Here is a 72,089-nt window from a genome sequence, read left to right as displayed (position 1 = left end):
GGTCGGTGTAAATCTCGCAACGTTTACCGAGAAGGTAATGTCGCCATGTCTTAAGTGCATAGACTACGGCTGCAAGCTCTAAATCATGTGTAGGATAATTCTCCTCATGTGGATGCAACTGTCGAGATGCATAGGCAATCACATGGAGATTTTGCATAAGAATGCAACCTAGTCCCTGTCGTGAGGCATCACAATAGATCACAATAGATAACAAGAACTCATGGAGGCCAAAGCTTCTCCACTCCAAGCTCACTTCGCGACGACCAAGCTCCATGATAACAAGCATGAGGCTAGTACCACCACGATGTCCAAGCCCGACGAGCTCCAAGACGACGCTCCAAAGTTCGACTTCACCGCCATCCCTCTTTGTGGCATTGATGATGCCGAGTCCTCCATGACTCTTTTTCAAGATGGTGCGGCGACGACTACGACTACGGAGACCATCAAGGACCAAGCTTTGGAGGCGAGCGACATGGTGACGAGCAAGGATGATGCTTCCATATTAGGAGGCGAGAGTGATGATGTGCCATCTTCGGCCTTCATCCACGGCGATGGCGATGAGATGGTTGAGCATGGGATTTTTCCCTTCGACCACAGCGACTTATGATGACTTGAGTGACTTTAGCCACCATATTGAGAGTGAGAGTGACTTCACCACTAGCCCCATATATGATGTGTTGCCCCAATTCCCATGTGGGGAGAACCGAAACCCCCACCTCTTGAGTGAGATGAGTGACTCCACCATATGTGAGTTTGAGTGCACCTATTTTGAGGGAGTGAGTGAACCACCACATAGAGAGAGTGAGATAGTTGATAGGTCATGTGAGGCCACTTTCAACACTAACGACTTGACCTCTACCTCTATTGTGTCTTCTCATTTGGTGCTAGGTCCCATCTATGATGACGTGCCGATTTGCGATGACTACGTCCTACCTTTGGACAAGACGATGGCCATGGTGGAATATGATGCACCCCCACATGGTTCCATCACGATGATGATCTTGACCACCATTCAGTCTTACCCACCTCACCTACACCACATGAGTGGAATGACAAAGGTAACATAGGTGAAGGTGATGCTCTTGTCCCACTAGTGGACTATCATGACATTGATTGCTTGCATGATGTTGATCCCCCTATTGACATGCTTCATGTTAGTATGATTTCCCCATGCGATGATTTACCCATTTATGATGAGTATGATGATTGCATGTGGAGTCTATTAGTTGTGATACCATGTTACATAGGATTTCTTGTGACAATTCTCTAGGTCACATCATGTTTGACAATCCGATTGACTTGTCATATGCTATGCATGAGATCAACAATATGTCATATTTGCAATCTCTTCATGGTGACTATGCATATGCTATTAAAATAAACCCAATTTGCACATATGGCATAGATGACAAGCCCATGGTTATTGGCATTTGTTTTTCTTGTGATGATATTGATATGCTCCCATTGCATCATTTATCTCATATGCCATGCCATGAACACCTAGCTTCGGATATGCATTGTTTTGGGTGTTGTCCATATTCTCCATATGATGTTTCCAATATTTCTCATGAGGAGACCCCCATAGTTTCCTCATACATTTTAGGAGATTTTGATTCATCCCATTCATTGCATGATCCCAATACTTGTGTGCACCATATGCTTCCCATGAATAAACATGCTATTGATGTGCCATATACTTGCATTCTCAATTTGTGTCCCCATCGTGTTATAAAGAATAACACTAGTAGAAAAAGGGTCTAATGTGAAACTCATTAGTCCCGGTTTGTAATTGAACCGGCACTAATGTGATCATTAGTACCGGTTCCAACGGCTAGGCGGGCGGCGCTCATTAGTACCGGTTCGTGGCGAACCTTTAGTACCGTTCGTGCCACGAACCAGTACTAAAGAGGTGGTGGCCTTTAGTACGGGTTGGTGGCTCCAACCGGTACTAAAGGGGGGGTCTTTAGTACCGGTTGGAGCCACCAACCCGTACTAAAGGCGTACTAAAGACCGCCCCTTTAGTACCGGTTGGAGCCACCAACCGGTACTAAAGGTGGTGTGCTGCCATCCGCAGTGCACAATGTTTAGTCCCACCTCGCTAGTTGAGAGGAGCTCGCACCGGTTTATAAGCCCCGCCGCGGCTACCGTGTCGAGCTCCTCTCTAAGCAGGCCTTTGTGGGCCTATTGCAAGTCTTCTGCCCTGTGGGGCCTACTGGGCCGTACGGGCCTGCATCCTGGCCCAACTAGAGATTGGGTTTCTAGTCGTATGCAGGCCGTGCCGGCCTAGTAGGCGGGCTGTTTTTGCTTTATTTCAAAAATAAAAAAATTTAAAAATCCTTACCAATCAGGACTAAAGGTTCCCCAGACCACGCCGCGCCTCGTGCCACGTGGTGGGCATTTGGTCCCGGTTCGTGTTGAACCGAGACTAAAGAGGGGGACCTTTAGTCCCCACTCTTTAGTGCCGGTTCCAGAACCGGTACTAAAGGTCCTTACGAACCGGTACTAAAAGTCATTTTTCCACTAGCGTAACTATTCTTTCATGATGGATGACATGTTCTTATACCATGCATCAAATTTATTTGAGCGATGTTTATCTTGTGCTAACTCTCACGTGCACATACACATAATGATGGATGATGTGTACATTTACCACACACACAATCTCTTTCGTTTGTGTCTCTCTTGTGTAGGCACCCATGAATTCTTGTCAACCTCACAATCGCACAAGTTGACAAAACGAGCTCTAGAGAGCAATGATGACTTAGGATTCCATGGATTATCCTTCCCACCGCTCTCTTCGCGCAAAGACTTCGCGCATTTCTTCTACTTGGCTCTCACTTGGCTATGGGTTATTGTCCATTACATATTATATGCCCATCTTGCCATGTTCACTTTGCATGATATGCTCATTCCCATGCCTTTGCCATGCATTCGTGACCCATGCTTTGCATTACACATGATGATTGATTCGCATACTTGTATGTGTATATGCAAGCTTGGTGGAGATATCACTTGTTATTGCCATGTTTGCTTTGTGCCCCATGCCTATGATTATACTATGATCTTACTTTGTGTTCGTGCTTACGATATGTCATGTGCATTGCCTATGCCTATTATTTACTCACATGACATCATTGCCATGATTTTCTCTAGTGTGTTGCATCTTCGCTCCACTAGTTTGCACGACATGATTCATAAGCTTGCTTATGTTGCATCACCAATGATTCATACTTGCTCATTTCATGCGGTTGATGACAACCATCTACATGCTTTGCACATGATTGTTATTCCTTCTTGTCATATATCTCCATATGTTGCCTCTCTCATGCTAGATGATTTGCCATGTATTGAGTGCAACGATGCATTTCGCCTTGCTCATGAGATTGCCCCCATAGCATTCTCACATCTATTTGGAGATTTTGACATATTCCTTGTGAAGCATGCTTGTCTTACCTCTTTGCACCATATACCTAGTGCCATGAATATTGCCATTGTTGCATCATATTATTCATGCACATGTGTTTCTAATGGTTATGTGCAAGAGAAGAGAACCATCATGATGGATGATGTGTTTATCTACCATGCGCATACGTTCTTTTTGTTGTGTGCATGTGTAGGATACTTGGACTTCGTGTCGACTTCCACGTCACGTGAGTTGACAATCCGAGCTCTTGAGAGTGAACCACCTCCTACCATGACGATTCTACATCGCACTTGCTTGTACTTCGGCATTGTGAAGGACACACAAGGACATGTTTTCAAGGTGATATCCTTCTCTTTTGAGAACCACCAAACCATGAGCATGGATATTGCGGATCATACTACTTGTGTTGCTTGCGCCATGAGACTTGATTGCACACATGTTAGATATCTTGCTTCAACTTGTCATTTTCACGGTTCCATGCATCATGATATGTATACCTTGTGTGTTGCATCCAATTCTTGGATTATTTGCTCCTATCACATGCTTGGTTGCAACAATATCATTTCTTCACATATGCCATGTCTCATTGATTGCTACATGCTTGCCTTGATTGCCTCACACATGATGAACAATTGCTCTTTCTTTTGTGTTGAGTGCCACACTATCTTCACTACACCCTATGCATGTATTGCTTGGATTGTCGTGCACTTGATCCATGTGTTTAGACATCTCACCTTATTTGGTGTTGTGAATGATTCATATGCCTACCATAGACCTTTCATTGATCAATTTCTGAATGCTTGCTATGATCTTGAGGTAGATGCTTATTCTCTTGACACACATATTTGCATCACTGCCTCACAATTGCATACTTGTCCCCATGATTTCTTTGCTTGTGCTCGATTGATATGCTTACATGCCATGTCACAATCCTTTGTCACACCTTATGCTTTGAATGATGACGACACTTGTTTGGTGACTCACCTCTTGAATGCTTGGTTTTGCACTAACGCTAACCACATTTGTTTTTCCAAGTGTTTATTGTCCTTACTCCTTTTGAAGGAATCACAAGACGGTGTGACATTGGAGAGTGCCCATTTCAAGATTCAAGATGACAACTACTTGGTGAACGTCCACTTCTACACGGCGAAGCCATCTCTTTCCCATGGTGATTTGGTTTTCGATCCGAGGTCGGATCTTTCCCAAGGGAGGGGAGATGATGCGGAGCATCCTATGGACATCACCATGTCAAGAGTCCGTTCGGCGGGTGACACATGCGACATCTACTTCACATACATAAAGGTGAATCATCTCCTTTACACGTGCTCACTTGACCCCTTCGAGGATGGTATACTACTTGACACTTCTCCCGTGTGCATGCATAGGTATTGTCGGAGCTTCACGAATGTTGAGGAGGAGTGCAAGCGCCAAGGAACAACTACACCATCCGCGAGGGAAGCCTGGAAGCGACGACGGAAGAAGACGGCGCTGCTGAAGCTACAGCGGCCGGACATCCGGCGCCTGTGCAGCCGCCCAACTGCTGCACCAACAGTCGGCCGAACAAGCCTCAGCGGCCGGACATCCGGCGCCAACCCCGGACATCCGGAGCCTCCCGACAGCCCGGACATCCGGCATCTCCCCCGGAAATCCGGCACCGACGTATCCAGAGAGCAGTTGAACCTCCACTTCAGCCTGGACATCCGGCCGTGACCCCGGCCATCCGGCTCGTCCCAAAGCCCAGGACATCCGGCCCCCAGCCCAGACGTCCGGCACCTGCGCGTGCCTAACCGGGCCAAAGGCCCATGTATCCCCTCCTCACTTACCCCTTCGTGTTTCTAGACTATATATACTCCTCCACTGCTACCTCTAGAGCACTTCATTGGATTTCCCCGAAGAGGAAGGGATGATGCAGCAAAGTAGCGTAAGTATTTCCCTCAGTTTTTGAGAACCAAGGTATCAATCCAGTAGGAGGCTACGCTCGAGTCCCTCGTACCTACACAAAACCAATAGCTCAACGCAACCAACGTGCTTAGGGGTTGTCAATCCCTTCACGTTCAATTACGAAAATGAGATCTGATAGAGATGATAAATAATATTTTTTTGGTATTTTTGGTATAGAGATGCAAAGTAAATAAAGTAAAAGTAAAGTAAAGCAAAGCAAAAATAAAGTGATGGAGATTAATATGATGAGAAAGAGACCCGGGGGCCATAGGTTTCACTAGTGGCTTCTCTCAAGAGCATAAGTATTCTATGGTGGGTGAACAAATTATTGTTGAGCAATTGACAGAATTTAGCATAGTTATGACAATATCTAGGTATGATCATGTATATAGGCATCACGTCCGAGACAAGTAGACCGAAACGATTCTGCATCTACTACTATTACTCCACTCATCGACCGCTATCCAGCATGCATCTAGAGTATTAAGTTAAAAACAGAGTAACGCCTTAAGCAATATGACATGATGTAGAGGGATAGTTTCATGCAATATGATAAAAAAACCATCTTGTTATCCTCGATGGCAACGATACAATACGTGCCTTGCTGCCCCTTCTGTCACTGGGAAAGGACACCGCAAGATCGACCCAAAGCTAAGCACTTCTCCCATGGCAAGAACAACCAATCTAGTAGGCCAAACCAAACTGATAATTCGAAGAGACTTGCAAAGATAACCAATCATACATAAAAGAATTCAGAGAAGATTCAAATATTATTCATAGATAGACTTGATCATAAACCCACAATTCATCGGTCTCAACAAACACACCGCAAAAAGAAGATTACATCGAATAGATCTCCACGGGAGAGGGGGAGAACATTGTATTGAGATCCAAAAAGAGAGAAGAAGCCATCTAGCTACTAGCTATGGACCCGTAGGTCTGAAGTAAACTACTCACACTTCATCGGAGGGGCTTGGATGATGATGTAGAAGCCCTCCGTGATCGATGCCTCCTCCGGCGGAGCTCCAGAACAGGCCCCAAGATGGGATCTTGTGGATACAGAAAGTTGTGGCGGTGGAATTAGGTTTTTGGCTCCGTCCCCGATCGTTCGGGGGTACGTGGATATATATAGGAGGAAGAAGTACGTCGGTGGAGCTTCGAGGGGCCCACGAGGCAGGGGGCGCGCCCTAGGGGGGGGCCCTACCCTCGTGACCACCTCGTGGCTTTCTTGACGGAGGGTCCAACTCTCCTGGATCTTATTTGATGAGAAAATCACGTTTCCGAAGGTTTCATTCCGTTTGGACTCCGTTTGATATTCCTTTTCTTCAAAACCCTAAAACAGGCAAAAAACAGCAATTCTGGGCTGGGCCTCCGCTTAATAGGTTAGTCCCAAAAATAATATAAAAGTGCATAATAAAGCCCAATAATGTCTAAAACAGTAGATAATATAGCATGGAGCAATCAAAAATTATAGATACGTTGGAGACGTATCAAGCATCCCCAAGCTTAATTCCTGCTTGTCCTCGAGTAGGTAAATGATAAAAATAGAATTTTTGATGCGGAATGCTACTTGGCATAATTTCAATGTGAATCTTCTTAATTGTGGTATGAATATTTAGATTCGAAAGATTCAAGACAAAAGTTCATATTGATATAAAAATAATAATACTTCAAGCATACTAACAAAGCAATTATGTCTTCTCAAAATATCATGGCCAAAGAAAGCTATCCCTACAAAATCATATAGTCTGGCTATGCTCTATCTTCACCACACAAAGTATTTAAATCATTCACAACCCCAATGACAAGCCAAGCAATTGTTTCATACTTTCGACATTTTCAAAACTTTTTCGATCTTCACTCAATACATGAGCGTGAGCCATGGATATAGCACTATAGGTGGAATAGAATGGTGGTTGTGGAGAAGACAAAAAGGGAGAAGATAGTCTCACATCAATTAGGCGTATTAACGAGCTATGGAGATTCCCATCAATAGATATCAATGTGAGTGAGTAGGTATTGCCATGCAACGGATGCACTAGAGCTATAAGTATATGAAAGCTCAAAAGAAACTAAGTGGGTGTGCATCCAACTCGCTTGCTCACGAAGACCTAGGGCATTTTGAGAAAGCCCATCATTGGAATATACAAGCCAAGTTCTATAATGAAAAATTCCCACTAGTATATGAAAGTGACATAATGAGAGAAGATCATGGTGCTACTTTGAAGCACAAGTGTGGTAAAAGGATAGTAACATTGTCCCTTCTCTCTTTTTCTCTCATTTTCTTATTTGGTCCTTTCTCTCTTTTTTTATGGCCTCTTTTTTTTATTTTTTTTTCATCCGGAGTCTCATCCCGACTTGTGGGGGAATCATAGTCTCCATCATCCTTTCCTTACTGGGACAATGCTCTAATAATGATGATCATCACACTTTTATTTACTTACAACTCATGAATTACAACTCGATTCTTAGAACAAAATATGACTCTATATGAATGCCTCCGGCGGTGTACCGGGATGTGCAATGACTCATGAGTGACATGTATGAAAGAATTATGAACGGTGGCTTTGCCATAACTACAATGTCAACTACATGATCATGCATAGCAATATGACAATGATGGAGCGTGTCATAATGAAAGGAACGGTGGAAAGTTGCATGGCAATATATCTCAGAATGGCTATGGAAATGCCATGATAGGTAGGTATGGTGGCTGTTTTGGGGAAGGTATTTGGTGGGTGTATGATACCAGCGAAAAGTGCGCGGTATTAGAGAGGCTAGCAATGGTGGAAGGAAGGAAAGTGCGTATAATCCATGGACTCAACATTAGTTGTAAAGAACTCATATACTTATTGCAAAAATCTAGAAGTTATCAAAGCAAAGTATTACACGCATGCTCCTAGGGGGATAGATTGGTAGGAAAAGACCATCGCTCGTCCCCGACCGCCACTCATAAGGAAGACAATCAATAAATAAATCATGCTCTGACTTCATCACATAACGGTTCACCATACGTGCATGCTACGGGAATCACAAACTTTAACACAAGCATTTCTCAAATTCACAACTACTCAACTAGCATAACTCTAATATCACCATACTCATATCTCAAAACAATTATCAAGCATCAATTTCTTCTTAGTATTCAACACACATATACGAAAGTTTTATTATTGATCTTGCATACCAAGCATATTAGGATTTTAAGCAAATTACCATGCTATTAAGACTCTCAAAATAATCTAAGTAAAGCATGAGAGATCAATAGTTTCTATAAAACAAATCCACCACCGTGCTCTAAAAGATATAAGTGAAGCACTAGAGCAAAACTATAAAGCTCAAAAGATATAAGTGAAGTACATAGAGTATTCTATCAAATTCCAAATCATGTATGGCTCTCTCAAAAGGTGTGTACAGCAAGGATGATTGTGGTAAACTAATAAACAAAGACTGAAATCATAAAAGACTCTCCAAGCAAAACACATATCATGTGGTGAATAAAAATATAGCTCCAAGTAAAGTTACCGATAGAAGTAGACGAAAGAGGGGATGCCTTCCGGGGCATCCCCAAGCTTTGTCTTTTAGGTGTACTTAGATTATCTTGGGGGTGCCATGGGCATCCCCAATCTTAGGCTCTTGCCACTCCTTGTTCCATAATCCATCAAATCTTTACACAAAACTTGAAAACTTCACAACACAAAACTTAAAGTAGAAAACTCGTGAGCTCCGTTAGCGAAAGAAAACAAAAGACCACTTCAAGGTACTGTAATGAACTCATTCTTTATTTATATGGGTGTTAAACCTACTGTATTCCAACTTCTCTATGGATTATAAACCATTTTACTAGCCATAGATTCATCAAAATAAGCAAACAACACACGAAAAAACAGAATCTGTCAAAAACAGAATAGTCTGTAGTAATCTGTAGCTAGCTCAAGATCTGGAACCCCAAAAATTCTAAAATAAATTTCTGGACGCGAGTAATTTATATATTAATCATCTGCAAAAATAATTAACTAAATATCACTTTCCAAATAAAAATGACAGCAGTTCTCGTGAGCGCTAAAGTTTCTGTTTTTTACAGCAAGTTCAACAAGACTTTCCCCAAGTCTTCCCAACGGTTCTACTTGGCACAAACACTAATTAAACACAAAAAACACAAGCAAAACATAGGCTAGATAATTTATTTATTACTAAACATGAGCAAAAAGCAAGGAATAAAAATAAAATTGGGTTGCCTCCCAACAAGCGCTATCGTTTAACGCCCCTAGCTAGGCATAACAAGCAAGAATAGATCTAGGTATTGCCATCTTTGGTAGGCAATTCTTCAATGAGGCATCTATTTCCCTTAGGAATTTATCTCTTTGTAGTTATTATCAAACTCTTAGGCACAAGATCGAAAAAATCATTTGTAGCAATTGGTTCCTTAATGATCGCAAAAAGATTGGGATGAATACATATAGATTTAAGATCCGCAGTTTCCTTACTAGATGATTCACCCTTATTTTTAGGAACATACATAAGCTTGGAAATTTTAGTAGGAGGACATGGAGTATTCTTTACGGAAGAAAAAGCGGTTCCCTAGTTTGTAATGATACCCTCAAGTTTATCAATTCTAGTAGAATCTAAGTTTATCTTCTCATTAACTATGGGTTCCTTTTCCTTAATATTTTTCAAAGTCATTCCTACCTTAGATCCATATTGAGTAATTTGATTGTGGATCTTTTTGACTAGATTTTCAATAGTAGCAACTTTATTTTCAATAATTTCAAGGCTTTGCATAACATGCTCCAAAGTTAACATAGTTCCATTAACCAAAAGAGGTGGTGAGCCAAATAAATCTAACATAGCATTATAAGAATCAAAAGTATGGCTACCCAAGAAATTCCCTCCGGTAATGGTATCAAGGATATATCTATACCAAGGATTAACACCTACATAAAAATTGCGGAGAAGAACTGAAATAGATTGCTTCCTGGTAGATCTATTTTGAGCATTGCAAATTCTATACCAAGCATCTTTTAGATTTTCTCCCTCCCTTTGTTTAAAATTTAGAACTTCATTCTCGGGAGACAACGGAGAAGATATGAGACTAGCCATGACGACAAGCAAACAAACTAACACACGAGCAAACAAAGAGCAAACAGGCAAAAGAGGCAAATATAGAGGGAGGATAGAGAAAGAGAGAGGGCGAATAAAACGGCAAGGGTGAAGTGGGGAAGAGAAAAATGAGAAGCAAATGGCAAATAATGTAATGCGAGAGATAGGGATTGTGATGGGTACTTGGTATGTTGACTTTTGCGCAGACTCCCCGGCAATGGCGCCAGAAATTCTTCTTGCTACCTCTTGAGCACTGCGTTGGATTTCCCCGAAGAGGAAGGGATGATGCAGCAAAGTAGCGTAAGTATTTCCCTCAGTTTTTGAGAACCAAGGTATCAATCCAGTAGGAGGCTACGCTCGAGTCCCTCGTACCTACACCAAAACAATAGCTCAACGCAACCAACGCGCTTAGGGGTTGTCAATCCCTTCACGGTCACTTACGAAAGTGAGATCTGATAGAGATGATAAATAATATATTTTTTGGTATTTTTGGTATAGAGATGCAAAGTAAATAAAGTAAAAGCAAAGTAAAGCAAAGCAATAATAAAGTGATGGAGATTGATATGATGAGAAAGAGATCCGGGGGCCATAGGTTTCACTAGTGGCTTCTCTCAAGATCATAAGTATTCTACGGTGGGTGAACAAATTACTGTTGAGCAATTGACAGAATTTGGCATAGTTATGAGAATATCTAGGTATGATCATGTATATAGGCATCACGTCCGAGACAAGTAGACCGAAACGATTTTGCATATACTACTATTACTCCACTCATCGACCGCTATCTAGCATGCATATAGAGTATTAAGTTAAAAATAGAGTAACGCCTTAAGCAAGATGACATGATGTAGAGGGATAGTTTCATGCAATATGATAAAAAACCCATCTTGTTATCCTCGATGGCACCGATACAATTGAAGGAAATATGCCCTAGAGGCAATAATAAAGTTATTATTTATTTCCTTATATCATGATAAATGTTCATTATTCATGCTAGAATTGTATTAACTGGAAACATAATACATGTGTGAATACATAAACAAACAGAGTGTCACTAGTATGCCTCTACTTGACTAGCTTGTTGATCAAAGATGGTTATGTTTCCTAACCATAGACATGAGTTGTCATTTGATTAACGGGATCACATCATTAGGAGAATGATGTGATTGACTTGACCCATTCCGTTAGCTTAGCACTCGATCGTTTAGTATGTTGATATTGCTTTCTTCATGACTTATACATGTTCCTATGACTATGAGATTATGCAACTCCCGTTTACCGGAGGAACACTTTGTGTGCTACTAAACGTCACAATGTAACTGGGTGATTATAAAGGTGCTCTACAGGTGTCTCCAAAGGTACTTGTTGGGTTGGCGTATTTCGAGATTAGGAATTGTCACTCCGATTGTCGGAGAGGTGTCTCTAGGCCCACTCGGTAATACACATCACTTAAGCCTTGCAAGCATTGCAACTAATGAGTTAGTTGCGGGATGAGGTATTACGGAACGAGTAAAGAGACTTGCCGGTAACGAGATTGAACTAGGTATTGAGATACCGACGATCGAATCTCGGGCAAGTAACATACCGATGACAAAGGGAACAACGTATGTTGTTATGCGGTTTGACCGATAAAGATCTTCGTAGAATATGTGGGAGCCAATATGAGCATCCAGGTTCCGCTATTGGTTATTGACCGGAGACGTGTCTCGGTCATGTCTACATAGTTCTCGAACCTGTAGGGTCCGCACGCTTAAAGTTTGATGACAGTTATATTATGAGTTTATGTGTTTTGATGTACCAAAGGAGTTCGGAGTCCCGGATGATATCGGGGACATGACGAGGAGTCTCGAAATGGTCGAGACGTAAAGATCGATATATTGTACGACTATATTCGGACTTCGGAAAGGTTCCGAGTGATTCGGGTATTTTTCGGAGTACCGGAGAGTTACGGGAATTCGGCGGGGAGTATATGGACCTTATTGGCCATACGAGAATAGAGGAGAGAGGCCAAAAGGAAGGAGGCCTGCGCCCCCGCCCCCCTCTGGTCCGAATTGGACAAGGGGTGCAACCCCCTTTTCCTTCTCGCTCTCCTCCTCTTTCCTTCTCTCCTACTCCAACAAGGAAAGGAGGAGTCCTACTCCCGGTAGGAGTAGGACTCCCCCCTTGGCGTGCCCTTCTCCTAGGACGGCCGCCTCCCCCCTTGCTCCTTTATATACAGGGGCAGGGGGGCACCTCTAGACACACAAGTTGATCAAGTTGATCGTCTCTTAGCCGTGTGCGGTGCCCCCCTCCACCATAGTCCACCTCGATAATACTGTATCGGTGCTTAGGCGAAGCCCTGCGTCGGTAGAACATCAACATCATCACCACGCCGTCGTGCTGACGAAACTCTCCCTCAACACTCGGCTGGATCGGAGTTCAAGGGACATCATCGGGCTGAACGTGTGCTAAACTCGGAGGTGTCGTACGTTCGGTACTTGATCAGTCGGATCGTGAAGACGTACGACTACATCAATCGCGTTGTGCTAACGCTTCCGCTTACGGTCTACGAGGGTACGTGGACAACACGCTCCCCTCTCGTTGCTATGCATCACCATGATCTTGCACGTGCGTAGGAAATTTTTTGAAATTACTACGTTCCCCAACAGTGGCATCCGAGCCAGGTTATATGCGTTGATGTAATATGCACGAGTAGAACACAAGTGAGTTGTGGGCGATATAAGTCATACTGCTTACCAGCATGTCACACTTTGGTTCGGCGGTATTGTTGGATGAAGCGGCCCGGACCAACATTACGCGTACGCTTACGCGAGACTGGTTCTACCGACGTGCTTTGCACACAGGTGGCTGGCGGGTGTCAGTTTCTCCAACTTTAGTTGAACCGAGTGTGGCTACGCCCGGTCCTTGCGAAGGTTAAAACAGCACCAACTTGACAAACTATCATTGTGGTTTTGATGCATAGGTAAGAACAGTTCTTGCTAAGCCCGTAGCAACCACGTAAAACTTGCAACAACAAAGTAGAGGACGTCTAACTTGTTTTTGCAGGGCATGCTGTGATGTGATATGGTCAAGACATGATGCTAAATTTTATTGTATGAGATGATCATGTTTTGTAACCGAGTTATCGGCAACTGGCAGGAGCCATATGGTTGTCGCTTTATTGTATGCAATGCAATCGCCCTGTAAATGCTTTACTTTATCACTAAGCGGTAGCGATAATCGTAGAAGCATAAGATTGGCGAAACGACAACGATGCTACGATGGAGATCAAGGTGTCGCGCCGGTGACGATGGTGATCATGGAGGTGCTTCGGAGATGGAGATCACAAGCACGAGATGATGATGGTCATATCATATCACTTATATTGATTGCATGTGATGTTTATCTTTTATGAATCTTATCTTGCTTTGACTGACGGTAGAATTATAAGATGATCCCTCACTAAATTATCAAAGTATAAGTGTTCTCCCTGAGTATGCGCCGTTGCGAAAGTTCTTCATGCTGAGACACCACGTGATGATCGGGTGTGATAGGCTCTACATTCAAATACAACGGGTGCAAAACAGTTGCACATGCGGAATACTTAGGTTAAACTTGATGAGCCTAGCATATAACAGATATGGCCTCGGAACACGGAGACCGAAAGGTCGAGCGTGAATCATATAGTAGATATGATCAACATAGTGATGTTCACCATTGAAACTACTCCATCTCACGTGATGATCGGACATGGTTTAGTTGATTTGGATCACGTGCTCACTTAGAGGATTAGAGGGATGTCTATCTAAGTGGGAATTCTTAAGTAATATGATTAATTGAACTTTAATTTATCATGAACTTAGTCCTGGTAGTATTAGCATATCTATGTTGTAGATCAATTGCTCGCGATATTGTTCCCCGTTTAATTTTTTATATATTCCTAGAGAAAACTATGTTGAAAAATGTTAGTAGCAATGATGCGGATTGGATCCGTGATCTGAGTATTAACCTCATTGCTGCACAGAAGAATTATGTCCTTGATGCACCGCTAGGTGACAGACCTATTGCAGGAGCAGATGCAGACGTTATGAACGTTTGGCTAGCTCAATATGATGACTACTTGATAGTTTAGTGCACCATGCTTAACAGCTTAGAATCGGGACTTCAAAGACGTTTTGAACGTCACAGGCCATATGAGATGTTCTAGGAGTTGAAGTTAAATATTTCAAGCAAATACCCGAGTTGAGAGATATGAAGTCTCCAACAAGTTCTATAGTTAAAAGATGGAGGAGAATAGCTCAAGCAATGAGCATATGCTCAGATTGTCTGGGTACTACAATCGCTTGAATCAAGTGGGAGTTAATCTTACAAATAAGATAGTGATTGACAGAGTTCTCTAGTCACCATCACCAAGTTACTAGAACTTCGTGATGAACTATAGTATGCAAGGGATGACGAAAACGATTCCCGAGCTCTTCGTGATGTTGAAATCGACGAAGGTAGAAATCAAGAAAGAGCATCAAGTGTTGATGATTGACAAGAACACTAGTTTCATGAAAAGGGCAAAGGGAAAGAAAGGGAACTTCAAGTAGAATGACAAGCAAGTTGTCACTCCCGTGAAGAAGCCCAAAGCTGGACCAAAGCCTGAAACTGAGTGCTTCTACTGCAAAGGAAATGATCACTGGAAGCAGAAATTCCCTGAATATTTGGTGGATAAGAAAGATGGCAAAGTGAACAAATGGTATATTTGATATACAGGTTATTGATGTGTGCCTTACTAGTGTTTATAGTATCCCCTGAGTATTTGATACTTGTTCGGTTGCTAAAATTAGCAACTCGAAACAGGAGTTACAGAATGAACGGAGACTAGTTAAGGGTGAAGTGACGATGTGTGTTGGAATTGGTTCCAAGATTGATATGATCATCATCGCACACTCCCTATACTTTCGGGATTAGTGTTGAACCTAAATAAGTGTTATTTGGTGTTTACGTTGAGCATAAATATGATTTGATCATGTTTATTGCAATACGATTATTCATTTAAGTTAGAGAACAATTGTTGTTCTGTTTACATGAATAGAACCTTCGATGTTCATACACACCAACAAAAATGGTTTGTTGGATCTCGATCATAGTGATACACATATTCATAATATTCAAGCCAAAAAGATGCAAAGTTAATGATGATAGTGCAACTTATTTGTGGCACTGCCGTTTAGGTCATATTGGTGTAAAGCCCATGAAGAAAATCCATGCTGATGGGCTTTTGGGATCACTTGATTATGAATCAGTTGATGCTTGCGAACCATGCCTCATGGGCAAGATGACTAAGACTCCGTTCTCTGGAACAATGGAACGAGCAACAGATTTGTTGGAAATCATACATACTGATGTATGTGGTCCGATGAATATTGAAGCTCACGATAGGTATCATTATTTTCTAATCTTCACAGATGATTTGAGCAGATATGAGTATATCTACTTGATGAAACAAAAGTCTGAAATATTTGAAAAGTTCATATAATTTCAGAGTGAAGTGGAAAATCATCGTAACAAGAAAATAAAGTTTCTACGATCTGATCGTGGAGGAGAATATTTGAGTTACGAGTTTGGCCTTCAGTTAAAACAATGTGAAATAGTTTCACTACTCACGCCACCTGGAACACCACAGTGTAATGGTGTATCCGAATGTCGTAACCGTACTTTATTAGATATGATGCGATATATGATGTCTCTTACTGATTTACCACTATCGTTTTCGGGTTATGCATTAGAGATAGTTGCATTCACGTTAAATAGGGCACCATCTAAATCCGTTGAGACGACACGGTATGAACTATGGTTTGGCAAGAAACCAAAGTTGTCGTTTCTTAAAGTTTGGAGTTGCAATGCTTATGTGAAAAAGTTTCATCTTGATAAGCTCAAACCCAAGTCGGAGAAGTGTGTCTTCGTAGGATACCCAAAAGTAACAGTTGGGTACACCTTCTATCATAGATCCGAAGGCAAGACATTTGTTGCTGAGAATGGATCCTTTCTGGAGAAGGAGTTTCTCTCGAAAGAAGTGAGTGGGAGGAAAGTAGAACTTGATGAGGTAACTGTACCTGCTCCCTTATTGGAAAGTAGTTCATCACAGAAATTTGTTCCTGTGACTCCTACACCAATTAGTGAGGAAGCTAATGATGATGATCATGTAACTTCAGATCAAGTTACTACCGAACCTCGTAGGTAAACCAGAGTGAGATCCACACCAGTGTGGTACGGTAATCCTGTTCTAGAGGTCATGTTACTTGACCATGACGAACCTACGAACTATGAGGAAGCGATGATGAGCCCAGATTCCGCGAAATGGCTTGAGGCCATGAAATCTGAGATGAGATCCATGTATGAGAACAAAGTATGGACTTTGATTGACTTGCCCATTGATCGGCGAGCCATTGAGATTAAATGGATCTTCAAGAGGAAGACGGACGCTGATAGTAGTGCTACTATCTGCAAAGCTAGAATTGTTGCAAAAAGGTTTTTGATAAGTTCAAGGTGTTGACTACGATGAGAGTTTCTCACTCGTATCTATGCTTAAGTTTGTCCGAATCATGTTAGCAATTGCCGCATTTTATGAAATCTGGCAAATGGATAAACAAAACTGCATTCCTTAATGGATTTATTAAAGAAGAGTTGTATATGATGCAACCAGAAGGTTTTGTCAATCCTAAAGGTGCTAACAAAATATGCAAGCTCCAGCGATCCATTTATGGACTGGTGCAAGCATCTCGGAGTTGGAATATACGCTTTGATAAGTTGATCAGAGCATATAGTTTTATACAGACTTGCGGTGAAGCCTGTATTTACAAGAAAGTGAGTGGGAGCACTACAGCATTTCTGATAAGTATATGTGAATGACATATTGTTGATCGAAAATAATGTCGAACTATTCTGCAAAGCATAAAGGAGTGTTTGAAAGGAGTTTTTCAAAGAAAGACCTCGGTGAAGCTGCTTACATATTGAGCATCAAGATCTATAGAGATAGATCAAGACGCTTGATAAGTTTTTTTTCAATGAGTACATACCTTGACAAGATTTTGAAGTAGTTCAAAATGGAACAGTCAAAGAAGGAGTTCTTGCCTGTGTTACAAGGTGTGAAGTTGAGTAAGACTCAAAACCCGACCACGGCAGAAGATAGAGAGAGAATGAAAGTCATTCCCTATGCCTCAGCCATAGGTTCTATAAAGTATGTCATGCGGTGTACCAGACCTATTGTATACTCTACCCTGAGTTTGACAAGAGAGTACAATAGGGATCTAGGAGTAGATCACTGGACATTGGTCAAAATTATCCTTAGTGGAATAAGGATATGTTTCTCGATTATGGAGGTGACAAAAGATTCGTCGTAAAGGGTTACGTCAATGCAAGTTTTGACACTGATCCAGATGACTCAAAGTCTCAATCTGGATAAATATTAAAAGTGGGAGCAATTAGTTAGAGTAGCTCCATGCAGAGCATTGTTGACATAGAAATTTGCAAAATACTTACGGATCTGAATGTGGCAGACCCGTTGACTAAACTTCTCTCATAAGCAAAACATGATCACACCTTAGTACTCTTTGGGTATTAATCACATAGCGATGTGAACTAGATTATTGACTCTAGTAAACCCTTTGGGTATTGGTCACATGTCGATGTGAACTATGGGTGTTAATCACATGATGATGTGAACTATTGGTATTAAATCACATGGCGATGTGAACTAGATTATTAACTCTAGTGCAAGTGGGAGACTGAAGGAAATATGCCCTAGAGGCAATAATAAAGTTATTATTTATTTCCTTATATCATGATAAATGTTTATTATTCATGCTAGAATTGTATTAACCGGAAACATAATACATGTGTGAATACATAGACAAACAGAGTGTCACTAGTATGCCTCTACTTGACTAGCTCGTTGATCAAAGATGGTTATGTTTCCTAACCATAGACATGAGTTGTCATTTGATTAACGGGATCACATCATTAGGAGAATGATGTGATTGACTTGACCCATTCCGTTAGCTTAGCACTCGATCGTTTAGTATGTTGATATTGCTTTCTTCATGACTTATACATGTTCCTATGACTATGAGATTATGCAACTCCCGTTTACCGGAGGAACACTTTGTGTGCTACTAAACGTCACAATGTAACTGGGTGATTATAAAGGTGCTCTACAGGTGTCTCCGAAGGTACTTGTTGGGTTGGCGTATTTCAAGATTAGGATTTGTCACTCCGATTGTCGGAGAGGTATCTCTGGGCCCACTCGGTAATACACATCACTTAAGCATTGCAAGCATTGCAACTAATGAGTTAGTTGCGGGATGAGGTATTACGGAACGAGTAAAGAGACTTGCCGGTAACGAGATTGAACTAGGTATTGAGATACCAATGATCGAATCTCGGGCAAGTAACATACCGATGACAAAGGGAACAACGTATGTTGTTATGCGGTTTGACCGATAAAGATCTTCGTACAATATGTGGGAGCCAATATGAGCATCCAGGTTCTGCTATTGGTTATTGACCGGAGACGTGTCTCGGTCATGTCTACATAGTTCTCGAACCTGTAGGGTCCGCACGCTTAAAGTTCGATGACCGTTATATTATGAGTTTATGTGTTTTGATGTACCGAAGGAGTTCGGAGTCCCGGATGAGATCGGGGACATGACGAGGAGTCTCGAAATGGTCGAGACGTAAAGATCGATATATTGGACGACTATATTCGGACTTCGGAAAGGTTCCGAGTGATTCGGGTATTTTTCGGAGTACCGGAGAGTTACGGGAATTCGCCGGGGAGCATATGGGCCTTATTGGGCCATACGGGAATAGAGGAGAGAGGCCAAAAGGAAGGAGGCCTGCGCCCCCCCCCCCCTCTGGTCCGAATTGGACAAGGGGTGCAGCCCCCTTTTCCTTCTCCCTCTCCTCCTCTTTCCTTCCGGTAGGAGTAGGACTCCCCCCTTGGCGCGCCCTTCTCCTAGGCCGGCCGCCTCCCCCCTTGCTCCTTTATATACAGGGGCAGGGGGGCACCTCTAGATACACAAGTTGATCGTCTCTTAGCCGTGTGCGGTGCCCCCCTCCACCATAGTCCACCTCGATAATACTGTAGCGGTGCTTAGGTGAAGCCCTGCGTCGGTAGAACATCAACATCATCACCACGTCGTTGTGCTGACGAAACTCTCCTCAACACTCGGTTGGATCGGAGTTCGAGGGACATCATCGGGCTGAACGTGTGCTGAACTCGGAGGTGTCGTACGTTCGGTACTTGATCGGTCGGATCGTGAAGACGTACGACTACATCAACCGCGTTGTGCTAACGCTTCCGCTTACGGTCTACGAGGGTACGTGGACAACACTCTTCCCTCTCGTTGCTATGCATCACCATGATCTTGCGTGTGCGTAGGAAATTTTTTGAAATTACTACATTCCCCAACAACAATACGTGCCTTGTTGCCCCTTCTGTCACTGGGAAAGGACACCGCAAGATCGAACCCAAAGCTAAGCACTTCTCCCATGGTAAGAACAACCAATCTAGTAGGCCAAACCAAACTGATAATTCGAAGAGACTTGCAAAGATAACCAGTCATACATAAAAGAATTCAGAGAAGATTCAAATATTATTCATAGATAGACTTGATCATAAACCCACAATTCATCGGTCTCAACAAACACACCGCAAAAAGAAGATTACATCGAATAGATCTCCACGAGAGAGGGGGAGAACGTTGTATTGAGATCCAAAAAGAGAGAAGAAGCCATCTAGCTACTAGCTATGGACCCGTAGGTCTGAAGTAAACTACTCACACTTCATCTGAGGGGCTTGGATGATGATGTAGAAGCCCTCCGTGATCGATGCCTCCTCCGGCGGAGCTCCGGAACAGGCCCCAAGATGGGATCTCGTGGATACAGAAATTTGCAGCGGTGGAATTAGGTTTTTGGCTCCGTCCCCGATCGTTTGGGGGTACGTGGATATATATAGGAGGAAGAAGTACGTCGGTAGAGCTGTGAGGGGCCCACGAGGCAGGGGGCGCGCCCTGGGGGGCGCCCCCTACCCTCGTGACCACTTCGTAGCTTTCTTGATGGAGGGTCCAAGTCTCCTGGATCTTATCTGATGAGAAAATCACGTTTCCGAAGGTTTCATTCCGTTTGGACTCCGTTTGATAATCCTTTTCTTCGAAACCCTAAAACAGACAAAAAACAGCAATTCTGGGCTGGGCCTCCGGTTAATAGGTTAGTCCCAAAAATAATATAAAAGTGGATAATAAAGCCCAATAATGTCTAAAACAGTAGATAATATAGCATGGAGCAATCAAAAATTATAGATACGTTGGAGACGTATCATCCACCTCCTTCTAGTTAGGGTTAGCGTTGTGTTTGCTCATTTGTGAGATAGAGCTTTGATCATCCATATCGGATCTACTCCACGAGAGAGACCATGGCCCCTCTACGGAGAAGATCCACCTTGTATTCAAGACCCCTCATGGGAAGATCCCCTTGTGGATTCAAGACCTCCTCACGGAGAAGAACCGGTTACCTCTTGTATCGTCCATTGTTGACTTTGGATCTTGTATCTCTCTTTGTGTTTCGAGGATCTAGCACATGTGTGATCATACTTGTTGGTTTGAGTGTTCTCTTGTGTTCCCCTCGTGATTTTCCCCTCGTTTCCCTCCTCGTGTTCTTCGCGTTCTTCGCGGGATCCGCTCCTTTCGTGAAAGATCGGGCCACTAGGGTTCTACCCTACATCAAATCCTTTTGACATCCACCTATTATATCTCATAACTGAAATATATAGTAACTGCTAGTTTAACCCGAACTTACTTTAAGTATTGCCATGACGAGACAATTTCATTATACCCCCTCCGTTCGAAAATACTTGTGATCAAAATGGATAAAAAAAGATATATCTAGAACTAAAATACGTCGATACATCTTCTTTTATCCATTTTGATGACAAGTATTTCTAGACGGAGGGAGTAGCTAACTCCTTTGATCTTGTCATAAACTATTAGTAACAAGTCAAGCTTTATAAAACATTTTTATCTTTGTCATTTAATAGATCCATTACTATGCGTTAGACTCTAAATTCAGAGGGCTTATTGATACGTCTCCAATGTATCTATAATTTTTGATTGTTTCATGCTATTATATTATTAATCTTGTGTGCTTTATATGTTATATTTATATCATTTTTGGGAACTAACCTATTAACTCAGTGCCTAGTGCCGGTTGCTGTTTTCTGCATGTTCCGGAGGGTTTGAGCAAGCAAAACCCTGCGGGTTCCATCCCCGTTGCCATCTTGACCCAAAATGTGATTTTGTTTCCACAGTTGGTTAAATTCGAAATGGTTTCACCAAAGCCTTAGAAAGACAACAACTAGAAGATTTTAAAACCAATCTCAACATGGTAAATATGTGAGTGGGCATGTTAAATTGGACGTGTTAACCATTGTATCAAGGAACACCGCCTTTTCTCATCAGAAAAGACACCCAAAGGGCATCTATTACTGAATATGATCAATATAAACAATATGCAATACAATGGAAATACAACAAGATGAAATGTGACCAACAAATAATAGTATCACAATGAAAACCATCCTAGCCGTCATCTTCCTTCAATTGTACACTGTCTGTCGGAGCTTGAAAAATGCAAAGAAGAATCAGTAAGGGAAAAGGACACCTACCAATGCCCTAGCCATACAAGACTTTGAAGCCGAAATAGCCACTCGACACTAGAAATGAGATCTAGTAACTGCTGAAGTAATATCGGTTGGGGCATCACCCCCCCCCCCCCTACACACACATTCCAGGTTATATAGTCCTTCACCACTAGTCTAGATGGTTGGAAAACCGGGCCAAGCTACGTAATAACTCAAAAAGGAGGTTAAAGTCGTCGCACCAAGATCCAGCCAACTGCCTCCCATACTTTGCACACCAACTACCATGGTCCAAAGAAAGACAACAAATATGACAACACCTGCCCTTCATCGGCATCGAACCAAACGTCGATAAGGTAAGGAGAGGCCCGAGAGACCTTATTTCAATGTATCATTGCTGCCACCACCTCATCCGATGAAATTAGGGAAATAAACATCTATGGAAAAGAAGAAGAACAAAAGGGACAAGTCTCCACCCCTCTAACCGGGGACAAACCGCCGGAGGGAGAGAGGAAGGGGACCGAGGCGGCGAAGGAATGGCGGATTATAAACCAAACCTTCTAGAGCTTTTGGGTAGCACGCGTTCATTCAATTTGTTGTAATCTGATTTGTTAGGGTAAGGTATGTTCTCCTCTTTGTGTAGGTTGATGATGAGACCGAAGCCTAATCTAAACCAACCGACTCCTTGTACTCGTTGCTTATGCTAAACACGGATGCGTCACACATACACTTCCATGATCTACTTCACTTACAAGAAGGCTCTCCTTGGACTCAGGACTTGTGCACCTTGTTCATGTTGCTAGCGTAAGTATCTCGTAGTATTCGGCATATGATGAATTAGAGATATTTTTTGATTGTGTAGGGATCGCAATATCCTAGTAATTTATTCGTTTCGATTGTATCTTGATTCTCAAGTTGAGACTATAAATGGAGGCAAACTCCCAAGGAGCATCTGAGAGCAAAACCATCTTTGTCAATTTAACATTAGAGCCACGGCCTCATCTCATGTCTCCCGTGCCACATCGTCCATCATCCATGAGTGGCATGACCTCCCACGTTACTGGTGCTCCATCTATATGGCCCTGCCGCCACCATCCCTTCATCGGCTTCATCACCGTTCATCTCACCTGTGCCAATTCTCTCCTTGGAAAATGCAGGTTATGCTCGATAGAACCTCCTTGGGTACCCTGATGGTACCGCTGCTGCGCCACCTTGACCATCATTGAGGGTTCTGCGCAGACAGAACGAGCATGACCTGTGCCTTCCACAGGAGAAAATTGGCGCAGAAGAGATGTACAGTGATGACACTCGCTCGTTTGTGCGTGCTCAGTTCTCTCGCTTACATATTCCCCTGACAGTTCGTGAATTCTAACAAAATCCGTAAAAAGTCTAAAAAGAACCTGCAAAACGTATAGCTACAGAGATACAAAAACCTTTTGTACGATTCCTTCTGTCATGCTCTGTGATATCTACAGGAATAAAACGCACTGATGGAGGAATAATATATTCTCGATCTTAACCGTGAGCTCAGTCGAATGGTACAAGAGGGTCAGTGGCTCTCACTGCTTGGGATGCCGTAGGAGCTGCATCTGTCTCAAGCATGCACCCTGCGAGTGGCAGACATGAGGAGCATCGTGCACAATCCGGATTCCCGTTTGACGCTCATAATAGGAGCCATGACGACTACTAAGCAGTAAGCACATATGCCTTTTGTTTCTTAATTTCGATCAACAATTCTAGAGTTGCGTGTACTATTCTAAGTCGTAACTTTATTGGCTGTAATTCAGTGCAAGGCGTAGTGCGGCGGCAGTGCAGATTGCTTTGCCGATTTAAGCATTCTCCAAGAGAAATAAAAAGAGCGGCTCATGAGATTGTATAGACATTTGATTATGCGCAGGATAAACATAGTAATCTTCATACAAGGTCGAGGTGGATGGAAATTTTTCTATGAAATCTATTATGAAGCAATCCCAAGGAAAAAATAGTATGAATTATAATCCTGCGAAACAAACAACCCATGTAGGAAAAAGGTCCTAAGAATTAGTATCCTTTAAGATTTCTTTCAAAATCCTTTGAATCAAAGAGACCTAAAAGTTCACCCGCAAATAAAAAGAGACCTAAAAAGTTCTTCCAATAGATTAATTTTATAAACCTAGCCATGCATGAATCATGATGGTCTTCCCAAAGAAGCCTTAATACTTCCCATGCTTGAGACATAATCATTGTTTCCATATTGACGTGAATGGAAAAATAAGCAGAGAATGCCCTGATCACCGGGAGTGGAGGGGGCAGTGGGCGGCGAGGAAGAAAAGACAAGAGGAGGGAGAAGAATGAGCGATAGCGGTAGAGTGCGGAGGTTGCGCTGCGCACTACGGCTATCCTTGGTGAAATGATGCTGATGCTGACTGTGAATCCCTTTCTTACTTTCTGTTCGATGCCAAAGTTCTGCAAATCAGAATATGTTCCGTATACATGCATGCAACTGCAACCTCGAGCCCCACATATAGGCACCTACCTAGAAACGGCACCGAAACACATCGCCCGCTTGTGAGTTGTGAGTTGTGACACACGAACAGAGCGTGGCGGAGGAGATGATCGGATGGGGCGACGTGTACAAGGTGGTGGCCGCCATGGCGCCGCTCTACTTCGCCCTGGGCCTCGGCTACGGCTCGGTGCGGTGGTGGAAGCTCTTCACGCCGGACCAGTGCGACGCCGTGAACCGCCTCGTGGCCTACTTCGCGGTGCCCTTCTTCGCCTTCGACTTCGCCGCGCGCATGGACCCCTACGCGCTCAACTACCGCGTCCTCGCCGCCGACGCGCTCTCCAAGCTCGCCGTCGCGCTGGCGCTCGCCGCCTGGGCCGCCGCGTCCACGCGCTGCTGCCGCGCCGGCGCCAAGCGCGGCGGGGAGCTGGCCTCCTCGTGGTGCATCACCGGCTTCTCGCTGGCGACGCTGAACAACACGCTCGTGGTGGGCGTGCCGCTGCTGGACGCCATGTACGGCGGGTGGGCGCGAGACCTCGTCGTGCAGATATCGGTGGTGCAGATCATCGTCTACTTTCCGCTGCTGCTGCTGGCGTTCGAGGCGAGGCGTGCGTGCGGTGGTGGCGCAGGGAAGCCTGACGCGGCGGCGGCGGTTTCAGCGAGCGACGACGACGTGGAGGACGGCGGCGCGGAGGGGAGGAGGCGGCGCGAGCCGGTATGGCCGTTGGTGAGAGCGGTCTGGCTCAAGGTGGCACGGAATCCCAACGTTTACGCGGGCGTCCTCGGGGTCGCCTGGTCTTGCGTCACAAACAGGTACGATCCGTATTTCTCTGCATGCACGGACCACACTTAGCTACGTGCAACTTTTTCTCTGGGAGGATGTGATGTTGTTACGCACGAGTCGGACGTCAAGACGGTCTCGATAGTGTGGCAGGATCACATCCTCGTTTTGGTGCCTTTTGTTTTTGAGAACAAAGAACAGACACAGGCGATCATGTGTGCACACTCATCCCTGTGAATTGTGAAGGCATACGCATACCCTATTTTTATGAGCACCTCCGAAAGACTGAACCGGCAAATCATTTTGAAATTGACAAAATCACCATAGACACCTCGTAGTCAAGGGGAACGTCTCCTTCCACTGAGCATGTATCGCCGGAAATCCTGAAATGAATCCATGATAATACGAGCATCAGAACTTGAACCCTAGTGGCCTGGGGATACCGCCGTCCACGATTCACCTAACCATCTAACCACATATTGGTCCGCATCCTTGTTTTGGTGCTGACATATATTCAAAGACTGGTATGACATGATGGGAAAATGTGACTGGGATGTGTCATGGAAAAAACACTTATTGGTTGGGTTAAGGATAGCAAACCACTCTTGCAGTTATATCGAATTTTGGTAGATTTCTTTTGCTATGTCTATTTTTTCTGAAAAAAGATATATGGGTCAAATAAACCACTACAAATACCACTGAATAATTGTACATCAAAGTCCATGAGGGTTGACTGCCTTTATCACCCGAACAGGCAGACGACGCCTGCCTCATGCCGCTCCATCATCGGAGCCAGCTTGTTGTTTTCGATCGCGAACGGGGAGTCATCAAGGCCAACATCGCGGAGAAGAAACCGTTACCGTTGAAAGAGCCACGGGTACAAGAGTCAAACCTCCATTATTTCTCACAAGCCTCACAAGCACTGGAGGCCGTAGCAATGTGGTGGAGGCGAAGCCGGAGAACCAAACAATAAAGGGAAGTCGTTGTCGCCGCGCCAACAAGCCCTTCAAACTATAATCTCATCGACCAGAATGGCCAACCTGAAAATACGCCATCGAGTCACTGGCACAGTCGTAGACGACATCGTTGTGATGGGGAGACTCGGGGGAACCTTATATGCATGTTTGGCGTCAACGTGCCGCCGAAGAAGGGAGGGAAAACATAACACGCAAGAAAGTCAAGAAGGAATGGTAAAAAAATAGAGACATGCAAAAAGGTCTTGTAAATAAAGGACTTTAAATCATAGCTAGGATGACAGTAGAAATTCCAAAGGAATGCATCTGTTTGACATCAGTTCCATGGAAAATCAAACATGAATCCAAACCTTATTTATTCCAAAATCGATCCTTTTTTGATGTCTCGAGGCCACTTTTAGTTTTTGTCTAGAATCCAATGCAATATAGCTTTCACCCTTTACTTTCAATGCTGGCCGTATTTGGTTTTGTGACGATCACAGTCATATGAGGCAATCATACACATTGTAGCCCCGTCAAGACACAAAATAAGACAAGTTAGAAAACGGAGAGAAATTTTCAGGAGGATTTGAAGGGGAAAATGAAAAATAAATAAAACTGATGACAAAATCAAATTAAAGGTAGAAAGGTAAAAACAGGAAACAAAATATGTAAAATTTTAAAAGTATTTACGTACAATTTGGGAATTGTTAATGTTAAAAACCAAAAGGTTCACAAATTTATGTTGGAAATCAATTAATTCAAGAAATATCTCAAATAATTTAACACGCATGAAATCACAAATGCATCACTTAAAAAATAATATGTTCTAATACTGTCGGATGTGATTTTTTCTATGAAGAGACCGGTAAATGTTGTAGCAAGAGCGGTACAAACTGAAAAGTTGTAGGCCTGCAATTAAACTGTGAACGATCGACTCACAGCACAACAATATAATCCCAACATATAATAATCACGCAGAGTTGCACCAAGTTAATGGAACATGTACCCTCTGTCGTTCCCTCCCAAAGTGTTAAGCAAGCTTAGGTGGTTCACACTAAGAAATAATTGAGGTAGAACAAATACTCCTTGTTAGTGGAACAGACGAATAAACACCCATGTGCTCAACAATCTATAATTAAATCAACTTTCAGGTAAATCAGATTGATTCTTGTTGCATCCGGTGCACTTTGCATTCATACCACTGCTGCACACAAAGTAGCACATAGACCTGTCCGAACGCCGGCACACTGGCACCTGGCATCCTTCTGAACGTACTACTCTTGATCGGCCGCTCCTCAATTAGTTCCGTGCATATACAGGTGGCACATCGTGACGCCGAGCATCATCGAAGGCTCGGTGCTGATCATGTCCAGGACCGGCGTCGGGCTCGCCATGTTCAGCATGGGTAAGCTAGCTACCAAATTTTTGGAACAGAACTCACGGAATTACCGACAGCGCGTGTTTTCTGTCTGTCGAAGTGTCGATGCTATGAGTTGGTTGGTTGCATGCAGGCCTGTTCATGGCGCTGCAGGAGAAGATCATCGTCTGCGGGGCCGGCCTGACCGCGCTGGGCATGGCGCTGCGGTTCGTCGCCGGCCCGGCAGCCACCGCCGCCGGAGCCGTCGCCCTGGGGCTCCGCGGTGACGTCCTGCGCCTCGCCATCATACAGGTCACAGCACAATCTACTTCAAAAGTTTTTCATTTCTGAATGATGTACACTACATCGACTGACACGCATGTTGCTTCACCTGGCGATTCGATCGATGTACCGGCAGGCTGCGCTCCCCCAGTCCATCACCACGTTTGTGTTCGCCAAGGAGTACGGCCTGCACGCCGATGTGCTCAGCACCGCGTAAGTAATGGAGTAGTATTATAACTACGTCCGCTTGGTTAATTACTCCTGATTTCTGAATGCGTAGTACGTGTTGTCTGAAACTGTGCGTGCCTTGCTGAATCTTGCAGGGTTATATTCGGGACGCTGGCGTCGTTGCCCGTGTTGATCGTGTACTACATCGTTCTAGGCTTCGTTGGATAGTTAATTAGGGCTTATATACAAGTTCTATATATATCTCCCTAACCCTAGGGACTGACTAACTGATGAGTAAACTGCGTGTACTAGGTTGTAAGTTGTAACTTGCTCTTCTGCAAATAATGATCACAACTAACACCCTCTGAACTGCGCACATAGGTCCCTCGTTAATAAATGGAGCTCCATATGTACCTGTTTATTCTCATTGATAAACTTATCGTAGGGGCGAAGAACTTGTGGGGTGCGTGAGTGTCAGGCTCATTACTGAATCTACACTTGTTATTATCTTTATTTAGCTGTATCAGTTCCAGCACGCTCTGAAGACCCTCCGATCGAGATCAAACGGCCCGGATGAAGCTAGTGAACCGGTACACGGGCCACTACAGAGATGATGTGAGCGATATCCGATCTTCATCCAACGGCCTACATTTAATTACCTAGCTGGCGCCTTTTATTGTTTCTGATCATGTCACATTGAGCTTTCTCTTTTTCACCTTTTACTTCTTCGGTGTAATGGCTCCATATAAAACCTAAGAGTCCTGCCGGAGAGGGCATCAAATTGTAATCGAGTTGTAAAGCCTAGCCGAGGGGAGACTTGTGTGAGATCTCACATTTACGTGAGATCATGAGATCAACCTCAAAATTTCATATTTAGATATCTCAAAAAAAATCCGAAATTATTTGACAACATCTATGTAGGGTATGTCTACAACTCCGAGAAAATTCAGCTCAAAACTCAATGTACATTTGGAGATTCCAAAAAGATAAATTCGAATGTGAATAGTGACAACTTTTGGTGAATAGTACTTTTATACTAATCACATCCTATTTTGTCTTTTTTTTCTTTCTATTAATGTGAGTTGAATTGGGAGTTGAAACTTTTTGGGGGCATACATCAAACATTGATGTGTGTCTATAAAAATTTTTAAGAATGTTTGAACATGTATTTTTTTTCAAAAAAATCGATCGCATAGATCTCACCTAATGTGGGATCTTACACAAGGCTCCCTCAGCCTAGCCGCCATTTTAGTGGTTGCCCTACGCCAGGTAGTACCGCCAAGAAGCAAACTAAACAGGGCTCCGCCTCGCATCTCGGCTCTTCAATCACAGCAATAGTGTGGTAGCATCTGACCACGACCCGCATCCAGCAAGTGTCGTCCATTGATTCGATTATAGGTTTACGGTAGAAACAAATTAGAGCTCCCCAATTTCTATTGAGCAATGGCATTTATCCTTCCGTGGATCCCGTTGCCAAAAGAGTGTGGACGACATTGGGTGGTGACGTTGATTTCCTTTTCCCCCCAGTTTTTGTGCATCTTCTAGTTTCTCTTTCGCGATCCGTTCTTTTTATTATTATTTTTTTATAATTTTGCTTTTCAAGCCATCTAAAAAATGGACTTTCTAGTAATGCACAATGAACATTATTTCATGGACCGTAGACATTTTTAATAGCGATTACTATTTTTAAAATACGTGGAAAAAATAACACCCAATTAATTTTTTATAATATATGCTAAAAAAAATTAAATACGTGGTGAACATTAAGAAATGCATGAGATATTTTTAATACTTAATGGATATTTTTTTAATATGTGATGATATCTTTTTTAAAAAACTGTGATAATTTTTTGAAACAATATGCAGAAAATATTTTTAAATATGTGATAAATAATTTTCAAACACGTGGTGAATATTTTTGTAAAGTGTGACAAATATTTTAAAAAATACATGCTGGACATGTTATGTGCACATTCGTATTTTTTTCTCTGTAGTACTCCCTGTGTAAAAAATGTAAGAGTGTTTAGATCACTCAAATTAGTTTTTTGACTATTTTATATTTTTATTATATAAATAATGTCTTTTTAATGTCTATAAATAAAGCTAAATAATGCGAATAAAACACAAAATGTGTAAATGGGCCGGCCTACCGTGACGGGGTGCACGTTTTAATCTCTATCCCGCATGTAGGACGCGGAATAGGAGGTCTCCGCTAGCATTGGGTCGCTGCGTCCGCGCACGAGAAGCATCTTTTTTTTTTCGTTGGTCACTTTGTTCTTCATGGTCTAATCCGTATTTTCTTTAAATACACATGCATACACTCACCGCTATGAAAACACACACACCTTATCTCTATGAGCACCTTTGAAAAACTGAGCCGGCATATCATATTAAGATTTACGAAGTCATCATAGGCGCATCGTCGTTGACAGGAACGTCCCCTCTCACTGAATGCGCATTGCCGAAAATCCAGAAATAAATGCGTGCACCAGGATTTGTACACTGATAGATTGGGATACCACAATTCCTCTGACTATCCAACCACAGATTGGTTCGCTGTCCAATCCGTATTTGATGGGCCGCAATCTTCTTGTCCCTCTAGCCGCGTCGCTGTTGCCGTCGCCCCTGCCATCTGAACCACCAACCCCTGCCATGGCGGTGGGCCGGCGCGCCGTTTTGCCTCGGTGTCGGCGTGTCGCCTCGCCTTCTCACGCTCAGGAGCCCTTTATGTTCTTTTGTGCACTGCACGATGCATGGGCTTTTTTTTAGATGAACAGAGAGGCAACCTCCCCGGCTCCATTTCTCATAGAAACACGAGGCATGAGCTCGATCGATCGTGCTACGTGCGCGCGCTATATTATATATATATCGATATGATCGAGGACGATCGATCTAGCAGATTGAACACATGTTCGGTCACATTTGCTTACGTAGGGTCCGTCCAAACATGATGATTTGTGTCAGCACATTTGCGCGCGTCTCAAAGACTAAGCCACTAGCCAGTGGCGTTTTTCGTCTCTACCACGCCGACTGCCCGGCCGGGTCGATCGCCGTCCCTCGCCCCATTGCCGTGCTCGCAATATCGCATCGCAGGCAATGCGGTCTCTCTTGGATGCATGCTTCTCCTTGCGTACGTGCCTCTCAGATGATCGTGCGCGTACGCACCTGCCTCTGCCTGCCTTGATGATGTACCGCACAAATTGGTTGCAACTGCATCGACGCTGACGGGCCTAAATGGGGGCAGTAGCCGTTCCATGCTAGCCACCCTGATGACGTTTTAAGATGGGCTGCGCTGGCGGTCATCACTATGTTCCTTCTCTGAGACGCGTCTCACTCACGAGGACCGGTGGATGGGCACCGTCCATCTGTCCCGTACGGTGGGCATGCTCATATTATCGACCCAACTCTCGGATCGCATCAGTCGCAGTCTAACCCACCAGAGAACATCCACTTATCTCTCAAGAAAACCTGCAAAAGCTAGGGAACAGCTATTCAGCTAGTACTACTCCTATCTAGTTATATTAAATATTAATTAGAAACTTAGAACAAAGCTACTGCCTCTATCTAGAAGTTTATATGTCTTACCGCCGCGCTAGCTAGATTGTTTGTTGTTATGCAAGTGATGAAGACCTAATTAATCCTAACATAATCAAGGATGAATCTCTCTCAGACAGTCTACCGTCTAGCAGGTGATCGACCAAATTGACTTTGTTTACCAGCCTTAACTACCGACTCTCTTCGGCAACCCTACCAACTAATTAATTTTAAAGTACGAATGCAGTTGTGTATATCTCTTTTTTAACTGTCATTTCTTTTTTTTCGGAAAAAACTTTCAATCTATTCATCTTCAATCAAGATAGTACAACGAACACTAGAAATAATAAAGATTACATGCAGATCCATAGACCACCTAGCGACGACTACAAGCACTGAAGCAAGCCGAAGGCGCGCCGCTGTCATCGCCCCTCCCTCGCCGAAGCCGGGCAAACCTTGTTGTAGTAGACAGTCGGGAAGTCGTCGTGCTAAGGCCCCATAGAACCAACGCACCAGAACAGCAACCGCCGCGGATGAAGAGTGTAGATCAGAAGGAACCAACCTGAAGACACATGAACGAAAACAAACGACGAACAGATCCGAGCATATCCACCAAAGACAGATCCGCCGGAGACACACCTCCACACGCCCACCGATGATGCTCGACGCATCACCGGAACGGGGGCTAGGCGGGGAGACCTTTATTCCATCTTCAGGGAGCCGCCGTCGTCTCGTCTTCCTGAGCAGGATACAAACCCTAACAAAGCTTGAAAAAAATCTAAAAACGGAGCCCTCCCACCGGTAAGGGCTGAGATCCACTCCGCCTCCATGGCCCTAAGGCCACCGGAGACGGGACAGATCGGCGCCGGCGCCGGCGGGAGGCGGAGAACCCTAGCTTTTTGGGCGGTGGCGGCCGGCTAGGTCGCGTACGTAGCCTGCTGCGTTGAATAGTTTTTAACGGTCATTTCATCTATGCTACTATGTCTATCAATGTTTTTAAGAGTACCTTTGGCGTATGCATCATATGATGTACGCAACAAATCTATGCCGACTGATTGGTTGAATATGCATTGGTTTCCAATCATAGATCTTTCTTCGACAATAGTGGCAGTAGTTCAACCATCCAGTAAGCAATCAATGAATATGACCATGTTAAGAAATCGAGGAAATTGACTTTATATATCAGTTTAACCATCAATCTCTCTTTGCTAATTACATTAGGTTTACTAAAAATAGATAAATAAAGAGAGAAGTGCATATTACACCCCCCAACTCTAGCCTTAGTCTAATATACACCCCCAACTCCAATACCGTCTAATATACACCCCCCAACTCTCAAAACTGGCCATAATTCAACCCTCCCTTCCCTGTTGACCGGTTTTGATCCAGTTTGACCGGTTTTGACTGAGTGAACAGTAAAAATAAAATTTTAAAAACCATAAATACTTTTTTTTGAAAAAATTCAAAAATGTTCCAAGTTTTTTGCACCGCGTGAACAGTAAATTAAAAGAAATCACCTTTTCAGCATGTTTGGACACCTGAGTAAATTCGAGATGTCCGTAAATTCGACTTTTTTTTCAAAATTTCAGCTTGGTGAACAGTAAAATCGATATTTTTAACAAACCCTTTTTTTGCATGGATGATGTTTGAGCGCGTGGTGATTTTTTTTGGATTTTTTCCCGAATTACTATTCACAATGCTGAAAATTTTGATTTTTTTTCAAATTTACGGACATCTCAAATTTACTCAGGTGTCCAAACATGCTAAAAAGGTGATTTTTTTTGAATTTACTGTTCATGCGGTGAAAAAACTTGGAACTTTTTGAATTTTGTCAAAAAAATAATTTTTTGTTTTTAAAATTTTTATTTTTACTGTTCACTCAGTCAAAACCGATCAAACTGGGTCAAAACCGGTCAACGGGGAGGGGAGGGTTGAATTCTAGCCGGTTTTAAGAGTTGGGGGTGTATTTTAGACGGTATTGGAGTTAAGGGGTGTATATTAGACTAGGGCTAGAGTTGGGGGTGTAATATGCACTTCTCTCATAAATAAATAAAAACACAAATAAAACAAATGAAATTGACATAACATAGCCTCAACAAACACGAAACTTTAGTATTTCCACTTCCGCTTTTTTATCACCAACCTTCTACTGACCAGCGACAGATGGCTGACATTTTGACATGCCTTGACTAGATGGTTGATGCCACAAATTTACTCATGTAACCTCATCGAAAACCTTACAGCTTGTGGAAACGACTATAATTCAATCAACTCCTAGGTGCAAAAATAGAAAAAAAATGTATGTGGGCCATTGGATCTCCGATGGATGGCCTGAAGTGATCATGCAGGAGGGGTTCTATACATTTAAAAAAATGACTAACTGCTATATACAAAAAGGAGTTCCACACTAGGTTCTGCATGACCAATCTTGACCATCATCCACTAGAAATCCAACAGCCCAACGGGGAGGGCGTTTTGGCTTCCAGGTGCATTTGCTCCCGCATGAACAGTAAAAACATAGTATTTTTTTTTTGTAGATGTTCTTGTTAGTGTCACAAGCATGCTTGACAATTTTCATGTGAAACGGAGTAGCAGTGTTTCGTCGGTGAAAAAACAAATTTGGTTGTAACATTTGGGGTTCAATTTTTTTTGTGCAGGCCAAAATGCTTAACTTTTTTACCTAAAAATTTGCATATAGCATTTGGATGTGACTATGAACACATCCAATTTTTTGTTGGGATTTCTTTGACACTTTAAAAATCATTTTCCGCGCATAGGAGCACGTGCACCTGGAGCCGAATTGGATTTCCGCGGCCTATTTTTTTTCTATTTTTTTGCAACCTAAGCTTGTCTACAAGTCCTGACTGTGAAAGCGTATGCGTGTAACACATTCATAACTACTCCATCCGTTCCCTTTTACTCTTGTTATAAGATTTTTCTAAAGTCAAACTTTATGAAGCTTGACCAACCTTGTAAAAAATACCAACACTCACAATATGAAATCAGTATCATTAGATGCATTATGAAACCAATTTCATATTGTATATATTTAGTATTATAGATGTTGATAATTTTTAATATAAATTCGATCAAACTTTAAAATTTGACTTATAAGACAAATCTTATACGCGGAGTAAAAGTAAAAGAGAAAACTAAGGAGTATATGCATGGGCATGGCGTCCACACACGCCACAAAACAGTGGCATGGTATAACATGCAGGCCTGCAGCCGGCTGCAGATCGATTGGTTGGTTGACATAGACATAGCTAAATACCGGCGTCAGCCAGGAATATCTCTTTCAGAGTGAATATGCACTCGGTTTAGCCGCCAGCCCGCATGCGACCATATCGGATTGACCGTATCCATCGGGACTGAATTCAGCATATCTGAGCCGTCGATCCATTTTGCAGTCAATTCATGTGCCGGCTAGCTTTGCTTGTCTGCATACGTTAATTGGCAGCTTGTCAGAGACTCAGAGTAAGTACGCTAGCGAGAGATACGTCCAAATTAACTGCATTTTAACTCTGTATATGTACTTGGTCCAGAGGCAGCGTCAGATCGAGATTTATTTATTGCCCTTGACCTGAAATAATGGAGCTATGCATTAATCCAACTTGGAGTACGGGCGATCGACAATTTCGATCTGTAGCTAGTGTGACCAGTCCACGAAAACATGGGCATCTACAGTAGCTAGTGATGCATGGAACCGTTCAATATTTCGCTGCTTTTCTCTTTCCTTTATGTTCTCTGTCGCCGCTGACTTATGCTAAGAACCTAATTAAACTCGGGATGGACATGTACATTGATGTGTGCTGTTGTATGTTGCAACGAAGGAAGTATAGCGCATATGACGAAGTAGTCCTAGCACATATGCAAACAAGCCCACTAGTAAGGAAAAAAGGGTGTGGTGGAAAATCATCGTGACTAACCATCCATGTCGAATGATTCTTCTGTCTCGGTCTGAAAGCATGATGTGCTAACATTATCGTGTAAAAATCATCCTGAAAGGTCAATCTTTGACTTCCCTGCGATGCTGGCAAAGTTCTCAATGCCTTGATCACTTGTGGTGAGAGCGGTTTTTTGTATAGGTCTTGAGAGCCATGGGGTTTGGACATGGTCATAATTTTTTGCCCATAGATTTTTTCATGGATGGGCAGGGACTACCTTCATGGATATGGATATGGATTTGATATTGCTCAACCCGATTCAAACACGATCAATTGCCATGCTTCGCTTTGATAACCTCTGACAGCTCACCAAAAGTCTCCGACAACCTATGCTCCACATGCTTGGACGTATGGATGTTGCACGCCTTGTTCTTCTTTTCCAGACGCCGGCTTCGTCAACCCGTCATCCTTCTCCCCATGCAAACGCGTTGGGGTCCCCAACAGAGGGTGTGTGACTGCACAAGTAACCTTGATGAGAACATCCTCCGGAGATAATGATAGTGCCTTAGCATGCGCCACCTCCGCAATAACACTGCTCACCTCAACCAGAACGCTAGACTCGTCGAAGTCCCCCATCATGCACCCCGTGTTGAAACCAAGCGACTCCTCTAAACTAACAATTAGACGTGCAAGGGACTGCACATCGAAAGACGAGGAGCATTCACTGAGGTGGGATGACCAGAACTTAGCCTCCGAGCACATTGGACCAACGAATTCCTTGTTATGTTATGCTCCAAATTCAAGTATAAAGTGAAAGACTAATTTCTGATGAGTGAGCGGAGCGAGGCCCGTCGCCAGTAGGCTTGGGCGAAGCGGGTAAGTATTGACCTAGGTCACTTGTGTTATATATACTTCTTGTAAGCCACCACATGGAATAAGTTTATCGGTTGTAAATCCCCAGTGTTTGTAACCTCCCATGATATAGTGATGATTTGCTGGCTGGTGCCCGTGTTTTCCCCCTCCATGTTGGAGGGTTTTCCACGTTAAATCTTGTGTCCATTGCTTGTTTTCGTTCTTCGTTGTGTTGATCTGCCTGCCGTATCTCTAACATTCCTCACCCCACCAACGAGACAACATTGGTTAACCACACCTCATCTCCCCAAGCACAGCAAACCACAAGACAGTTGACAGTAGGCAATACCCACAAGACAGTAGGCTCCATTGCTTGTTTTCGTTCATCAAGGATAGGATCACTGTGCCACGGGATCGATGCCCACTGGCCTAGCCGAGAGCATAGCAACAAGGATATCCTGGTCGAGAACGTGAGGGTAGATGCAGGAGTCCGTAGGATGAGCTAAGCGATCTCCAAGGGGCGGCACCAAGAGAGCCTCGGCGCACGAATGTGTCCTAGAAGTAAGGCCGGCTAGCACGTCACCGCCAACCCCAACACTGAGCCAACGGCCGGGGGGAGGCACCGACGAGGATTGCTTCAACAAAGGGGCCAGGGCATTGTATGGCAAGATGGAAATCCTTGTAGGAGTGCCATAACTTAGCGGTTCCTAGTAGTCCATGGTGAAATGCTTGCGCCTGAGACAACAAAAACACCGTCCGCCCATCCATTTGAGGTAGGCGACACGCTCAGCCAGTCTAACCACCGGATGCAACTTCGATGACGTAACCCACTGCCCCTAGCAACATGCACGCATCCCCTGCTCCCTTGCACGTCAACCCATCCTCCATGGTTTGCGTCAGCTGACGAATCCCCTCCTCCAGTCACCATAGCGTCGTCTCAGACTACCATCGAATTAAGTTGGGGATGCGGAGGGGAGGGCGAAGTAGCAGCAACATCTTCGTTCGTACTAGCCCGCACGCTACAAGCACTTAGTGGCATGCCAACAGCGAGCCAAGCAACAGGGCGACAGCTAGTAGCGCACATCGTGGCAGTGGGCTCCCGGACCACCAGGGACTTGAGGCAAGGCGCCTATGCAAAAGGGCAAAGGCAGGCGAGGGAGCCAAGTCGGTGGACGGGGAGGGTGGGAGCGAGTCGGCCACCATCTCGAAAGACGAGGATAGCCTCGGGTGCGACAACAAAGGCACATTTGGATTTGATTGACCTGACCCTGATGTTCGCACGCGGGAGGGGCGCGACGGCGTGAGAGAACTGGATGCGGGAGGTGGCAAGGAGGGCTTGAACGGGGGCAGAGTAAGGGCAAGGGGCCGCCGACGACGGCGTACGTGCGCGGGCGTTACCAGAGCGGTGTAGTACTGGAGTAGTAAAACTTTCACCAGGAAGAAGCAATGGCAATCTTTAGTTTGATACTCAATGGGTAAATCCCACATTGAAAAATGAAAAACTAAATCCCACATTGAAAAATGAAAAACTAAATCCCACATTGAAAATGACACTGGCAACCAAAATGGCACAACGGGAGGAGCCCACCCTCTGCGTCCATTACTATTACTAAGACTAGTCACAATGGGAGTAACTTCAACAGTAACATCGAGTCCAACTCAGTAAATTTGCTTATGTGACAATGAGTTAATGAAGAGAGAGGTAGTTATAGTAACTTAGCTAGTTACTGTAACATCACATGTCCCAATGCAATATGAGTCTATAATCTAATAAATTAATCTTTACATGTTACCACACTTAAGTTACTATCCACTATGAAGATAGTGACATAATCTAGGGATATATGTTTAACGCTGGGAACGGTTTGGACTGAAACCAGAGTTTCAGTCAGTTTTCGTATTGGACTGCTTTTGGATTGGATGAAATGGGCTAAATCCCTAAATTAGTTTAATTTGGTCTGGGCTTTAACTATTGTTGGACTGGGTTGGCCCGGTCTGGACAGGAACCGAACTGGCCTCAAACCGTTTCGATCCATAGTCTGAAACCGGATCGAGGACCAAATCGACAACGCAGCCTGACCTAGCTAGGAACGCCTCCACTGCCTGCCGCCCTCCGCCGCCAACCGGGATCTTCCGCCGCCGCCCGCCGGCCGACTGGAGCTTGGTCGCGGCCTTCCCATCCCTCTGACACCATCCGTCCAGGTCCAGTGGATCGCCGTCTTCCCCTCCCTGGCTGGAGCTTGGCTGCCGGTCACCGCTACGATGCACCGGTTGCCGACTTGCCGCTGCCATTGCCACTGGCTGGAGCTCGGCAGGTCAATGCATCACCAGCCTTCTCTCCCCCTCTCTCCCTCTCTCTCTCTCTCTCCTCTCTTTCTCTGTCTCGGAACCCCACCCGTCTCTGCAGGTGAGGGTGAGACGCCGCCGATCAAGAGGCCGTCGCCGGTGACCGCTCGTCCTGAAAGTATGGAGCCGTGGTAGGATGTGAGTTAAATCCATGTAAAACCGATGAACAGTACTCCTGCATGTGTGCTTAATGTAGCCATGTTTGATTGGTGCTGATAATTAAGTCACATTCAAGTATATGTTCCCAGTAAGTACATTCTGGCTGATGTTAATCGATTCATGTCCGTACTAGTTGTTCTCTTGTTGTTAGCAAGAAAGCTCCATAATTTGTCATATCACTATCTTGTTGAATCTCTTATCTTTAATCGTGTGTTGGGTCTGAAGCTCCAACTACATGATCGATGATTCTGCATTTGAAGGAACAGTGAGAAATAGCAGCACCAACGATCGATAAAATCATAAAATCAAGACGAGAGGCTTAAGTAAGATGGCAGTAAGGAAATTGCAGTGGTCAATTTTTGTTCTTGTTCAGAGGCCAAATCAAATACTGCCTCCATTATTGTTCTCCATCGTATTTTTGCAATCGGCAACTGGTCTTCTTGTGAGAGATTAAACAAAATAGAGATTCAGATAAAATGTAAGTTTTACATGTGCTTTTAGCTCGTCCTGAAAGGGCAAGCTATCCTTTTCCTAGTAAAACTGGGTTACTACTCATATTCCTTGTCCATGGATTGAAACTATGGGTTAAATCCATAAATGACATATGGTTTGGATTGGTCTGGGTGGAAAACGCATGTGGTTTGGTTTGGTTTGGATGCTAGCTTAATTATTTTGGTTTGGTTTGGTTTGGTTTGGTTGCTGTAGGTGTAGTCATATGGTTTGGGCTGGGTTTAGTTTGAACGTCAAACTATTCCTAGGTTTATATATGTTACTATCTATTGTGGCTAGTCTAAGTACTACTACTACTTAACACCGATCGACGACTGGCCTTCGCCTCGAGCGTGTGTAGCCATTACTCAGGTGCGGAGGCACGTGCCTGCGCTAGGCAAGAGCTCGTCGAGATCTCGCTCACGTGCTCGCCGCGATCCGTCCGTCCGTCCATCCATCACAAGGGCCATAATATTGACGCAAACCATTGTCCGCACCGCACCGCGCCGCGCGTCACGGTGCAGGCAGGAAAAACAGGGAAGGGACGCCGCAGGAGAAAGAAGACACCGCAATTGATCTCATCTCCCTCGGGCTCGGGCTCGCTCTCTCTTTCCCCATCGTCACCGCGCCTCCCTTTCCTTCCTCGTTCCTATCGCCCGTCCCATCTCCACCGCCCCCCGCCCCCCCCGCGCCATCCCGAGTTCCCGACCCTCACCCCTCGCCCCTCCATTTAAACCCCACCCGTCGGCGGCCGAATCTCGGACCGCCCCCGCGACCGACCCCCCCATGCTGCGCTGCCACATCCCGCCGCAATGCGGCCCGGCCCCGCTCGGCCGCCGCGGCCTGCCCCGGGCGGTGCGCTGCGCCGCGCGGGCCCCGTCGCGTGGGGCCGTCGCCGCGGCGGCGGCGGCGGCGGCGCAGGTCGCCGCGGCGGCGGTGGCCACGGCCGAGGGGCGCGAGGGGGCGGAGCGGCCCGGCCTGGCGGAGCGGCTGCGGATGGGGAGCCTCCTCGAGGACGGCCTCTCCTACAAGGAGAGCTTCATCGTCCGCTGCTACGAGGTCGGCATCAACAAGACCGCCACCGTCGAGACCATCGCCAACCTCCTCCAGGTACGCGCGCGGCTCCTCAACTCTCTCTCCCTCTCTCTCTCCGCCCCCCGAGGAGATCCGGGAAGGAGGAAGCTCGATTCCTGCCGGCCTGTCTGCTATAGATTGCGAAATGAGATGCCATCGCCCACCCCCTTGGGGCTCTCAAGAGCTAGCTAGGGGTTCGGATCTGAATTTTCGTACCTTCAGAGTTATGGCAGATTCAGAGCTCCTGCTGCTGGGCCGCCATTAGAATTTAGCAAGGGGAGTTCCTAGTTAGTGCCATTATGCTCAAAAATGTGCTGGGTGCCCTTTGCCTAAGTTGAGAGCTCGAGCTTGAACAATTTAGCTATCCTAGCGCCCGTGATATCACCCACAGAATTGCGCGTCACGCTCAAAACTAGTGTGACTTTTCCTTTGTCCATGGTTAACTAAAGCCTGGGCTCTTGAAATCCTGTGCTCAAATATCTGATAGGGAACACCAGTGCTATTGTGGATCGAGTCAGTCTAAGTAATTCTGCGTGCTGCAAGAATTTCAGTGGGGCTGTTACCGAATCTCGTGGATTTGCTTGCTTTGCCATATAGTCAACTAATCTCCGTTCTCACAATAAATAAATCAAGTAACATTTCATTATAAGTACGCTACGAAATGTAACGTCCTGGATGATCCATCTGTCATGGCATAATGGTGGGCTTGTCGATAACTGTCTCATTATTTTTTCTTTTATGGCCTATTTGTGATAAGCTTTCTTGTAACTGCAGGAGGTAGGGTGTAATCATGCACAAAGCGTTGGGTTCTCCACCGACGGTTTTGCCACGACTACAACAATGAGAGAACTTGGACTCATTTGGGTGACAAATAGGATGCACATTGAGATCTACAAATACCCTGCTTGGTAAATTTGCAAGAGAAAGATAATATTTGTTCCCGCCGTTCTCCTTGAAGCATGATTTAGTCCTGACTTGGGTAATTCTTCTACGTATAGGGGTGATGTTGTTGAGATCGAAACATGGTGCCAAGCTGATGGAAAGATCGGTACTCGGCGTGATTGGATCCTTAAGGATTTAGCTAATGGTGAAGTTATTGGTAGAGCTACCAGGTACATACTGCTCAAGTGTGAAGCTTAAGCTTTTTTGTTCCGTTAGAGATACTCATCATGCTTGTTCACAGTTAGAACCACTGTTATGTGTAATGGAAGAAGAAAAAAAAAGACAAGTAATTGTTTTGTACCTGTTTTATAACTAACTATATGTCTTGCCTTTTTTAACTTCATCTCCACCTTGTTATCTGCACCTTTTCTTCTCCATGCATATTTAGCAAAGTTAGTTTCTAAGACAGTCATCAGAGTTTCAGCAACTAAAATTAAAGTATGTCAATAATGAAAATATGTACTTCTCCATGCAAATCTGGCAAAGTAAGTTTCTATGACAGTAATCAGACTTTCCAGTTGTTCTTGCAGTATACTTTATTTGATGTGGTCTGCTGTACTTATTTGCTGCTTGTTGACTTAATAGCAGCCCTAATGATCCATGCTTAAGAAGGAGGATCGGTTAGGGACTTTGTTTGGCTGTTCAACATATGTTTACATAACTGAAGTTTAATAGTTTAGTACAGAGCTAGATCTCTCACTGTGCTCAGCACAAGTAATGAAGTCGTATCACTTGTTTTTCCAGCAAGTGGGTCATGATGAACCAAAATACACGCAGACTTCAAAGAGTCAGTGACGAAGTCAGGGATGAGGTGTTTATCCACTGTCCAAAGAGTCCAAGGTAAGTCGGTACTCATATTTTCCTCTTCTTTAGGCTTGAACTGAGATATATCGCCTCTTTTATAATTCAAATGTGCTCCACTGCACACTCTTATGGTCTTATGTGATTCAATGTATAAATGTTCTTGAATAACTTGAAAATTGCTGTAATATTTTTTCCCCATTTTAGTCAGTCACAGATAACAAATTACCATTCTGCAGATTAGCATTCCCTGAGGAAAATAATGGTAGTCTGAAGAAGATTCCTGTTCTAACAGATCCTGCACAGCACTCGAGGCTCGGTCTAGTGGTTAGTTTTTCTCCCCTTTATGGATGGTTGTTATGACCTGCACTTGAGCAACTGTAATGCTGACATGCCTTAACTTCTGAATTGCAGCCTAGAAGAGCTGATCTGGACATGAACCAACATGTCAATAATGTCACTTACATTGGTTGGGTCCTCGAAGTGAGTTTTCCAGCAGCCCTTTTTGTAATCATCAGTTCACCGTTCCTCCTTTTGCCTGAGTTATCCTGTTTCCAAACTTCCTTTATTGAGATAGATATCTCGAGTAGTTCACTATCACTTATTTGGTTATTTCTTAACACTCCCTTCTGTAAACAATCACTTGCTGGAATCATGTATAAATGTATCCTTGTTGATTTGTGATAGTTTCTGATATCTCTTTTCTTTTTCCTCTCAAACCACAGAGCATACCTCAAGATATTATTGATACCCACGAGTTGCAAACAATCACTCTTGACTACAGAAGAGAATGCCAGCATGATGACATAGTCGATTCTCTCACCTATATAGAGGAGGAGGAGATAAATTCTAATGGATCTCTGTTTTCAGCGCCGCACCCAGAAGAGCAGCGTCAGTTCTTGCACTGCTTGAGATTTGCTGGGGCTGGGGACGAGATCAACCGTGGTCGCACCGTGTGGAGGAAACTGGCTAGATAGAAAGTGATATGTATTTGCTCATATGTATTGTGCTGTTCCATTTGTTTTACCGTTTTGCTCTTTGCGACCGGCGCCGCATCAGGAGAGGATCAATTGTACCCGGAATTTTGTGATTACCTTTGTGACATGTGTAACAATCAATGCCAACCTGTGGCAAATGTTGGACCTCAGCTGGTGTTCATCCGTTTTGGACTATGCAATATATGTATGTATACAAGACTACAAGAGGTCCATTGACATGCTGGTCCAATTCTTGATTGCAAGTTCGCCACAAGTATATCATTGCATCAAGGGTTGATCTTATGGTCATTGCCAAATGCTGGTGTGTTCTGTTCGTTTCTCTCTGGGATAACACCGAGGTTGGTGTCAAAATGTGCCACTTGGTCGGTCCATATGTTTTTGCCATGTTATTATTCATCGTCTCAGATCCTCCATGGAACTAGCAAAGTCGTAAGGTAGGTTCAAAACATAGAGACTGGCAAAAAAGTTTGAAGCAAAAAAACAGTAGCAGAGTGTGCTACTGCCAACAAATTCGTGAGAAATGGGCAAGACATTTTCAGCAATCACATGCCTTCAGGGTAACTTCAGTTCCATCAAGGAACCCCATAATCACAGCTACTGGGTCACTCAGTGGTGTTTTGCAGCACCAAAACACATCGAAGATAAGTTGCTATGCTGAAGCGTCTCCAATTGACCACACACCAGAAGCAGGACACATCCGTTTAAAGAAAGAAAGAAAGAAAGAAAGAAAAAAGCAGGACACTTCCAGCCCGTGGTTCGTTTTAGGGTCGGTGGAGCAGCTTACAGCCGTTTGCTGGAGCAATCAGCCTTTCTTTGGGCCTCTGTCTCTGGCGCCGTGTAGCCGGAAACTACTAGGTGAGCTTGGGCGCCTGGCTGTATTTTTCTTCTTCTGTTTTTTCAAGTCCCAGGAGATCATACATACACATGACTAAAGTATCATGTGCAGATTTTAAGCTTGATGCAAACAAATGTATTCGTGAGGCCTGTGGAAAATGGACAAATTAACTGCACAAAAGAAGTTGCGACTCTAGGCACTAAGTAACTCTTGTTCTTTTTTCTTTTCTTTGCGAAGAACACAAACTAGCATGTTTTAAAATGTGCATGCCACAATTTATTCAGCATTTCTAAAAATTTACAGTATGCTTTTATCATTGGTTTTCTCTTCTTATTCATGGGAGACCGTTGAATCTGTAACTTTGGCCTCTTGGCATTGTTAATAGTGTTGGCCTTGGTCCCGTACGTACTAACTCCGACGAGTACTTTCCGCGGAGACGCGCACGTACGCAGCAGCCGTAGCTAACCAGGCACACCAGAAACAATCCGACGAGACGTCTGGCTATGCAAGACACGCACACGAGAACTTGAGATTGATGGCTAATAGGACCGTGTCGGTCCTATGTGTTTATTGCTTTTCGATCTGATATTACAACGTAGGGCTACCCAGGTATTTATATTAGCTAACCTAGCCTATTACAATACCTAGTCGGTATCGGTGACTGCTCCTAGTCCGTACCGGACATGACATCTGTTGGATAAACAACAACTAGTATTTACGGAGGGCCAAAGGCCATTACATATACATGCGTGGTAAAATGCAGAAAACCCCTTATACAATGGGGATAAACCGAAAATGGGCTATACACATCTAACACACCCCCCCTCAAACTCACGGTGGATCAACAACACTGAGTTTGGAAAGAAGAAAACCATGCTGCGCTCGAGTCTGTGCCTTCGTGAAGAAGTCCGCCAACTGCGACTCAGTGGGCACATAGTGGAGAGCGAGAGTCTGATCCTGCACAGCAGCACGCACAAAGTGGACATCCACACCGATATGCTTAGTGAGCCCATGCTTCACCGGGTCACGCGCAATACTGATAGCACCGGTATTGTCTGACAGTAAGGGAGTCGAGGTAGTAGCAGACACACGAAAATCCTCAAGTAACCACCGCAACCAGATCACTTCAGCCGTCAACATAGCCATGACCCGCAACTCAGCCTCTATACTCGAGCGAGAAACAACAGTCTATTTCTTTGTCTTCCAGACAATAAGAGAGCCACCAAGAAAGACACAGTAAGCAGACAGCGAGCGTCGATCAGAGGGATCACTAGTCCAGGTAGCATCAGAGTAGGCCTGGAGCTCAAGAGAGCTGTAGCGGGGAAAGAAAAGGCGCTAAGAGATCGTGCCACGAAGATATCGTAGAACACGGATAAGGTGACTATAGTGGACAGAGGTGGGGGCTGAAACGAACTGACTCAGAATGTGGACAGGATAGGAGATGTCAGGACGCGTAACAGCAAGATAGATAAGGCTGCCAACAAGGTAATGATAGCGAGTGGGATTATGAAGAGGGTCACCATCAGAGGCACGAAGCTGAACGTTGAGCTCCATAGGAGTCACAAAAGATCCTGAATATATTTTTCTTGGGGGATGCAGAAGCCATAAGAGGTCGAGGAGATCTCAATCCTAAGAAAATAGCAAAGTGGACCAAGATCAGTCATGAGGAACTGGCCGCGAAAGCGAGCCTTAACAAAGGCAATGTAGTTAGAGTCGTCACCAATGATGATCATGTCATCAACATAGAGAAGGAGAAGAGTCTGACCACAAGGAGACTTGTGAACAAACAATGCGGAATCATGATCACTGGGCAAGAAACTAGTGGCAGTCACCACAGAGGCGAAGCACTCAAGCCATGCGCAAGGAGCCTGTTTAAGGCCATAGAGGGAGCGGCGAAGTCTACATACCATACCATCAGGAGCATAGTACCCCGGTGGTGGCTGCATATAAACCTAAGCACGCAACTTGCCATTGAGAAAGGTGTTCTGGACATCAAGTTGAGAGATAGACCAATGACGAACAGAAGCCACAACAAGGAGAGTGCGGACAGTGGTCATGTGGGCCACATGAGCGAATGTCTCATCATAATCGTTTCCCTGCTCCTGCTGAAAACCACGAGCCACAAGACGAGCTTTGTACCTCTCAAGAGAACCATCAGAGCGAGTCTTAATCTTGTAGACCCACTTGCAGGTGACGGGACGAACTCCGGAAGGGTGAGAAACCAGATCCCATGTGCCAGAGCGCTCAAGGGCAGCAAGCTCTTCGGCCATCGCAAGCTGCCATTCAGGCTGAGTCATGGCAGTCTGATAGAAGTGGGCTCAACAATAACAGAGAGACTGTACCGATCAGGAGAATAGCGATCAGGTGGGGGGGGGGGGGGAGGGGGGGGGGGCGATGCCGAGCACGGAGGTTATGAATCGGGGGAGGCGGGAACAGAGGTGCACCAGAGATGGAAGGCGCATCAGAGGAAACATCCTCAGCACGAGGGCGACAAGTATAGTGAAGAGTAAACAGGGAGAGAGGGCCACAAACTAGAGATGATGGTGGAGAGGTGGAAGAGGAGGATGGGGAAGATGGTGTCGATGGTGAATGAGAATGAATGAGAGGTGCAGGAGGGAGAGGTGAAACATGAGGCACATAGCAAGGTGTATCGGGAAGGAGAAGAAAAGAAATATCATCCACAGAGAAGCTCGAGGAAGAAGGACGTGGGTAGTAGGAGCGAGACTCATCAAAGTTCATATCACGCGAAATGCGCAAGCGACGACCAACAGGGTCCCAACAGCGATAGCCCTTGTGCTCATCACTGTAGCCATGGAAAACACATTCAACTGACTGAGCAGTCAGTTTGGTGCTTTCTCGTGGGGCAAGAAGGACATAGCACACACATCCAAACATGTGAAGGGCGGAGTAGTTAGGAGAACGACCAATGAGACACTTCATAGGAATACCACCCTGCAGAGCAGTCGATGGCTGAATGTTGATGAGGTAGGTAGATGCAGAAACAGCCTCAGCCCAAAAATGGGATGGAAGGGAAGCGGCAATTGATATGTCTCCAACGTATCTATAATTTTTTATTGGTCCATGCTATTATATATCTGTTTTGGATGTTTAATGGGCTTTAATATAACTTTTTATATTATTTTTGGGACTAACCTTAACCGAAGGCCCAGTGCAAATTGCTGTTTTTTTGCCTATTTCAGTGTTTTGCAGAAAACGAATATCAAACGGAATCCAAACAGAATGAAACCTTCGGGAGAGTTATTTTTGAAACAAACGCAATCCAGGAGACTTGGAGTGGACGTCAAGAAAGAAGCGAGGAGGCCACGAGGCAGGAGGGCGTGCCCCCACCCTCGTGGGCCCCTCGCAGCTCCACCGATCTACTTCTTCCTCCTATATATATACCCATATACCCTGAAAACATCCAGGAGCACCACGAAACCCTATTTCCACCGCCACAACCTTCTGTACCCGTGAGATCCCATCTTGGGGACTTTTCCGGCGCTCCACCGGAGGGGAAATCGATCACGGAGGGCTTCTACATCAACACCATAGCCTCTCCGATGATGTGTGAGTAGTTTACCATAGACCTTCGGGTCCATACTTATTAGCTAGATGGCTTCTTCTTTCTCTTTGGATCTCAATACAAAGTTCTCCTTGATTCTCTTGGAGATCTATTCGATGTAATTCTTTTTGTGGTGTGTTTGTCGAGATCCTATGAATTGTGGGTTTATGATCAAGATTATCTATGAACAATATTTGATTCTTCTCTAAATTCTTTTATGCATGATTTAATATCTTTACAAGTTTCTTCGAATTATCAGTTTGGTTTGGCCTACTAGATTGATCTTTCTTGCAATGGGAGAAGTGCTTAGCTTTGGGTTCAATCTTGCGGTGTCCTTTCCCAGTGACAGCAGGGGCAGCAAGACATGTATTGTATTGTTACCATCGAAGATAAAAATTTGGGGTTTATATCATATTGCTTGAGTTTATCCCTCTACATCATGTCATCTTGCCTAATGCGTTACTCTGTTCTTATGAACTTAATACTCTAGATGCATGCTGGATAGTGGTCGATGTGTGGAGTAATAGTAGTAGGTGCAGAATCGTTTCGGTCTACTTGTCACGGACGTGATGCCTATTTACATGATCATGCCTAGATATTCTCATAACTATGCGCTTTTCTATCAATTGCTCGATAGTAATTTGTTCACCCACCATAGAATTTGCTATCTTGAGAGAAGCCACTAGTGAAACCTATGGCCCCCGGGTCTATCTTCGATCATACTATTTTACTATTTACTTGCTATTTCTATCGTTATTTATTTTGCAATCTTTATTTTCCAATCTATACAATAAAAATACCAAAAATATTTATCTTATTATCTCTATCAGATCTCACTTTCGTAAATGACCTTGAAGGGATTGACAACCCCTTTACCGCGTTGGTTGCGAGGTTCTTGTTTGTTTGTGCAGGTACTAGGGACTTGCGTGTTACCTCCTACTGGATTGATACCTTGGTTCTAAAAAACTGAGGGAAATACTTACGCTACTTTGCTGCATCACCCTTTCCTCTTCAAGGGAAAACCAATGCATGCTCAAGAGGTAGCAAGAAGGATTTATGGCGCCGTTGCCGGGGAGGTTGCACCAAGTCAAGTCAAGATTTGACCTCCCGTCAACAATCCATTTCTGGCGCCGTTGCCGGGGAGATCTACGCACAAGTCAAGACATACCAAGTACCCATCACAAACTCTTATCCCTCGCATTACGTTATTTGCCATTTGCCTCTCATTTTCCTCTCCCCCACTTCACCCTTGCCGTTTTATTCGCCCTCTTTTCCGTTCGTCTCTTTTCGCTTGCTTCTTGTGTATCCGTGTGTTAGATCATTGGTTTTGCTATTATGGCTAGCCCTTCTATCATCGTTAGTACTCCCGATCATGAAGTTCTTAATTTTAAACAAAGGGAGGGAGAAAATTTAAAAGATGCTTGGTATAGAATTTGCAATGCTCAGAATAGATCCACTAGGAAGCAATCCACTTCCGTTCTTCTTCACAATTTTTATGTAGGCATCACCCCTTGGAATAGATATATTTTTGATACCATTACCGGAGGGAATTTCTTGTGTAGCCATACTTTGTTTGGGCCACCACCTCTCTTGGTTAATGGAACTATTTTAACTTTGGAACATGTGATGCAAAGGCTTGAAATTATTGAAAATAAACTTGCCACTGTAGAGTTGATTGAGAATTTGGATAAACGGATCCACAACCAGATTACCCAATATGGATCTAAGGTAGGAGTTACTCTGAATTTTTTTAAAGAAAAAGAACCCATAGTTAACGAAAAGATAGATCAAGATTCCACAAGAATTGATAAACTTGAGGATATTATTACCAACTTAGGGCCTGCCTTTTCTTCCGTGAAAAATACTCCAAATCCTCCTACTCCTAGAGTTGCCAAGTTTATGTATGTGCCTAAAAATAAAGGTGAATCTTCTAGTAAGCAAAATGCGGCTCTCAAAGCAATAAGTGTTCACCCCAACTTTTTCGCTATCATTAAGGAACCTTTTGCTACAAATGAATTTCTTGATTTCTTGCTTAGGAGTTTGATCATTAATAAAAAGAAGGAAACTCCTAAGGGTTATAAGTGTTATATCGAAGAATTGCATACTAAAGATGACAATACCTAGATCTATTCATGTTTTTATGCCTAGCTAGGGGCGTTAAACGATAGCGCTTGTTGGGAGGCAACCAAATTTTATTTTTGTTTCTTGTTTTTTGTTCCTGTTTAGTAATAAATAATTCATCTAGATTCTGTTTAGATGTGGTTTTATGCTTTAATTTAGTGTTTGTGCCAAGTAGAACCTTTGGGAAGACTTGGGGGAAGTCTTCGCGATCTTGCTGTAAAAAACAGAAACTTTAGCGCTCATGAGATTTGCTGCCATTTTTTTATTGGAGAGTGCGATTAGGTTGATTCTTTTTTAAGATGATTAATAGACAAATTCCTCACGTCCACCAATTTATTTCAGAATTTTTGGGGTTACAGAAGTATTCGAAACCTACAGATTACTACAGACTGTTCTGTTTTTGACAGATTCTGTTTTTCGTGTGTTGTTTGCTTATTTTGATAAATCTATGGCTAGTATCGGGGGGTATGAACCATAGAGAAGTTGGAATTCAGTAGGTTTAACACCAATATAAATAAAGAATGAGTTCATTACAGTACCTATAAGTGGTGGTTTGTTTTTTTATACTAACGGAGCTCATTAGATTTTCTGTTGAGTTTTGTGTTGTGAAGTTTTCAAGTTTTGAGTAAAGATTTGATAGATTTTGGAATAAGGAGTGGCAAGAGCCTAATCATGAGGATGCCCAAGTCACCCCAAGGTAAAATTTGAGGACAACCAAAAGCCTAATTAAGCTTGGGGATGCCCCGGAAGGCATCCCCTCTTTCGTCTTCGTCCATCGGTAACTTTACTTGATGCTATATTTTTATTCACCACATGATATGTGTTTTGCTTGGAGCGTCTTGTATGATTTGAGTCTTTACTTTTTAGTTTACCACAATCATCCTTGCTGTACTCACCTTTTGGAGAGACACACATGAATCGGAATTTATTAGAATACTCTATGTGCTTCACTTATATCTTTTTGAGCTAGATAATTTTGCTCTAGTGCTTCATTTATATCTTTTAGAGCACGGTGGTGGTTTTATTTTATAGAAATTATTGATCTCTCATGCTTCACTTATATTATTTTGAGAGTCTTTTAGAACAGCATGGTAATTTTTTTGGCTATAAAATTAGTCCTAATATGATAGGCATCCAAGATGGGTATAATAAAAACTTTCATAAAAAGTGCATTGAATACTATGAGAAGTTTGATACTTGATAATTGTTTTGAGATATGAAGATGGTGATATTAGAGTCATGCTAGTTGATTAGTTGTGAATTTGATAAATAATTGTTCTAAAGTTTGTGATTCCCGTAGCATGCACGTATGGTGAACCGTTATGTGATGAAGTCGGAGCATGATTTATTTATTGATTGTCTTCCTTATGAGTGGCGGTCGGGGACGAGCGATGGTCTTTTCCTACCAATCTATCCCCCAGGAGCATGTGTGTAGTACTTTGTTTCGATAACTAATAGATTTTTGTAATAAGTATGTGAGTTCTTTGTGACTAATGTTGAGTCCATGGATTATACACACTCTCACCCTTCCACCATTGCTAGCCTCTCTAGTACCGCGCAACTTTCGCCGGTACCATACACCCACCATATACCTTCCTCAAAACAGCCACCGTACCTACCTATTATGGCATTTCCATAGCCATTCCGAGATATATTGCCATGCAACTTACCACCATTCCGTTTGTTATGACACGTTACATCATTGCCATATTGCTTTGCATGATCATGTAGTTGACATCGTATTTGTGGTAAAGCCACCTTTATAATTCTTTCATACATGTCACTCTTGATTCATTGCACATCCCGATACACTGCCGGAGGCATTCACATAGAGTCATATTTTGTTCTATTATCAAGTTGTAATTTTTGAGTTGTAACTAAATAAAAGTGTGATGATCATCATTATTAGAGCATTGCCCCATGTGAGGAAAGGATGATGGAGACTATGATTCCCCCACAAGTCGGGATGAGACTCCGAACGAAAAAGAAAAAAAGAAAAGAAAAAAGTAGGCCATAAAAAAAGAGAAAAGGTCCAAATAAAAAAAAGAAAAAAGGAGAAATGAGAGAAAAAGAGAGAAGGGACAACGTTACTATCCTTTTACCACACTGGTGCTTCAAAGTAGCACCATGATCTTCATGATAGAGAGTCTCCTTTGTTGTCACTTTCATATACTAGTGGGAATTTTACATTATATAACTTGGCTTGTATATTCCAATGATGGGCTTCCTCAAAATGCCCTAGGTCTTCGTGAGCAAGCCTTCATGATAGAGAGTCTCCTTTGTTGTCACTTTCATATACTAGTGAGAATTTTACATTATATAACTTGGCTTGTATATTCCAATGATGGGCTTCCTCAAAATGCCCTAGGTCTTCATGAGCAAGCGAGTTGGATGCACACCCACTTAGTTTCTTTTGTTGAGCTTTCATACACTTATAGCTCTAGTGCATCCGTTGCGTGGCAATCCCTACTCACTCACATTGATATATATTGATGGGCATCTCCATAGCCCGTTGATATGCCTAGTTGATGTGAGACTATCTTCTCCTTTTTGTCTTCTCCACAACCACCATTCTATTCCCCCTATAGTGCTATGTCCATGGCTCACGCTCATGTATTGCATGAAGATTGCAAAAGTTTGAGAACATCAAAAGTATGAAACAATTGCTTGGCTTGTCATCGGGGTTGTGCATGATTAAATACTTTGTGTGATGAAGATAGAGCATAGCCAGACTATATGATTTAATAGGGATAACTTTCTTTGGCCATGTTATTTTGAGAAGACACGATTGCTTTGTTAGTATGCTTGAAGTATTATTATTTTTATGTCAATATTAAACTTTTGTCTTGAATCTTTCGGATCTGAACATTCATGCCACAATAAAGGAAATTACATTGAGAATTATGCTAGGTAACATTCCACATCAAAAATTCTGTTTTTATCATTTACCTACTCGAGGACGAGCAGGAATTAAGCTTGGGGGTACTTGATACGTCTCCAACGTATCTATAATTTTTGATTGTTCCATGCTATTATATTATCTGTTTTGGATGTTTAATGGGCTTTAATATACCTTTTTATAATATTTTTGGGACTAACCTATTAACCAAAGGCCCAGTGCAAATTGCTGTATTTTTTGCCTATTTCAGTGTTTCACAGAAAAGGAATATCAAACGGAATCCAAACGGAATGAAACCTTCGGGAGAGTTATTTTTGGAACAAATGCAATCCAGGATACTTGGAGTGGACGTCAAGAAAGAAGCGAGGAGGCCACGAGGCAGGAGGGCGCGCCCCCATCCTCGTGGGCCCCTCGCAGCTCCACTGACCTACTTCTTCATCCTATATATACCCATATACCCTGAAAACATCCAGGAGCACCACGAAACCCTATTTCCACCGCCGCAACCTTCTGTACCCAAGAGATCCCATCTTGGGGCCTTTTCCGGCGCTCCGCCGGAGGGGGAATAAATCACGGAGGGCTTCTACATCAACACCATAGCCTCTTTGATGATGTGTGAGTAGTTTACCACCGACCTTTGGGTCCATAGTTATTACCTAGATGGCTTCTTCTCTCTCTTTGGATCTCAATACAAAATTCTCCTCGATTCTCTTGGAGATCTATTCGATGTAATTCTTTTTGCGGTGTGTTTGTTGAGATCTGATGAATTGTGGGTTTATGATCAAGATTATCTATGAACAATATTTGATTCTTCTCTGAATTCTCTTATGCATGATTTAATATCTTTGCAAGTCTCTTTGAATTATCAGTTTGGTTTGGCCTACTAGATTGATCTTTCTTGCAATGGGAGAAGTGCTTAGCTTTGGGTTCAATCTTGCGGTGTCCTTTCCCAGTGACAGCAGGGGCAGCAAGGCACGTATTGTATCGTTGCCAACGAGGATAAAAAGATGGGGTTTATATCATATTGCTTGAGTTTATCCCTCTACATCATGTCATCTTGCCTAATGCGTTACCCTGTTCTTATGAAGTTAATACTCTATATGCATGCTGGATAGCGGTCGATGTGTGGAGTAATAGTAGTAGATGCAGAATCGTTTCGGTCTACTTGTCGCGGACGTGATGCCTATATACATGATAATGCCTAGATATTCTCATAACTATGCGCTTTTCTATCAATTGCTCGACAGTAATTTGTTCACCCACCGTAGAATTTGCTATCTTGAGAGAAGCCACTAGTGAAACCTATGGCCCCCGGGTCTATCTTCCATCATACTATTTTACTATTTACTTGCTATTTCTATCGTTGTTTATTTTGCAATCTTTATTTTCCAATCTATACAATAAAAATACCAAAAATATTTATCTTATTATCTCTATCAGATCTCACTTTCGTAAGTGACCATGAAGGGATTGACAACCCCTTTATCGCGTTGGTTGCGAGGTTCTTGTTTGTTTGTGTAGGTAATAGGGACTTGCGTGTTACCTCCTACTGGATTGATACCTTGGTTCTCAAAAACTGAGGGAAATACTTACGCTACTTTGCTGCATCACCCTTTCCTCTTCAAGGGAAAACCAACGCATGCTCAAGAGGTAGCAGCAATCATCAATGCACGAGCCGTCTCAAGCAAATGACGGTGCTTACTTTCCGCAACACCATTCTGAGCATGAGCACCAAGACAAGATAACTGGGCAAGAGTACCCTATTCCGCGAGAAATCCACGCAATAGTTGGGAGATATACTCTCCAGCGGAGTCAGCATGAAAAGTACAAATAGGTGTGGAAAACTGGGTGTGAACCATGGTAGCAAATCGTTTGTACATAGAGAGAACCTCGCTATGAGATTTCATGAAGTAGAGCCAAGTGTAGCGAGCGAAATCAACAATAAACAGAACATAGTAGCGATGACCACCTTTCGAATCAAAGGGAGAAGGACCCGAGACATCCAAATGAACGAGGTCAAAGGGGCATTGAGATACCGACTCACTGATAGGATAAGGTAACTGGGTCCGTTTGCCAAGTCTACAACCATTAAAATGTAAAGAAACATCTCCAGATACAGACCCTAAGAGGCCTTGACGCACTAATGATGACAAGCGAGAGCCATAGATATGACCAAGGCGATGATGCCACTGCCGGAAGGACACATACGAAGAGGTAACAAGAGCATGAGAATTGGCAGAAGTGGTGGTAGCGGAAGAAACACAAAGCTAGTAAACCTCCCAAAGGCCCTCTGGCTCACGGCGCCGGGGGCCAGCACCAACCAAAACCTTGGTGCGATGATCCTGAATGGAGCGAGAGTCGGTATCAAGAATGACATGACAACCAGAATTAACAAGTTGGGCAGCGGAAAAAAGGTTCATGGTAAGGCAAGGAGCATGAGAAACACTAGGAACCGAAAGTGATGGAGTAGAAAGAATACCAAGACTAGCAACAGGGAGAGATGTGCCATCGGCAGTAAGAACATTAATAAGAGAATCAAGAGGGCAAAGAGAAGACAACACTGAAGGATCAGAGGACATATGAGAGGAAGCTCTAGAGTCCAGAACCCACGACGATGTACCTGCCGGTGTAGATGCTGGCGGTGATGAGGTGGTGAAAGCAGTCACAGCAGTAGCAGAACCCGTCGATGAAGAACTGGAGGAAGCCAGAAGGCGCTTGAGCCGCACGATGTCCTGGTCAGTGACTGACTGAGTCGAGGGAGATCCAGGAGTCCCACTGGAAGAGGAGCGCCTCTGGTCACGCTTCTTCTCACGGCAATCAGACTCTGGGTGACCTGGCCGAGGGTAGTAGCCGCAAAAGGTGTCACGGCACGACCGACCCTTCTCGACATAGAGAGGGCGACCAACCCCCCTGTAGGTGTGGGCAGGAGTGGTGGAGCTGTGGGACGAGCAGAGGACACAGGAGCTCGGGCAGCCAACACTGATGGAATCGCAAGCAACCCAGTAGAGCGAAGGCGGGTCTCCTCATCACGAAGCTTGGCAAGTACCTCCGAGATGGGCACACGACCACGAGAAAGCAAGTGAGCATGTCGAGGCTCGAACTCAGAACGGAGACGAGATAAGAACTCATGGACCCTCTGAAACTCCAAATCAGATCGCGTAGTCTGGAAGCAATGACAAGTTCCACAAACAACTGTGCGAAGAGAATCAAGCTGGCGCCAAATGACAGAGCACTGTGAATAGAACTCATCAACAGAGGAATAACCTTGCTGGAGTGCGTGCTCCTGACGCACCACAGATAGGTAGAGAGCATCACCAGAGGGCTGATAGCGCTGACAGAGATAAGGCCACATCGCTGCAACTATGCCGGGTCCCATAAACTCCGAAGCAAACTGAGGGAGGACACTCGCAGTGAGAACGACAGCAGCTCGAGCATCATCATTGCACCACTGAGTGTAAGCAGACAAATCATCGCGGTAGACCGAAAGATCATCTGAATAGGCGGATACCTGCTGATCATAGGCCTCAACCTCAGCATCATCAAGAGCCTTGGCTGCATCCCGATCAGCCTGGGAAGCAGCAGCAGCAAGAATCGGCGGCACTAGCGGGGTATGTGACACCTTGATAGTTAAGCTACAATAAACCCCTGCTAATGATGCCAGGTCATCATGATTGATTTTTGCTAAACCTCGTTTCAAACCGAGTTCAATTTGAAATTTAAATAACAAGTCAAATTATAAAATTCAACAAACAGAGATTTAAAAATGTTCAAAGGGTTGTAAATATTCACTAACTAATTATAGAGCATCAATCAACATTTTTGAAATAATCATGTGTCTCTAAATTAATTAAAACAAGAACCAACTTCATTTAACTTAACCATTTACGATTGAACAAATATTTAAACTAATCAAAAATATTTCAAACTTTTTGTACAACCTAATAATATTGCATAACATTTATGTGTGAAGTTTTGTACTAAACAAAACTCATTAGCTAGCAAAATAATATACGAAACATTAGATAAGTGAATAACAGAAAAGAAAAATGAAAACTAAAAAAAGGGAGAAAAAGAAAGCCCCCGACCCAACTAGGCCATGTCCCAGCCAGGCCGGCCCACCCCGGCCTACACATACCCCCACCCCGAGGAACCCTAACCTAACTCCCCCACTCCACACGATCCCCACTCCCCCATGCGATCTAGATCAGGGGCGCCCCAACGCACACCGCCCCAATCCCGTCGCCCCCGAGCCAGACATCGGCGCCCAACCCGACGCCGCCCGCCATCGCCGGCGCTCCCTGCCCCATCCACTGCCTCCTAAAGACCTCCCCATCGCCGGACCACCCCGCCGTAGCTGCTCGTCGCCGTCGGTCAGAGCTCCACGCCGCCCCGTCGTCGCACCACCGCCTCGACCTCGCCGTCGTCCCAGTCCTCCTCCTCGAGCCCGCTGCTATTCCCCTGCACCGCAAGTGAGGCCCGGCCTCCACCTCCCCTCTCCCTCGCTCGTCCCCGTCCACCGCTCCTCGCGCCCGAGCACCCGCCGTCACCCGCTGCTCGCTCGCCTCGCCTGCAGCCGCTCACGCCGCACGCACCCAGTCGACCTGCTGCCTCCGCTTGCGGTTGCCACGCACGCTGCCCCTCCGCCGTGGCCTCGCCCGACAACCCCCCCTGCTCCGTTTGTCGCCGCACCACCTGCCCTCGCCGCGTTCGAGGCCACGCCTCCCCGGTGCCCCTCTGCCCCCTGTGGCCACCAGCCCACGCCCGCGCACACGCTCGCACGTTGGGCCTGCCCCCCCCGCGCGCCCGCCTCCTGCTCCGCCCACTTCTTCTGCTGCTGCTGCCGCCTCCCGCTCCGCTCCATCATGCTGTCGTCGCCTGCTACTGCTGCTGCTGTTGCAGCAGCTGCTGCCTCTGCCCGGGGCCGCCCCGACCGCTGCCGGTGCCACTTGCCGTTGTCCCGCGTCGGGCTAAGGCCTCCGCCCGGCAGCGGCCCCTCGCACCCGTTAGCTGCGCTCGCTACCGCCCGCCCCACCCCTGTGTAGATCAAAGAACAAAAATGAAATAAAAAAGGATTAAAGAATTAACTTAAGTAAATTAACTAGTTAATTAAATAAGTAATCAACTTAAAATTTTTTGATTAAGTAAACTAATTACTTAGTTAAAATAGTGTATGACAGGGGCCCCACCCCCTGTTGACCAGTCAAATTTTGACTAGTCAAGTGGACCCCCCTGTCCCACATGTCAGCCACAGTGTACCCTGCTGGGTACACTTAGCATTTTTTTCTTTTAGTTTCAAATTAAGATAGATTATAAAAATTGAATTAAAACTTTAAAAATTAATATAAAATAATCCGTAACTCTGACGAAAATACTTCATACATGAAACTTACCCAGAAAGACGGGACGAATCCGGATACTTAGTCCGTTAGTCCGCCACACATCCCTAGCATAGCGAACACACAACTTTCCTCCTCCGGTTCGTCTATCCGAAAACGTGAAACACCGGTGATACTTTCCCGGATGTTTCCCCCCTTCGCTGGTATCACCTTCTACAGCGTTAGGGCACACCTGACGCCGTTACTTGTCATGTCATGCATTGATATACATCTGTTTGCATTGTATTTATTGTTTCTTCCGCCTCTTCTCCCCGGTAGACTACGAGACTGACGCCGCTGCTGGTGCCTCGATCGACTACGTTGTTGACGATCCCTCCTTGCTAGAGCAACCAGGCAAGCCCCCCCTTAATCAACCAGATATCACCTATTCTTCTCTCTACTGCTTGCGTTAGAGTAGTGTAGCATGTTACTGCTTTCCGTTAATCGTATTCTGATGCATAGCATGTCTTCGCTACTACTGTTGTTACCTTTACCTGCAATCCTAAATGCTTAGTATAGGATGCTAGTATTCCATCAGTGGCCTTACATTCTTGTTCGTCTGCCATGCTATCACGGGTATATATTATATACATAATATATGATACATGTGGTGACTAAAGTCGGGTTGGCTCATAGAGTACCTACGAGTGATTCACGGATTGGGACCGAAAGAACATTTGTCCCGACGGCCCTCTGAGTTGACCTTTGTAGTGGAGCGACAAGGCAGGTTGAGACCACCTAGGTGAGAGGTGGGCCTGGCCCTGGTCGGCGTCCGTGGTTACATCAATTAACACACTTAACGAGATCTTGGTATTTGATCTGAGTCTGGCCACTGGCCTATACGCACTAACCAACTACGCGAGAACAGTTATGGGCACTCGACGTTGTGGTATCAGCCGAAGACTTCTTGGCGTCAGCGACTGAGCGACGCGCGTCGGATTGGACCGTAAGCCTGCGCTTGAATTAAGGGGGCTAGGTCTGCTTCCGACCGCTTTCACAACGTGCAGGTGTGCAATGGGCGATGGGCCCAGACCCCTGCGCGCATAGGATTTAGACTGGCGTGCTGACCTCTCTGTTATGCCTAGGTGGGGCTGTGACGTGTTGATCTTCCAAGGTCGGGCATGACTCAGGAAAGTGCGTCTGGCTAGAGGGATTGAGCGTGTTGGGTTATGTGGTACACCCCTGTAGGGAAGTTTATCTATTCGAATAGCCGTGTCCCTTGGTAAAAGGACGACATGGAGTTGTACCTTGACCTTATGACAACTAGAACCGGATACTTAATAAAATACACCCTTTCAAGTGCCAGATACAACCCGGTGATCACTCTCTCACAGGGCGAGGAGGGGAGGATCGCCGGGTAGGATTATGCTATGCGATGATACTTGGTTAACTTACCATCTACTCTCTTCTACTGCTTCAGGATGGAGGCTGCCAGAAGCGTAGTCTTCGATAGGACTAGCTTTCCCCCTTTTATTATGGCATTCTACAGTTTTGTCCACAGGTACTACCCATTTCATTGATACCAATGCATATGTAGTGTAGATCCTTGCTTGTGAGTACTTTGGATGAGTACTCACGGTTGGCTTGCTCCTCCTTTTATCCCTTTCCTTTCTTCTCGGTTGTCGCAATTAGATGTTGGAGCCCAGGAGCCAGAGGCCACCATCGACGACGACTCCTACTACACTGGAGGTGCCTACTACTATGTGCAGGCCACCGCCGACAACCAGGAGTAGTTTAGGAGGATCCCAGGCAGGAGGCCTGCGCCTCTTTCGATCTGATCCCAGTTTGTGCTAGCCATCTTATGGCAACTTGTTTAACTTATGTCTGTACTAAGATATTGTTGCTTCCGCTGACTCGTCTATGATCGAGCTCTTGTATTCGAGCCCTCGAGGCCCCTGGCTTGTAATATGATGCTTGTATGACTTATTTTATTTTTAGAGTTGTGTTGTGATATCTTCCCGTGAGTCCCTGATCTTAATTGTATACGTTTGCGTGTATGATTAGTGTACGATTGAATTGAGGGCGTCACAAGTTGGTATCAGAGCCGACTGCCTGTAGAAATCCCCCTTCCAAACTCCTTGGCCGAAGTCGAGTCTAGTCATTGCAAAACTTTTACTAACATGACTGTGTGTCTTATGGGCCCACGTCGCCATTGGGTGGTATTAGGATCTTTTATTCCTCGATCTTTACTCTGGATCTCTGAAATACCTTCTATTTGGGTTAAATGATTTTACTAACTCTGACTCTAGGTTCTCGTAACTACTTCCTCCCGGAGAGCCCCTTATTATAGATGATCGCCTGCTGTGCCAGAAGATTCCGAAGATACTCTCGGATGTTTTCCCGAGACCCTTGTGCCCTTTGCCATTGCAATCCCTACCACCGATAAATTGTTATGGATAACTACCTGCATTTGTCGTTCATACCTTCATCCCCAATTGCTCTTGTTATTACAAGATTCCCTGAAACATTCTAATATCCCGAGAATCCATTATGCCTGCTGCCTTGCAGCTCCATTTTCGCTTTAATACATCTACGGATAATTCCTCACACTCATCGAGGAATTGTTCATTCCTAGTTGATCATGTGATCCACAAGATACTTTGAAATACTATCCGGTCTTCCGATAACCCATTGCCAACTATTGCTCTGCAAATACTTGTCTGCTTGCATTATGGTTACTTTCCATATGTACATCAATATTCACGAGCATCCTTTGTCATCGTCATTTTGAGTCTTTGATCCAATATGTTTGCGAATGCTCGCAATCATCGATCCAACCCAGAGTTCATCCTTCCGGCTCAGACGTCATTTTAAACATGAGCTGGGTCTCGACCAATCAAATTACCATCGATGGTATCCCTAAGCCTACTCAACTTATACATCCTTAATCAGAGCGTTTGCTTCTGATCCCTTGATTTGGAAATCACAATTCCTTTGCATTTGAGCTTTGAATTAGTTAGTTGTTTCTAGAATCCAATGCCTTTGCATTGTTTCTTCCTCTCTTTGAGTACCGATGTTTACATCAGATCCCTTGAGGACCATCGGATCCTTTGTTGGATTTTATCTGACAACGTCCCTCATATTCAATCACTTTGGAAGTTCTTTCCCTGATACATAATGCCATCGGTAAATCCTATTCTCCGATTTGGCCAACCATGCTCCGCTTTTGAACTGGTGATAATTACTCTCGAAGCTTGTGGCATATGTTTCTAAGATGCCCTGATGGGTTGAACCTATGCCTTCCTTAATCTGTGTGAACCTGAAAGTTTTCGAGGGTTCATACTCCTCTCACTACAAAAAAAGACACATCCGTGACATTTTGGGCCGAACGTATTTTTTTTCTGTCATACATATGACACTTCTATGACGATAATTGTGACAAAACCCGGTATCATCATAGATGTGGTGGGCTCCTACTTCTATGACAAAAAATCATGACAGAAAATGGGATTTTCGTCCTGGGTGGGCTGGAGACGCAGCTGCATGACATTCTTTGGGCCGTGCATGACGGAAAAAACTGTGGTAGAAGCGAGGGGGAGGAAAATTTCGGGGAGTTCCCGGTTACGGTGGGAGGTCGGGGGCCGAGCGATGCGCGCTTCTCTCGTACACGTACGCACATGTGTGCGAGGCGTTGGCTCTGACTGAACCCGAGCGAGGCGTTGGGCTCTAACTGAACCCGAGCGATTGCACTGCAGGCTACGCGTTACTGAACCCGAGCGATCGATCGATGGCTGTTAACTGAACCCGATCGAGCGATTCCTTCGCTACTACTACTAACTGAAGCCGATCGATGCTGCCTCTGGATGAACAGTGAGCGTTGTGGGGGGGGGGGGTTGGATGAACAGTTCCCGGTGGGGGTGGATGAACAGGACCCCGTGGTGTTGCCTCTGGATGAACAGGACCCCGATCGATCGAGCCGGTTGGGGCTGGATGAACAGGACCCCGTGGAGGGCTGGATGAACAGGACCACCCCGTGGAGGGCTGGATGAACAATAGACGGTGGAGTAGCGCGTGCTGGAGGCTGGATGAACAGTAGACGGTGGAGTAGCGCATGCTGGAGGCTGGATGAACAGTAGACGGTGGAGTAGCGCGTGCTGGAGGCTGGATGAACAGTAGACGGTGGAGGGCAGGATGAATAGTAGCCCGTGGAGGGGTGGTTGAACAGGAGCCCGTGGAGAGGGCTGGTTGAACAGTAGACGGTGGAGTAGCGCGTGCTGGAGGCTGGATGAACAGGATCCCGTGGATGAACAGTCGCAGGTGGAGGCTAGAGGAGGTCGACGGTGGATGAACAGTAGCTCGTGGAGGCTGGAGGGGGTCGACGGTGGAGATGAACAGTATCCCATGGAGTCCCGTTTTGCGGTACGCCACACCCCTCCCGATGAATAGGACCCCCGTTTCGACCGTAGCGCTCCAACACAAGTCCGTTTCCTCTGTTTTGCGGTACGCCACACCCTTCCCGATGAACAGGACCCCCGTTTCGACCGTAGGAGGTCCGTTTCCTCCGTTTTGCGGTACCCCAAACCCCTCCCGATGAACAGGATCCCGTTTCGAACATGGCCGGTCGAACACAAGGCCGTTTCCTCCGTTCTGCGATACGCCAGGCCTCGTTTCCATCGCCTGTTCCGTCCAAGCCCTCCCCATGAACACGACGCATTCCGTTGCCTCCCCATGAACACGATGCATTCCGTTGCCTCCCCATGAACACGACGACGACGCTGTTTCTCCGTTCCGACCCAGCCATGTACACGAGCCCTGGCCGTACATATGCGCGAGTAGGCATTCGAGACCCCGCCCGTATGTACACATACGTGACCGTATTTTCTTTCTTGCACCCTGGCCGCTGTACGTACGTGTACATGCTACGTGCACGCCTGTACTACGACACGTGCGCGCCTCTACATCGACCAGTATATATGTACGTACACGTTCACGACCAGAATGACAACGCTACGTACGCTTCGACCAGGTGGGTCCCGACTGTCAGGCACTTCCTTGCGTGCGAAGATGTAGCTGGTGGGTCCCAGCAGTCAGGGGCAAACATTTTTTTCGCGAAATACGGTGGCCCGTCCGGTACGTCCCCGCTGTCAGGTGGAGGAATAATTATTTTGCGCGTAATAAGGAGGCACTTCCTTGCTGCGGCCGTGGACCCAGCTGTCAGCGTCTCCACGCACAGTACTCTTTCGATGGAAGTCGGTCGTTGACCACATTGACCACGCCACACCGAGAGCACCACGGCGGTGGAAGATGTCTACTACACAACCTTCTTCTTGTAAACATTGTTCGGCCTCCAAGTGCAGAGGTTTGTAGGACAGTAGCAAATTTCCCTCAAGTGGATGACCTAAGGTTTATCAATCCGTAGGAGGCGTAGAATGAAGATGGTATCTCTCAAGCAACCCTGTAACCAAATAACAAAGAGTCTCTTGTGTCCCCAACACACCCAATACAATGGCAAATTGTATAGGTGGACTAGTTCGGCGAAGAGATGGTGATACAAGTGCAATATGGATAGTAGATAATAGTTTTTGTAATATGAAAATATAAAAACAGCAAGGTAACTAATGATAAAAGTGAGCGTAAACGGTATTGCAATGCTAGGAAACAAGGCCTAGGGTTCATACTTTCACTAGTGTAAGTCCTCTCAACAATACTAACATAATTGGATCACATAACTATCCATCAACATGCAACAAAGAGTCACTCCAAAGTGACTAATAGCGGAGAACGAATGAAGAGATTATGGTAGGGTACGAAACCACCTCAAAGTTATTCTTTCCAATCAATCCGTTGGGCTATTCCTATAAGTGTCACAAACAGCCCTAGAGTTCGTACTAGAATAACACCTTAAGACACAAATCAACCAAAACCCTAATGTCACCTAGATACTCCAATGTCACCTCAAGTATCCGTGGGTATGATTATACGATATGCGTCACACAATCTCAGATTCATCTATTCAACCAACACAAAGGACCTCAAAGAGTGCCCCAAAGTTCTACCAGAGAATCATGACGAAAACGTGTGCCAACCCCTATGCATAGGTTCATGGGCGGAACCCGCAAGTTGGTCACCAAAACATACATCAAGTGAATCACGTGATATCCCATTGTCACCATAGATATCCACGGCAAGACATACATCAAGTGTTCTCAAATCTTTAAAGACTCAATCCGATAAGATAACTTCAAAGGGGAAACTCAATTCATTACAAGAGAGTAGAGGGGGGAAGAAACTTCATAGGATCCAAATATAATAGCAAAGCTCGCGATACATCAAGATCGTATCACCTCAAGAACAGGAGAGAGAGAGAGAGAGAGATCAAACACATAGCTACTGGTACATACCCTCAGCCCCGAGGGAGAACTACTCCCTCCTCGTCATGGAGAGCACCGGGATGATGAAGATGGCCACCGGAGAGGGATTGCCCCCTCCGGCAGGGTGCCGGAACGGGTCTAGATTGGCTTTCGGTGGCTACGGAGGCTTCTGGCGGTGGAACTCCTGATCTATTGTGTTCTAGAAGTTTTAGGGTACATAGGTATATATGGGTGCAGGGGGTACGTCGGAGGAGCCACGGGGGCCCCACGAGGCAGGGGGCGCGCCCACGGGGGCCCCAAAAATAACTTCTCCAGTTGATTTTGTTCGGTTTCGACTCCGTTCGATATTCCTTTTCTTCGAAACACTGAAATAGGCATAAAACAACAAATCTGGGCTGGGCCTCCGGTTAATAGGTTAGTCCCAAAAATAATATAAAAGTGGAAAATAAAGCCCAATATAGTCCAAAATAGTAGATAATATAGCATGGAGTAATCAAAAATTATAGATACGTTGGAGACATATCAAGCATCCCCAAGCTTAATTCCTACTCGTCCTCGAGTAGGTAAATGATAAAAAGATAATTTTTGATGTGGAATGCTAGTTGGCATAATTTCAATGTAATTCTTCTTACTTGTGATATGAATATTCAGATCCATAAGATTCAAGACAAAAGTTTAATATTGACATAAAAACAATAATACTTCAAGCATACTGACTAAGCAATCATGTCTTCTCAAAATAACATGGCCAAAGAGAGCTATCCCTACAAAATCATATAGTCTGGCTATGCTCCATCTTCACCACACAAAATATTTAAATCATGCACAACCCCGATGACAAGCCAAGCAATTGTTTCATACTTTTAATGTTCTCAAAATTTTTCAATCTTCACGCAATACATGAGCGTGAGTCATGGACATAGCACTATAGGTGGAATAGAATGGTGGTTGTGGAGAGGAAAAAAGGGAGAAGATAGTCTCACATCGACCAGGCGTATCAACGGGCTATGGAGATGCCCATCAATAGATATCAATGTGAGTAAGTAGGGATTGCCATGCAACGGATGCACTAGAGCTATAAGTATATGAAAGCTCAATAAAAGAAACTAGTGGGTGTGCATCCAACTTGCTTGCTCATGAAGACCTAGGGCAATTTGAGGAAGCCCATCATTGGAATATACAAGCCAAGTTCTATAATGTAAAATTCCCACTAGTATATGAAAGTGATAACATGAGAGACTCTCTACTATGAAGATCATGGTGCTACTTTGAAGCACAAGTGTGGTAAAAGGATAGTAGCATTGTCCCTTTTATTTTTTTATTTGGCCTTTCTTTTTTTATTTGGCCTTTCTTTCCTTTTTTTGGGACAATGCTCTATTGAATGATGATCATCACACTTCTATTTATTTACAACTCGATGATACAACTCGATACGAGAACAAAGATGACTCTATATGAATGCCTCCGGCGGTGTACCGGGATATGCAATGAATCAAGAGTGACAAGTATGAAAGAATCATGAACAATGGCTTTGCCACAAATACTATGTCAACTACATGATCATGCTAAGCAATATGACAATGATGGAGTGTGTCATAATAAATGGAACGGTGGAAAGTTGCATGACAATATACCTCGGAATGGCTATGGAAATGCCATAATAGGTAGGTATGGTGGCTATTTTGAGGAAGGTATATGGTGGGTTTATGGTACCGGCGAAAGTTGCGCGGTACTAGAGAGGCTAGCAATGGTGGAAGGGTGAGAGTGCGTATAATCCATGGACTCAACATTAGTCGTAAAGAACTCACATACTTATTGCAAAAATCTATTAGTTATCGAAACAAAGTATTACACGCATGCTCCTAGGGGGATAGATTGGTAGGAAAAGACCATCGCTCATCCCCGACCGCCACTCATAAGGAAGACAATCAATAAATAAATCATGCTCCGACTTCATCACATAACGGTTCACCATACGTGGATGCTACGGGAATCACAAACTTCAACACAAGTATTTCTCAAATTCACAACTACTCAACTAGCATGACTCTAATATTACCATCCTCATATCTCAAAACAATCATCAAGTATCAAACTTCTCTTAGTATTCAACACACTCATAAGAGAATTTTATTATTAATCTTGTATACCTAGCATATTAGGATTTTAAGCAAATTACCATGCTATTTAATACTCTCAAAATAATCTAAGTGAAGCATGAGAGTTCATCTATTTCTTCAAAATAAAACTACGACCATGCTCTAAAATATATAAGTGAAGCACTAGAGCAAATGACAAACTACTCCGAAAGACATAAGTGAAGATCAATGAGTAGTCGAATAATTATGCAACTATGTGAAGACTCTCTAACATTTAATAATTTAAGATCTTGGTACTCTATTCAAACAGCAAGCAAAGCAAAATAAAATTACATCTAAGAATAGCAAACATCATGTGAAGAAGCAAAAACTTAGGATCAACCGATACTAACCGATAATTGTTGAAGAAGAAAGGTGGGATGCCAACCGGGGCATCCCCAAGCTTAGATGCTTGAGAGTTCTTGAAATATTATCTTGGGATGCCTTGGGAATCCCCAAGCTTGAGCTTTTGTGTCTCCTTAATTCCTCTCATATCACGGTCTCCCTAAATCTCAAAAGCTTCATCCACACAAAACTCAACAAGGACTCGTGAGATAAGTTAGTGACCATTGCAAAAACCTTATCATACTCTACTGTAGAAAATCACTAAAATTATTATTCAACATTTCATACTAAATGCCTCTTCATATTTAATAGTCCTATCCTCAAATAGAATCATTAAAGAAGCAAACATATGCAAACAATGCAAACATAACAGCAATCTGCCTAAACAGGATAGTCTGTAAAGAATGCTACAACATCCATACTTCCCTAGATCCAAAAATTATTAAATAAAATTCCCACTGTAGTAAATTTATCAGATCTTAATATGCAAAAGGTTTCAACATTTTATCACATTCTGACTTTTCTAGGGAATTATTGCAACAGCAGTAAACTTTCTGTTCTCAAACAGCAACATGTATACTTGTAACATAGGCATAGTAAAGGCTATCAATGCCACTTTTATTGAAATAAGAGATGCAAAACATTGTTATAAATAACAGCAAGCAAATCCTAACAAAATAAATTGATGCTCCAAGCAAAACACATATCATGTGGCGAATAAAAATATAGCTCCAAGTAAAGTTACCGATGAACGAAGACGAAAGAGGGGATGCCTTCCGGGGCATCCCCAAGCTTAGGCTCTTGGCTATCCTTGAATATTACCTTGGGGTGACTCGGGCATACCCAAGCTTAGGCTCTTGCCACTCCTTATTCCATAGTCCATCGAATCCTTACCCAAAACTTGAAAACTTCAGAACACAAAACTGAACAGAAAACTCGTAAGCTCCGTTAGTATAAGAAAATAAATCACCACTTCAAGGTACTGTAATGAACTCATTATTTATTTATATTGGTGTTAAACCTACTGTATTCCAACTTCTATATGGTTTATAAACTATTTTACTAGCCATAGATTCATCAAAATAAGTAAACAACACATGAAAAACAGAATCTGTCAAAAACAGAACAGTCTGTAGTAATCTGGATCAAACGTATACTTCTGGAACTCATAAAATTCTCAAATAAATTTATGGACCTGAGGAATTTATCTATTAATTATCTTCAAGAATAATTAACTAAATATCACTCTCCAAATAAAAATTGCAGCAGTTCTCGTGAGCGCTAAAGTTTCTGTTTTTTACAGCATGATCGCAAAGACTTTCTCCAAGTCTTCCCAACGGTTCTACTTGGCACAAACACTAATTGAACACATAAAACCACATATAAACATAGGATAGATGGATTATTTATTACTAAACAGGAACAAAAAAGCAAGGAGCTAAAATAAAATTGGGTTGCCTCCCAACAAGCGCTATCGTTTAACACCCCTAGCTAGGCATGATGATTTCAACGATGCTCACATAAAAGATAAGAATTGAAACATAAAGAGAGCATCATGAAGAATATGACTAGCACATTTAAGTCTAACCCACTTCCTATGCATAGGGATTCTGTGAGAAAACAACTTATGGGAACAATAATCAACTAGCATAGGAAGGCAAAACAAGCATAACTTCAAGATTTTAAGCACATAGAGAGGAAATTTGGTATTATTGCAATTCCTACAAGCATATATTCCTCCCTCATAATAATTTTCAGTAGCATCATGAATGAATTCAACAATATAACCAGCACCTAAATAATTCTTTTCATGATCTACTTGCATAGAAAATTTACTACTCTCCACATAAGCAAAATTCTTCTCATTCGGAATAGTGGGAGTATCATAAGAGACTTGAATACTATAAATTGTTTCCACGTTAAATGAGTAATGTTCAGAGAAAGGGTACTCATAATCATGACAAGTTTTATAAATATAATCATCACTACTCTTTATAGCATAAGTTTTATCACAATAATCATCATAAGTAGCAACTTTGTTCTCATCATAATCGATTGAAACCTCTTCCAAGATAGTGGATACATCACTAAATAAAGTCATGAACTCTCCAAATCCACTTTCATAAATATTATCATCGTAAGTAGAAGGCATGCTATCATCGTAACAACTTTGCATATCAAAACTTGAGAGGCTAAAAATATCATCATTATTAAACATATCATCCCCAAGTTTGGGACAAACATTAATTGCAGCAAATATATTCTCAAATATGTCATCCTCATCAAACATAGTTTCCCCAAGCTTGGGCCTTTTCATATCATAAACATAATCACTCTCGTCATTAATAGTATAGATAGCACCAATAGTGTAGCAATTATAATATTCTTCCAAGCAAGTGCCAAAAAGATTTTCAAGATCATAAGAAGTGTCATTATCTTCCCAATCATAATCATCACAACAAGCAATAGGCATAATGAGATCATCAAGTGTATCATTTTCATGAGGCACAGCAATAATAGGAGCAACTTTATTTGGGAGAGATACCTTTTTACCTCTCTTCCTTTTTCTTTTCTTCTTCTTCACCACATCATGTGTGGGTTCAATCCTCTTTTTGGAGCTCCTTATTAATGAGATTGGTTGGATAGAAAGCTCCTCCTTGTTACCTGATTCATCATAAGAAATAATAGGAGGATATTGGGAAGTCCCTTCCCTTTCATTAGTATTCTCTTCATCCTCTATTTGTTTTCTTTTCTTTATGTAGTTGGCAATATGAGGATTTTCAATACAATTCACCGCACAATACGTATAAATTTTCTCTAGATCAAAATCAAGAAATCTATCAAGATTAAACTTTGGAATACCCTCAGTTATACATTTCATTTCTTCATAACCCAAAAGAAGGCTAAGCTCTTTATGATGCTCAAGGGTAATCAAATTATCACAATGCTTGGACACGACTTGATCATGAAACAAATAGTATTGGAGCTTTAAATGACCATGTTCATTGCAAAGTTCACAAGGGGCACGAAAAATATTGAATCTTTCAGCACATTCATCTAGCTCTTCTTGCAACAATTTGGTTTCTAAGTACTTATGCCTCTTGCAATATCTATCTTCCCTATTTAGTGTGTACCTGCAAACCCAGTGTACTCCACAAAAATTGACATGTTTATAGGAGGCATTTTCATCATAACTAGTGCAATCATCATTAGCATCATGGATATTCAAAGAATTCGTACTAACAACATTGCAATCATGCTCATCATTCAAATATTTAGTGCCAAACATTTTAGAGATCTCTTCTTCTAACACTTGAGCACAATTATCCTTTCCATCATACTCACGAAAGATATTAAAAAGGTGAAGCGTATGAGACAAACTCAATTCCATTTTTTATAGTTTTCTTTTATAAACTAAACTAGTGATAAAACAAGAAACTAAAAGACCCGATTGCAAGATCTAAAGATATACCTTCAAGCGCTAACCTCCCCGGCAACGGCGCCATAAAAGAGCTTGATGTCTACTACACAACCTTCTTCTTGTAGACGTTGTTGGGCCTCCAAGTGCAGAGGTTTGTAGGACAGTAGCAAATTTCCCTCAAGTGGATGACCTAAGGTTTATCAATCCGTAGGAGGTGTAGGATGAAGATGGTCTCTCTCAAGCAACCCTGCAACCAAATAACAAAGAGTCTCTTGTGTCCCCAACACACCCAATACAATGGTAAATTGTATAGGTGCACTAGTTCGGCGAAGAGATGGTGATACAAGTACAATATGGATAGTAGATAATAGTTTTTGTAATCTGAAAATATAAAAACAGCAAGGTAACTAATGATAAAAGTGAGCGTAAACGGTATTGCAATGCTAGGAAACAAGGCCTAGGGTTCATACTTTCACTAGTGTAAGTCCTCTCAACAATACTAACATAATTGGATCACATAACTATCCCTCAACATGCAACAAAGAGTCACTCCAAAGTGACTAATAGCGGAGAACGAACGAAGAGATTATGGTAGGGTACGAAACCACCTCAAAGTTATTCTTTCCAATCAATCCGTTGGGCTATTCCTATAAGTGTCACAAACAGCCCTAGAGTTCGTACTAGAATAACACCTTAAGACACAAATCAACCAAAACCCTAATGTCACCTAGATACTCCAATGTCACCTCAAGTATCCATGGGTATGATTATACGATATGCGTCACACAATCTCAGATTCATCTATTCAACCAACACAAAGGACCTCAAAGAGTGCCCCAAAGTTCTACCGGAGAATCACGACGAAAACGTGTGCCAACCCCTATGCATAGGTTCATGGGCGGAACCCGCAAGTTGGTCACCAAAACATACATCAAGTGAATCACGTGATATCCCATTGTCACCATAGATATCCACGGCAAGACATACATCAAGTGTTCTCAAATCTTTAAAGACTCAATCCGATAAGATAACTTCAAAGGGGAAACTCAATTCATTACAAGAGAGTAGAGGGGGGAATAAACTTCATAGGATCCAAATATAATAGCAAAGCTCGCGATACATCAAGATCGTATCACCTCAAGAACACGAGAGAGAGAGAGATCAAACACATAGCTACTGGTACATACCCTCAGCCCCGAGGGAGAACCACTCCCTCCTCGTCATGGAGAGCACCGGGATGATGAAGATGGCCACCGGAGAGGGATTGCCCCTTCTGGCAGGGTGCCGGAACGGGTCTAGATTGGCTTTCGGTGGCTACGGAGGCTTTTGGCGGCGGAACTCCCGATCTATTGTGTTCTGGAAGTTTTAGGGTACGTAGGTATATATGGGTGCATGGGGTACGTCGGAGGAGCCACGGGGGCCCCACGAGGAAGGGGGGCGCGCCCTAGGGAGGCCCACCCTCGTGAGCACCTCCCGTATCTGCTGACGTGGAGTCCAAGTCTATCCGGTGGCTTTCGTTCCAAAAATAACTTCTCCAGTTGATTTCGTTCCGTTTCGACTCCGTTTGATATTCCTTTTCTTCGAAACACCGAAATAGGCATAAAATAGCAAATCTGGGTTGGGCCTCCGGTTAATAGGTTAGTCCCAAAAATAATATAGAAGTGGAAAATAAAGCCCAATATAGTCCAAAATAGTAGATAATATAGCATGGAGTAATCAAACATTATATATACGTTGGAGATGTATGAGTGGACGATGGCGAGGCCTAGGAAGGGGAAGACGCGGAGCCGGGGAAGACGCGGCAGTGGAAGCCCGCGCGGAGAGGAGTACGAGGGTTCACTGGTTCGGCT

The 72,089-nt window shown here is 43.9% G+C and overlaps 2 protein-coding genes across 2 annotated transcripts; both read left to right on the top strand.

The window, feature by feature from the left end:
- The first annotated feature begins 24,437 nt into the window (after positions 1-24,437).
- Positions 24,438-28,571, top strand: LOC125551441 (putative auxin efflux carrier component 5b). The gene is made up of 5 exons (XM_048714690.2): positions 24,438-25,419; positions 27,663-27,748; positions 27,855-28,012; positions 28,119-28,195; positions 28,306-28,571. Exons 1-5 carry the CDS (start codon positions 24,716-24,718, stop codon positions 28,376-28,378), a joined length of 1,098 nt encoding a protein of 365 aa, XP_048570647.1. The 5' UTR covers positions 24,438-24,715; the 3' UTR covers positions 28,379-28,571.
- An 11,460-nt stretch (positions 28,572-40,031) lies between these two features.
- On the top strand, positions 40,032-43,448 carry LOC125509879 (oleoyl-acyl carrier protein thioesterase 1, chloroplastic). Its single transcript, XM_048674903.2, has 7 exons — positions 40,032-40,527; positions 41,266-41,399; positions 41,490-41,603; positions 42,178-42,273; positions 42,474-42,561; positions 42,649-42,717; positions 42,960-43,448. Exons 1-7 carry the CDS (start codon positions 40,204-40,206, stop codon positions 43,209-43,211), a joined length of 1,077 nt encoding a protein of 358 aa, XP_048530860.1. The 5' UTR covers positions 40,032-40,203; the 3' UTR covers positions 43,212-43,448.
- The last annotated feature ends 28,641 nt before the right edge of the window (positions 43,449-72,089 follow it).

Source organism: Triticum urartu, chromosome 5A, assembly GCF_056163025.1.
Source record: "Triticum urartu cultivar PI428250 chromosome 5A, HENAU_Tu73, whole genome shotgun sequence".
In the NCBI taxonomy this organism is placed as follows: Eukaryota; Viridiplantae; Streptophyta; class Magnoliopsida; order Poales; family Poaceae; genus Triticum; species Triticum urartu.
The sequence above is the reverse complement of the archived record's forward strand: the minus strand, read 5'-3'. Positions and strand labels throughout refer to the sequence as shown.

Excerpts from the sequence above, each read along its gene's own strand:
- LOC125551441 (XM_048714690.2), top strand. The coding sequence starts at position 24,716 with ATGATCGGATGGGGCGACGTGTACAAGGTGGTGGCCGCCATGGCGCCG. Across the intron at positions 28,013-28,118 it reads TGCGCCTCGCCATCATACAG|GCTGCGCTCCCCCAGTCCAT; the intron begins GTCACAGCACAA and ends ATGTACCGGCAG. Across the intron at positions 28,196-28,305 it reads GCCGATGTGCTCAGCACCGC|GGTTATATTCGGGACGCTGG; the intron begins GTAAGTAATGGA and ends TGAATCTTGCAG.
- LOC125509879 (XM_048674903.2), top strand. The coding sequence starts at position 40,204 with ATGCTGCGCTGCCACATCCCGCCGCAATGCGGCCCGGCCCCGCTCGGC. Across the intron at positions 40,528-41,265 it reads CCATCGCCAACCTCCTCCAG|GAGGTAGGGTGTAATCATGC; the intron begins GTACGCGCGCGG and ends TTGTAACTGCAG. Across the intron at positions 41,400-41,489 it reads ATCTACAAATACCCTGCTTG|GGGTGATGTTGTTGAGATCG; the intron begins GTAAATTTGCAA and ends TTCTACGTATAG.